Source organism: Mobula birostris, chromosome 6, assembly GCF_030028105.1.
Source record: "Mobula birostris isolate sMobBir1 chromosome 6, sMobBir1.hap1, whole genome shotgun sequence".
NCBI lineage: Eukaryota > Metazoa > Chordata > Chondrichthyes > Myliobatiformes > Myliobatidae > Mobula > Mobula birostris.
Genome location: NC_092375.1, coordinates 166,084,430 through 166,156,518, shown reverse-complemented (window position 1 = coordinate 166,156,518; position 72,089 = coordinate 166,084,430). Strand labels below are relative to the sequence as shown.

General features: G+C 42.1%; 1 protein-coding gene and 1 long non-coding RNA gene across 4 annotated transcripts; one reads left to right on the top strand and one right to left on the bottom strand.

Annotated features, from left to right (window-relative positions):
• Positions 1 to 16,279: 16,279 nt before the first annotated feature.
• On the bottom strand, positions 16,280 to 32,039 carry LOC140198633 (uncharacterized). Its single transcript, XR_011886227.1, has 3 exons — positions 31,907 to 32,039; positions 23,645 to 23,797; positions 16,280 to 16,310 (listed from the first exon to the last, which is right to left on the bottom strand). It is a non-coding gene; the product is annotated as an uncharacterized lncRNA (long non-coding RNA).
• Positions 32,040 to 42,302: 10,263 nt separating this feature from the next.
• On the top strand, positions 42,303 to 59,930 carry hnrnpa3 (heterogeneous nuclear ribonucleoprotein A3). Of its 3 annotated transcripts, none has more exons than XM_072261797.1 (11): positions 42,303 to 42,433; positions 44,734 to 44,856; positions 45,788 to 45,934; positions 46,012 to 46,222; positions 50,577 to 50,666; positions 50,752 to 50,862; positions 52,539 to 52,616; positions 55,200 to 55,358; positions 55,439 to 55,558; positions 57,386 to 57,449; positions 59,488 to 59,930. In XM_072261797.1, exons 1-10 carry the CDS (start codon positions 42,323 to 42,325, stop codon positions 57,433 to 57,435), a joined length of 1,200 nt encoding a protein of 399 aa, XP_072117898.1. In that variant the 5' UTR covers positions 42,303 to 42,322; the 3' UTR covers positions 57,436 to 57,449; positions 59,488 to 59,930. The 3 variants fall into 3 exon arrangements, with proteins under 3 accessions (XP_072117898.1, XP_072117897.1, XP_072117899.1); XM_072261796.1 differs by lacking the exon at positions 59,488 to 59,930 and adding an exon at positions 57,537 to 57,897; XM_072261798.1 differs by lacking the exons at positions 55,200 to 55,358; positions 59,488 to 59,930 and adding an exon at positions 57,537 to 57,897 and having other exon boundaries at positions 42,327 to 42,433.
• The last annotated feature ends 12,159 nt before the right edge of the window (positions 59,931 to 72,089 follow it).

Below are 72,089 nucleotides of genomic sequence, written 5' to 3'. Positions count from 1 at the left end.
AATCTCAAACAACTTAGCCAATCTTCTACTTAAGATTCGACAAGCCCTCTTAGTTGATGACAATCCTGTCCTGGGGCACTTCATCAAACAGCCTTTACAAGTCCACATATTATTGCATTGCATTTTACTGCACTGCATTTTCTCTGTAGCTTTTACACTTTCTTCTGCATTCTGATATTGTTTTACAATGTTCTACCTCAATGCACCGTGTAATGATTTGATCTGTATGAACAGTATGCAAGAAAAGCTTTACACTGTGTCGTGATAGTTTTCTGGTGAAATAGCAGGGAAGACTAATGTTGCTTTATTCGTATTATCGTCACATGTACCAAGTTACTTGGACACAACGCACCTTTAACTGCGATGGTATTGAATTTGCTGACTACAAAGTTCTAAACTCAAATGAAGACTTCAAGCCTATCGGATATAAATAGCCACAAGTACCCTCACTAAAGGGAGATTATGCTGTAAGTAGCTCATCTTCAAAAGATAGTTTACTTCCCTTTTCATTCTCAACTGCGAGCTCTAGCTGCCAACGCCCACTATTTGAGCAGTAGGTCCCCTCTCCCTACCAAGGAGAAAATACTTACACCTATCATAGTTTAAAACACAGCTTATTTATTTTCAGTGATACATGTTTGAATCGAAACAACACTCTTCAGACACATTTAAAACTCAACGGATTTCTATAGCATCCTTCAGCACTTGATTGCCCTGAGATCTCTTTCTTGGAGGCCAACATCAGAACGTGTTTCAAGAGGGTGAACCCTTACAAGGTGACAGATTCCAAGCACAAACAAGAGAAATCTGCAGACACCAGAAATCCAAGGCAACCCTCACAAAGTGCTGGAGGAGCTCAGCAGGCCAGGCACCATCTATGGAAAAGAGTACAGTCAACGTTTCGGGCCGAGGCCTTTCATCAGGACTCATCAGGTCAGGTTCTGATGGTATACCTGGTAGGGCTTTGAAAACCTATGCCAACCATCCAGCGCATGTGTTCAAAGACAGATTCGATCTCTCATTGATACAGCTGAAAGTTCCACCCTGCTTCAACAAGGCAACAATCATACCAGTGCCCAAGAAGGGCAGGGTGAGCTGCCTCAATGACTATCGTCCAGTAACACTCATGTCAATGGTGATGAAGTGCTTTCAGAGGTTGGTTATGGCTAGAACCAACTGCTTCAGCAAGGACCTGTATCCACTGCAATTTGCCTATTGCCACAATAGGTCGACAGCAGATGTGATCCCATTGACTCTTCGCATGGCCTTGGATCAGCTGGACAATACTAATTCTTATGTCAGGCTACTGTTTATTAACTACTGCTCTCAGTTTAACCTGAGCATTCCTACAGTTCTGATCAAATAGCTCCAAAACATGGGCCTCTGTACCACCTGGACAACTGGATCTTTGACTTCCTGACCAGAAAACCACAGTCTATGAAGATCTGAAATAACATCTCCACCTCGCTGATAATCAATGCTGGTGAACCTCTGGTGCACTCCAAGGATGCATGCTTAGCCTCCGACTCTACTTTCTCTACACCCGCAACTGTCTGGCTATGCACAGTTCAAATGCCATCTAGAAATTGGCTGATGACACAGCTATTGTTGGAAGATTTTCCAAATTGTGGCGAGAAGGCATACAGGAGCGAGATATATCAGCTGGTTGAGTGGTGTCACAGCAACAACCCCACAGAAGGGTGAGACGAGCGAACACATACCTGTCCTCATAGAGGGATCAGAAGGGGAGAGAGTGAGCAATTTCAAGTTCCTGGGTGTCTGAGGATCTACCCTGGGCCCAACATATTGATGCAGTTACCAAGAAGGCACAACAGCGTCTATATTCCATTAAGAGTTTGGGAAGATTTGGTATGTCACCAAAGTACTTGTGAAGTACTGTAGAGAGTATTCCAACTGGCTGCATCACCATCTGGCACGGTGGTGGTGGAGGTGGTGGGGGTGGTGGTGACAGGGCCACATCACAAGATCAAAAGAAGCTGCAGAAAATTGTGAACTAGGTCTAGTCTCTCCAGCATCCAGGACATCTTCAATGAGTGATGCTTCAAAGAGGCGACATCCATCATTAAGGATCCCCACCACCCAGGACATGCCCTCTTCTCATTGTTACCAGCAAGGAGGAGGTACAGAAGCCTGAAGGCACACACTCACCGATTCAGGAACAGCATCTTCCCCTCTGCCATCAGAGTTCTGAATGGACATTGAACCCAGGAATGCTACCTCGCTACTTTTTTTTCCTCTCTCTTTTTGCACTACTCATTTAATATAACGCCAGGCAGACAATCTCTAAAGAGTATTGATAATGTGTGGGGACACCCATCTTGTAGAAACACTGCTCAGAAGAAGGCAATGGCAAAACACTTTGCAGAAAAATTTGCCAAAAACAATTATAGACATGGGACCATGATCAACTATGTCATATGACACAGCAGCTAATGATGGTGATTATACTTACTACTGTAATTAACAGTTTTTATTATGTATTACAATGTACCACTGCCACATAACTGATTTCACGACATATGCCAGTGATATTAAACCTGATTCTGAACATTTCCAAATTACAAACCATTTCTAAAACATGAAGTATTTCCAAAGCATAAAGCATTTCTTAAACATAAGGCATTAAGCACAAAGCATTAAGGATTTCCAAAACACAGGTACAATTTTTATGAACCGAAAAGACATAGCAACATGCAGGCAATCAGGTCACCTGATTGTGCACATTGTTATCATCAAAGGAGTGTCCCTTGTCCTTTAGGTGTAGATATACAGCCGGGACTTGACCTGAGGTGTTAGCCCTCCTATGTTGGGCCATCCGTTGTGAAGTGGTTATTTTGTCTCGCCAACATACAGATCGGTGCAGTTCTCATTGCATTGGAGAGCATATACAATATTGCTCCGTTTATGTTTGGGTGTGGATGAGTTTCTGGCTGAGTGTGAAAGAAACAGAGGGGATGGTGTACAACACCACCTATCAGCTATCTACAACGCAGTCCTAACATCTTTACCCCAGCGTCTCCACAACAGATCGCGCCTTCATTCATGCAAAGATAAAACTAATGACCCTCTCAATACCTCTACGATTCTTAACAACCCTTGTGTGATTGCTGTAGTGTTAAACAGCTCAGAGTTTATCAGCCGGAAAACTACCCACCGTGGATCAGAACTGAAGAAGCCTCTTGGATGAGTGGCGAAACATCTTCTAGACAACACAGCAAGTCCAATTGCCTTGATTTACTCCTGCTTGGTGTACAATGACCTGGATGACTGAGAACCTTGATAGACGGCTTGTCTGTTTGAACAACCCATTGTCATATACTCTGCTCTGAGCAGCAATAAAGCAGGTGCAGTGACAAGCATCTGCTTCCACACAGACAAAATGTCTGCAAAATGCAGCGCTTGTTTGCAAAGTTTTTTAACTTCAAACAGTTTACTGCTTTCCATTAACCTTTAAGAACTGAATATTGACTTCCACTTATGACTAGAAACTAAACAAACTGTTAGTTGAATGTTTACTTACATCTTTTTTTTAAAATCATACAATTGGCATCTACTATTCAGTAAGCAAGATTCACAAAAAAAGAATGAATTGCTGTCATATAACAAACTTGTGCTGAATTTTGTTAATAAATCCACAATTATCCATGACTGCTAATTCAGGGTCTGGTTATTGCCATCATCTTTCCCGTCTCTGGGATTAAGTTGACTAGTTTGCAATTATTGGGTTTAATCCTACAACCTTCTTTAAATAAAGGTGCAACATTTGTCATTTTCCAGTCCTCATACAGAAATTTGGAAAATTATGGCCATAGCCTTTGCAAATTCCTCCCTTACTTTCCTCAGTAAAAAGTGCATATCATTAAGACCAGGTGATTTATCCAAATAAACATGTTGAGCTTTTCTAATATGTCCTTTTTTATCAACTTTTATTCCATCCAAAATCTCACCTTCATCTATACATTTGTTTGCCTGAACTCCAAAATAATAAAGGCTAACATAATGTTTACATAACCTAGTCAATTCCTTTCCTTCATGAATAAATTTTCTTTTCATCTCTGATTGACTTCATCTCCCTTCTTGCAACTTTTTTCATCTTCAGGTCCCTATTCAATATCCACTTATAGCTGACTGGAACAGTCTTGATCTTCCAGGTGTATATTGTGAGTACTTTGTGATTAAGTGCCACAAATCTTTACTTATGTGACAGCCACAACTTTCAACATTTGTGATGAAGATTGTGACAAAATAGAGTGAGTGACTAGGGCAGTAACATGCTGATTTGATGTCTGGATGTAACTATGGATGGACAGACAATACATTAAGGTTCTATAATGACAGACATTGATGGGCTCGCAAAAAAGTCAAAACACATACTGACTATCTCTGAATTTTTCCAAAGAATATTGTCAGCAGTAGTAGGACTGGGGTTAATTCTGTAGAAATGAGGAATGTTGACTAAGTTATTTTCCTCGCCAATGACTGGAATCAATTGAAGATTTTACACTGATTTCTTAATTAAAAGTATGCATTGATGCATGGAACTTGTTATAGATTTAAAATCTCATTATCAGGTTAATTTTAAAATAAATGTTCTGGAACTTCTCTATGCAGTATATGTGGAATTCATTGGTCACAGTCTGTGATTCATTCTTTATAACAATGCATTTATATTTTATCTCCAACCATGACAAACAATCTTCCTTCTGCATTTTAAGACCAACAGTATTATCTCTGGATCAATAGTACAATGCAGACCAAATGGAAAAAATGTAAATTAGTGAACTTAATAAATGGAGCAACTGAGTGAATAAAAATTCACATGCTAAATGGCATGTAACTTTTTTTATCATATGATTTTGTTTAAAGTATACACTGGATAAAAAAGATCATCCTCCTTTATAAAGATTTCTTCCAGCCCAACCTGTTAGATATGTGTTAAAAATTATGCTTAATAATTCATATTGTATAAGTAACAAATGAAATATCAAATTAATTTGAGTTGATTTTCATGGCCCTTATCTTGCTAGGTACTAAATAGAAGCTGTACAATCTAAAAGGCAGGATTTCAAATCCATGTAAGGAAAGTTAATAAATATTTTAATTTGTGGATTGTAGATTGTTGTAAAAGCCAAACTGTATCCCATCTACCCAGATGGCAAAATTCTGAATCTCGGCCTGAAACGTCGACTGCACCTCTTCCTACAGATGCTGCTTAGCCTGCTGCGTTCACCAGCAACTTTGATGTGTGTTTCTGAATTTAGTGATCGTTCTGAAGAGTCTTGAAAATGGAGGAGGAGTCAGAGTCTACTTCAGTTAACAACTCTATGGAATATTTCCAATCTACCTGAAAAAGGTTGTTTGCTTCACTGGTTTAATTCTGATGAAAATCACTTGACCCCAATTCCTGACCTGCCCAAAATTTCTAACTGTCCTAGGAAATGGCCAAAGAAGACAATGAGTTGTAGGCATCATTCAGAAATCTTCTAACAAGTTTACATCCAGAGGGCTAGGCTAACAGTCCTGAGATTTAAGCTCAAATATCTCAATGGCAGACATAGAATTTAAATTCAATTAATAATCTGGAATGTTTTTCTTTAATGAATCTCAGTGACAATGATCACAAAACAATGGAGTGCTAGAAAAACCCACCAGGGTTAATTAATGCCCTTTGGAGAGAAAATCTGTGCATGACTCCAGATCTACCAATCTGGTTAACTCTTAAAGGCCCTTTCAGGTGCCCAGCAGACCACTTAGATCAAGGGCAATCAGATAGATCAGCTTTATTTATCATATGTACTGTACATCAAGACATACAGAGAAAAGTATTGTTTGCCTCTCCAACCAGTACAGTCTGAGGATTGTGCTGGGGGCAGCCAACAGGTGTCAAGTTCAAGTTCAAATTCAAGATCTATTGTAATTCAACCTTACATGAATACAGCCAAACAAAACAGCATTACTCCAGGCCCGAGATGCAACAGTCACACACACCACAAGGCACATATAAAATAGCAAGCACATATAAGATATCAGTAAAATATATTTTTAAAAAACAGTTCAAGACCCCGTGTCTATGAATGTTGCAGCAATCTGCAGTCGAACACCATGCAGCATGTCTTCTGCCAATTGAACACTGGGGGGCAGCACCAACTCCATTTTGGATGCCACTTCACACCACTTCCAGTGGGGGGACGCACGGACTCCGACGCTTCTCTCCTGGATGGCTGTAAACAAGCGACGTTGAGCCCTCACTGTCACCGAGGTCATGCAGCTCCCCCGCAAGCCACCAATATATCAATGAATCAGACTTGCAGCGTTCTACTTTAAAGGCTGATTTATACTTCTGCGTCAAATGTACGCTGTAGGTATCACGTACCCTATGCTGTACCCTACACTGTAGAGTGACATGCACCTCCCCAAAAATGTAACTCACGCATCGCGGCGACACAGACCGCAGCAACTGTGATTGGTCCGCTTGGTAGAATCGCATTTCCGGTTGTTTTTCTCCGCCATGTCTGCACACTGATGCGAAATAAATGGTGGGAGACGATGAACCAAATCGTCAAATCTACCTGCCAAGATCCGAAAATATTTGAAGTGCATTTCCTCGTCCATGTCTCTCACGAAGAAGTGGCATAGAAACCCCACCGCCAACTAGCATTTTGGTGGGGAATTGCAGAGCGACGCAGACACAACTACGCATGCTCGCTATGGCGTAGGGCTACGCAAAAGTATAAATCAAGCCTACAGCGTAGCCGATACACACAAGTATAAATCAGCCTTAAGTGCCACCACACTTCTGCCGCCAACAGAGCATGCCCACAGCTCACTAATCCTAACCCTAACTCTATGTCTTTGGTATGCTAGAGGATACCAGAGCACCCGGAGGAACCCCAAACAATCACGGGGAAAATACAGACAGCAGTGGGAATTGAACCGCTATCACTGAATATCGGCACTATAAACTAATGTGGTAACCACCACACTACAATGCTACTAACTGATAAAGGTTTTGCAACTGATTCAAGTCTTGCCAAGGACAATCAGATCTAAAGTAAGTTGTAAGGTGTTATTGGCCATGATGAAGGCATTCTACCAAGGAAACCATTAAGATTAAATTCTGAGGATTAGTGCCCGAGTTACCAGCCATCCAACTGACCAGACAAATAAAAGCCTATAAAAAAGAGGGTTTAACAGTACCATTTGAGTTTTCGTAAAGGGCCAGTGAAGAAAGAGCAGTGTAACACATTGAAACCGGGTGTATTGTGTAATAGTTCTGGATAAGCGATACAGATTTTAATTTTTATGAGTCTTCTCACCTTGCTTTGAGAGCATGTTCAAAAATAGAGGAACTCAGCAGGTCAGGCAACATCTTTGGAAATAAATAAACAGTCAGGCTGAAACAGGGTCTCGGTCCAAAATGTCGACTGCTTATTTATTTCCATAGATGCTGCCTGACCTGCTGAGTTCCTCCAGTATTTTGTGTGTGTGTGTTGCTCTGAATTTCCAGCATCTGCAGAATCTTTTGTGCTTATGTTCAAAAATACCTTTTTAACTAATTGCCAATTAGTTAAACAAGTTTAAAATAAATAAATGTGTGTGTGTGTCTCTCTCTCTCTGTCTGTAGTTAAGAAATACATTAATTCTATATTAACTTTTAAGGCCTAAATTTAGGTCCTTATGTTTTTTATTGCATATTACTTGGCCAGACTGCACACTTCTGAATTTGATGATCCTTCAAAAAGAGTAGTGGTCTATGTGAAGGAAGAGTCAGAGTCCATTGCGGAAAAGCACAAAGTCACAGCCCGGAGAACCACGGCCCAGGTAGCAGCCAGTCCCATTTAACACGACGTTTCGAATCAACTTGAACAGGTTCAAGTTAAACCTCATTGGTTTAATTCACACCCACAGTAACTTTCAATACTATTGCAATCAATCTCAAAAATTGTCTGATTTGTCCACTGGATGTTCTAAAACTCTCAATATTCTTCAACAACTAAATAATCAGCATTGCTGCCATTTCATTCACAATTAACTAGTAATTAGTAATAATTCTATTGTGACCATTAACACTTCCTCTGATTTCACCATTTGTTTCTTGACTATCCAACTATTTTAGCCAGGAACTACATTCCTGTTTGTCAAATTATTGCTCCTGTCCACCTCCTATCAAGGATATTTTCTATGAAACCACCGCACTCCAATTACCCCTCTCCCTCCACAACCCAACCCAACAACTTCCCATGGGTTTGTACTTCCTTATAAACTGTTAGGCACCTAACTTCTTCCACTTCTGATGAAATGTGATTGAGCTCAAAGGACATTCCTGCTATATAAGGTATTGCGTTCAAAGGTCAGGAAGTTGTGTTGCAGCTTATAAAACTCCAGTTAGGCCACATCTGGAGTAAACCAGACAGTTCTGGTTGTCCCATTATAGGAAGGCAGACTTTGAAGAGGGTGCAGACAAGATTTACCAAGATTCATCTGGAAATCCCGGGTGGAATATTACTGATGGTTGCAATACATGTCCCCCAGACAACATGGGCAAAGATGTACCAATTTTGCTCTCATCCTGATGGCCACATTAGTGTGCAGCTGCAGCAGGCTGTGCTTGGAACTAAAGTACACAGGCACCAAGTGGGACAGTGTGCTGAGGTTCTACCTCTGTGTGAGCCTAGCTAGCCCCATTGGCACACAATATCCCAGCCAGAAGGACATTGCCTCACTACTTATCTGTCCTAGAAAAGTTCTTCCTGAAAAAAACACCTTGGACTACTGTGGGAGTTGGGGTAAGGCAACATCCAGGCGAGGATGACCTTGGTGGTGTGCAGTCAAACCCAGACACCATATAACCATATAACAATTACTGCACGGAAACAGGCCATAAGACCATAAGATAAAGGAGCAGAAGTAGGCCATTCGGCCCATCGAGTCTTCTCCGCCATTTTATCATGAGCTGATCCATTTTATCCTATTTAGTCCCACTGCCCCGCCTTCTCACCATAACCTTTGATGCCCTGGCTACTCAGATACCTATCAATCTCTGCCTTAAAGACACCCAATGACTTGGCCTCCACTGCTGCCCGTGGCAACAAATTCCATAGATTCACCACCCTCTGACTAAAAAAATTTCTTCGCATTTCTGTTCTGAAAGGGCGCCCTTCAATCCTGAAGTCATGCCCTCTCGTACTAGACTCCCCCATCATGGGAAACAACTTTGCCACATCCACTCTGTCCATGCCTTTTAACATTCGAAATGTTTCTATGAGGTCTCCCCTCATTCTTCTAAACTCCAAGGAATACAGTCCAAGAGTGGACAAACGTTCCTCATATGTTAACCCTCTCATTCCCGGAATCATTCTAGTGAATCTTCTCTGTACCCTCTCCAACTTCAGCACATCCTTTCTTAAATAAGGAGACCAAAACTGCCCACAGTACTCCAAGTGAGGTCTCACCAGCGCCTTATAGAGCCTCAACATCACATCCCTGCTCCTATACTCTATTCCTCTAGAAATGAATGCCAACATTGCATTCGCCTTCTTCACTACTGACTCAACCTGGAGGTTAACCTTAAGAGTATCCTGTACAAGGACTCCCAAGACCCGTTGCATCACAGAACTTTGAATTCTTTCCCCATTTAAATAATAGTCTGCCGTTTATTTTTTCTGCCAAAGTGCATAACCATACACTTTCCAACATTGTACTTCATTTGCCACTTCTTTGCCCATTCCTCCAATCTATCCAAGTCTCTCTGCAGACTCTCCGTTTCCTCAGCACTACCGGCCCCTCCACCTATCTTCATATCATCAGCAAACTTAGCCACAAAGCCATCTATTCCATAATCCAAATCGTTGATGTACAATGTAAAAAGAAGCCGCCCCAACACGGACCCCTGTGGAACACCACTGGTAACCGGCAGCCAACCAGAATAGGATCCCTTTATTCCCACTCTCTGTTTCCTGCCAATCAGCCAACGCTCTATCCACGTATGTAACTTTCCCGTAATTCCATGGGCTCTTATCTTGTTAAGTAGCCTCATGTGTGGCACCTTGTCAAAGGCCTTCTGAAAATCCAAATATAAAACATCCACTGCATCTCTCTTGTCTAGCCTACTGGTAATTTCCTCAAAAAATTGTAATAGGTTTGTCAGGCAGGATTTTCCTTTAAGGAATCCATGCTGAGTTCTGCCTATCTTGTCATATGCCTCCAGGTACTCTGTAACCTCATCCTTGACAATCGACTCCAACAACTTCCCAACCACTGATGTCAACCTAACAGGTCTATAATTTCCTTTTCGCTTCCTTGCCCCCTTCTTAAATAGCGGAGTGACATTTGCAATCTTCCAGTCCTCCAGAACCATGCCAGAATCTATCGACTTTTGAAAGATCATCACTAATGCCTCCGCAATCTCTACAGCTACTTCCTTCAGAACACAAGGGTGCATTCCATCTGGTCCAGGAGATTTATCTACTTTTAGACTATTCAGCTTCCTGAGTACTTTCTCTGTCGTAATTGTGACTGTGCACACTTCTCTTCCTTGCCACCCTTGAGTGTCCAGTATACTGCTGATGTCTTCCTCAGTGAAGACTGATGCAAAATACTCGTTCAGTTCCTCCGCCATCTCCTTATCTCCCATTACAATTTCTCCAGTATCATTTTCTATCGGTCCTATATCTACTCTCACCTGTCTTTTACTCCTTATATACTTGAAAAAGCTTTTAGTACCCTCTTTGATATTATTTGCTAGCTTCTTTTCATAGTTAACCTTTTCTCTCTTAATGACCTTCTTAGTTTCCTTTTGTAAGGTTTTAAAAACTTCCCAATCCTCTGTCTTCCCACTAATTTTTGCTTCCTTGTATGCCCTCTCCTTTGCTTTAACTTTGGCTTTGACTTCTCTTGTCAACCATGGTTGCATCCTTTTTTCATTCGAAAATTTCTTCTTTTCTGGAATATACCTGTCTTGCACCTTCCTCACTTCTCGCATAAACTCCAGCTGCTCTGCTGTCTTTCCCACCAGTGTCCCTTTCCAGTCAACTTTGGCCAGTTCCTCTCTCATGCCACTGTAATTTCCTTTACTCCACTGAAATACCGACATATCAGATTTCGGCTTCTCTTTTTCAAATGTCACAGTGAACTCAAACATGTTATGATCACTGTCTCCTAAGGGTTCCTTCACCTCAATCTCTCTAATCACCTCTGGTTCGTTACACAATACCCAATCCAGTACAGCTGATCCCCTAGTGGGCTCAACAACAAGCTGTTCTAAAAAGCCATCTCGCAGACATTCTACAAATTCTCTCTCTTGAGATCTGGTGCCGATCTGATTTTTCCCCAATCCACTCGCATGTTAAAATCCCCCACAATTATCATAACACTGCCCTTCTGACAAGCCTTTTCTATTTCCTGTTGTAATTTGTAGTCCACATCCCTGCAGCTGTTTGGAGCCCTATAAATAACTGCCATTAGGATCCTTTTACCCTTGCAATTTCTTAGTTCAACCCATAAAGATTCTGCACCTTCCGATCCTATATCGCCTCTTTCTAATGATTTAATATCATTTCTTACCAATAAAGCCACGCCTCCCCATCTGCCTACCTTCCTATCCTTCCGATACACCGTGTATCCTTGGATGTTCAGCTCCCAGAGACATGCATCCTTTAGCCACGTCTCAGTGACGGCCACAATATCATACCTGCCAATCTGTAGCTGTACGACAAGATCATCCACCTTATTCCTTATGCTGCGTGCATTTAAGTATAACACCTTAAGACCAGTGTTTGGTACTTTGCTTTGATTGCACTGCAACTCATCCCAATGGCTACAAATTTGCCCCATCACCTGCCTGTCTTTCCTGACATCTTTACTGCTCACTATCTTAGATTTTTTTCTGTTTTCCCCTTCCTCTGCTCTGTCATTCCAGTTCCTATCCCCCTGCCAAATTAGTTTAAACCCTCCCTAACAGCTCTATTAAACTTTCCCGCCAGGATATTGGTCCCCTTCGGGTTCAGGTGTAACCCGTCCTTTTTGAACAGGTCATAGTTCCCCCAGAAGAGATCCCAATTATCCAAGAATCTGAAGCCCTGCCCCCTGCACCAGTCTCTCAGCCACACATTCATCTGCCTGATCCTACTATTCTTGCCCTTGCTAGCACGTGGCACAGGTAGCAATCCCAAGATTACTGCCCTGGAGGTCCTGCTTCTCAGCTTCCTTCCTAACTCCTGGAAATCTCTCTTCAGGACCTCCTCCTTTGTCCTATCTATGTCATTGGTACCAACATGTACCAAGACAACTAGCTGCTCAGCCTCCCCCTTCAGAATATTCAGGACCCGATCCGAGATATCCCGTACCCTGGCACCTGGGAGGCAACACACCATGCAGGTATCTCTATCAGACTCACAGAATCTCCTGTCCGTTCCCCTGACTATGGAATCCCCTATGACTACCGCATTCCTCTTCTCCCTCCTTCTCTCCTACACAACAGCGCCAGGCTCAGTGCCAGAGACCCGGCCACCATGGGTGTCCCCTGTCAGGTCATCCCCCTCAACAGCATCCAGAACAAGATATTTGTTGCTGAGGGGGACAGCCACAGGTGTGCTCTCCACTATCCGGGCATTTCCCTTCCCTCTCTTGACAGTGACCCAGTTTTCTGACCCCTGTAGCCTAGGCATGACTACCTCCCTGCAGCTCCTGTCTATCACCTCTTCACTTTCCCTGATAAACAGTAGGTCATCAAGCTGCAGCTCCAGATCCCTAACAGGGTCTCTGAGGAGCTACATCTCGGTGCACCTGGCGCAGATGTGGTCATCTCAGCCCTTCTAGTCCATGCCGAACTCTTACTCTCACCTAGTCCCACCAACCTGCACTCAGCCCATAACCCTCCATTCCTTTCCTGTCCATATATCTATCCAATTTAACTTTAAACGACAACATCGAACCTGCCTCAACCACTTCTGCTGGAAGCTCGTTACACACAGCTACCACTCTCTGAGTAAAGAAGTTCCCCCTCATGTTACCCCTAAACTTTTGCCCTTTACAACTATCTTCCTGGATATGAATAGCTAAATGGAAAAATAAAACTCAAAGGGAAAATACACAGAATTAAAACTGTGCTGTTAAGCAAAAACCTTGGGATCAGACTGTTTGGTATTTGATGGTCATCATTGCCGTGATGGACTGAAGGGCCTATTTCTCTGCAGTTCTGTTACATTGCCAGTGACACCATTAACATGCACAGCATAATCCAGGGGAAACCTCTGAAGTGAGCAAAGCGAGACCGCTGAAGCTGACCTTTCCCATTGTGGACAGATAGGTAGGGCTGACTATGCCAGTGTGTACTCAAGCCAGACAAGTGAGGCTTCTGCATGAACCTTTTCCAGAAAGGTCTTCCTAAAACATAGGATCCCTCTACACAGTAGGGAGTGCTAGAGACAGATGAGATAGGAATAATGGAAGGTTGTGAAACACACCCAACAAGTAAGGAACAATTGTCTTTACTGACTTCAAAGTATTATCATGGTCCTCTTGAAGATTTGATGGCCTTTTAAGACCTCTATTGTGAATGGTGATTGATCTTCTAAGTAAGAAATTCAAACATATACAGTTTTCCAAATGGTTGATATCCATAACTGATAAGCCAGCTCTGTATAAAAATAGTATGTTCTCTGTTCTGGTTTATCAATCAACATTCACAATAGAGGTCTTAAAAGGCCATCAAATCTTCAACAGGACCATGATAATACTTTGAAGTCAGTAAAGACAATTGTCCCCTAGTTGTTGGGTGTGTTTCACAACCTTCCATTATTCCTATCTCATCTGTCTCTGGCACTCCTAATTGTGTAGAGGGATCCTATGTTTTAAGAAGACCTATCCTCTATTCTCTATCCTCAGTGGAGAGGATACTGACTGGTTGCACCTGGTAAGGAAACACCAACACCCAGGAAGAGAAAAGACTACAGATAGTAGTGGAGAGTCCAACACAGGCAAATCCCTCCCCACCATTGAGCACACTTACAGTACAAGGAGCACTGCCACTAGGGAGCAGCATCCACCATCAAAGACTATGACATCCAGGCCATGTTCTCTTCTCACTACTACCAGTGTTCAGGAGCTACCAAAGCCTTGGGTTCCACACCACCAGTTTCAGGAATAGTCATTACCCTACAACCATCAGGCTCCTGAATCGGTGCGGATAACTTCACTCTCCTCAGCTCTGAACTGATTCTACAACAAACTGACTCACAGACTTTTTACAACTCTTATTCTCAGCATTATTTTCTATTTGCACTATTTGTCTTCTTTGGAATATTGGTTATACGTCTCTCATTGTATGTCAGTTTTTTTTTGTAAAATTCTATTGTCCTTCTTTATTTTTCCTGTAAATGCCAGCAAGAAAATGAATCTCAGGATAGCATATGGTAACAATACTGTACATACTTTGATAACATACTTACTTTGAGCTTTGAATCAGGCAGTGGTCTGCACGTAATGTCCTGCAAAGACACGATGGATCCAATTGGGTGGTTCCCCGAGTAGACTGACCAAGCCACCTGGCCAGAGCTCACCAGCGGGCACCAAAACCTTGCCTGGCTGATGGTGAAAGGAACACTCCCCATCAGGCAGCACCAGTATTGTCAAAATCTCACTCCCTATGAACTCTTGGGAGAGTTGTAATGAGGAAACAAAAAACGATCACCCAGCTCCTTGCAGACTATGTATTTGCAAAGAGAGACGGAAGAAGGATGCAAGATGCCTTACCATGGTTCATCCTGGGCAGCTCTCTGATCTACACTGGCTGTTCCCAAGGACAGGCACACATACACACAAACATCAAATACCACTGGAAGATCATCAGCTTGGGTCGAGTCACTCTTTGCCATGCACAAAACTTGCTGGACTTCCAGCATAATGAGATGTTTGCAAACCAATGCAGCCAACTGGCACATTTAATGGAGCTTGATGCAGCCAACACAGTGACATTATGTAGAAGGACTGCAGTCTACGGTCCTTTTGCCATGAAACACTGAGGAGCAAAGTCCAGGGCAGAAGCCCCCCAAATTGTTAAGAGTGTGTATCATACCTAGAGGCCCCATGCATGACAGCAGTGCTGTGCACACAGTGTGTGAACTCCACCAATGCATATAGTTTTTAACCATGTGAATATATTTACTGAACAACACTACAAATGCGAAGACCTGTGCAACATGTTATCTTACTTGTATTTCTGGCCCAACAAGCCCACACCGCCCAGTTACATCCATGTAATCGATTAGCCTGCTAACCCATACTGCATTTCTTTGGAGTGCAGGAGGAAAGCTGAGCACCTAGAGGAATTTCATGGGGCATTGGGAGAATGTACAAGCTCCTCACAGACCGTGGCGGAATTGAGCCTTGCTCGCTGGCACTGTGACAGTGTTACACTAAGCACCATGCCACCACACCATCCTATCAATCCAGTTTCGCAGTTCCTCAGGAGGGCACATTCCTTATCCATTCCCTACCTCCCAGCTTCTCACCCCTTCCCGCCCATGTTCCTAGCTATGCTATGATTGACATTTCCCAAGCCTGGTCTCAACCTGGGCCCTGTTTCTGGCCTTTGTTTCCATCCACACACCAAACCGTTTGGGTGGCCTTTAGCCTCATCACACCACTTCCCTCCTCTGGTCACCCAGTGAGGCGCACCACTCCCCAGTCCTGGCCACATACCCAAACGTATCACAGAGTCACAGAGAGATGCATCACGGAAACAGGATCACCACTTACTGAGCAACACACACAAAATACTGGAGAACGCAGCAGGTCAGGCAGCATCTGTGGGGGGAGGGAAACAAGCAGTCAACGTTTCAGGCCAACACCCTTCATCAAACATGGTCATAGGCATAGTTGATCTATCAATAGATGGGATATTTGTGTACACGTAGAGACAGCCCTCACAATTTTAACTTTGAGTGTCTAGGCTGTCTGTCTCCAGAAGCTTTTAGAACATCTGGGTGGATTACTTTATCCCAGCAAAGCTGATTGAACATTCAGTGGTGTCTCCCATTGAAGATATGTAATTCAAATGAAGCATTGTCAACCCTAAATACTGATGTTATTGTAACTATTGAAATTGCATTGTTTCACGTGCTGTTACCTTTGGTCTTAAGGATTTAAAGATGTGATGTACTTTGAGTTTGGGAGACTCTCCCGGGAGGATCTCCAGGAAAATCCTGCTTTTTGGCAAGACGGTGTTGGTAGGTGACAACTCTCTGTGTGCAGCTCCGATCATCAAATATTCCCGGTTAGGACCACTACAGCTGAAAACCAGTCACAGATATGGCTACTTCAGTAAGCAGCATTGTTTTAAGGTGTTTAAAATATCTATCATTACTTAAAAATCAGCAAACAGCAGGCAGCAGACTCAGGTCGCGAGTGCAGTTCCCCATTAAGAAAAAAGAAGTGGGGACAGCACGCTGGTCTACCTTAAACCGTTCCCAACTATCCTGCTGAGAATATACAGTCTCTGGAAAATAAAACTGAAAATACAGAGCAAGATTTGAGTACCAGAGAGACATCAGGGACTGCTGTGTACTTTGCTTCACGGAAACTTGGCTCACACCCCACCATTTCAGACTCATCGCTGCAGCCTGAGGCCTTCACCACCCATCGCAAAGACAGGACAGCAGAATCTCTTACAGGTAGAGGAGGGGGAGTATGCTTCATGATTAACTCATTGTGGTGCACAGACATGGCAGTTCTGTCTCAGTCCTGCTCACCTGACCCGGAACATCTAGTGCTCAAATGTCTTCCTTATTATCTGCCAAGGCAGCTTCTCACCATCATCCCGATGGCAGTATACATTCCACCTCAGGGCAATGTCAGGCAGGCTCTAAGTGAGCTAAGTATCATAATCAGCAGTCACAAAGCTGTGCACCCTGATGCCCTCCCTATCTTTGCAGGAGATTTCAACCAGGCCAGCTTGAAGAAGTCTCTGAACAACTACAACCAACGTGCCTCCTGTGGAACCAGAGGAGCGAACACACATTACCACTGTTATACCATCATCAAGAACACTTACCGTACCATCACACAGCTGCACTTTCGAAAGGAAGTCCAATCACCTGACTGTACTTCTGCTCCCAAACAATAGGCAGAGACTAAATACCACAGCACCAGTGGGTGAGGAGCATGAAGACATTGTCAAGGGAGGTGGAGGAGTGCTTAAATGACAGCTTTGTGTGTCAGCATACTGGACAATATTCAAGGATTCATCTTCAAATCTAAATTAATACGCCACAGTTGTTACCGACTCCATCAAGACCTGGGAGGGTGAGTGTGTGCCTTCAGGAACATAGTGGATACACCCAAACCAAAAGCCATGGAGGAACCAGGAGGTTCATTAACTGCTGAGGGCTAGATCTGTGGCATTCAACACCAGTGATCAAAAACTATACAAGAAGTTCAGCTACAAACTACAGAAGGCTATTTTAAGGGCGATAAAAAATTCTGATTGAGATTAGAGATGGAATCAGATACACATTAGCCCTAGCAGGGGTTGGAGGCCCTCACTTCCTACAAAGTGAAACATCACATCATGAATGGCTCTGATGCTTCACTCCCAGAAGAGCTCAATGCCTTTTATGTATGCTTCGAAAGGGAGAATAAAACTACACTTGTGTGAATCCCTGCAGCATCTGGTGACCCTGTGAACTCTATTTCAGAGTCCGATGTCAGAAAGTCTTTCAAGAGGGTGAATCCTCACAAGGTGTCAGGCCCTGATTGAATAACTGGTAGGGCTCTGAAAACCTGTGCCAACCAACTGGAAGAAGAGTTCAAGGATATCTTCAATCTCTCACTATTGCAGGCGGAGGTTCCCACCTACTTCGAAAGGGCATCAAACAAAGCAGTATCCAAGATGAGCAGAGACAGCTGCCTTAACAACTATCACTCAGTTGCAGTCACATCAACCGTGATGTTCTTTGAGAGGATGCTCAGGATGAGAATCAACTCCTGCTGAAGCAAGGACATGGGCCAAGCTGCAATCTACCTTTCACCATCATGGGTCAAAAGCGGATACAATCTCACTGGCTCTCCACTCAGCCTTGGTCGATAGTAATACCTACATCAGACTGCTGTTTATTGATTACAGCGCAGCGATCAACACAATCAGTTCTAATCAACAAGCTCCAAAACCTGGGCCTCTGTACCTCCCTCTGCAACTGGTTCCTTGACCTCCGCATCAGGAGAACACAGTCTGTGGATTGGAACTAGCAACTCCTCCTTGCTGACAATCAACACTGGCACACCTCAAGGATGTATGCTTAGCCCACGGCTCTACTCTCTCTACGTCCATGACTGTGTGGATAGGCACAGCTCAAATGCCATCTATACATTTGCTGAGCACACTATTGTTGGCATAATTTCAGATACTGATGAGGGGGCATACAGGAGCAAGGTAGATCAGCTGGCTAAGTGGAATCGCAACAACAATCTTGCACTCAACGTCAATAAGACCAAAACAATTGATTGTGGACTTCAGGAAGTGGAAGTCGAGGGAACACACTCCAGTCCTCATCGAAGGATCAATGGTAAAAAAGTTGAGTAGTTTCAAGTTTTGGGGTTTCAACATCTCTGAAAATCTGTCCTGGGCCTAGGATATTGATACAATCACAAATGTCACCACGGCGGCTATACTTCATCAGAAGTTCGAGGAGACTCTGCATGTTACCAAATACTTGTGAACTTCTACACATGTACAATCAATCTAACTGATTGTATCACTGTGTGGTGTGGAGGGACCACTGCACAGGATCAGAAAAAGCTGCAGTAAGTTGTAACTCATCCAGTTCCATCAAGGGCTCTAACCTCCCCAGCCTCGAGGACACCTTCAAAATCCATAATTAACGATCCCAGCACCCAGGACATGCTCTCTTCTCATTGCTATTATCAAGGAGGTACAAGAGCCTGAAGACACGCTTAACATTTCAGCAGGAACAACTTATTCCCCTCCACCATCAGATTTCTAAATGAACAATGAATCCATGAACACTACTTCACGAATATTTTTCTTCCCCTCTCTTTTTGTACTGCTTAAGTAATTAAATTTTATGTGTGTGTGTTTATGTATTTATTTATTATAATTTTAGGGGTTTTTATTGTCATCTGTTGCCACAAAAACAACAAATTTCACATGATAGGATTCCGATTCTTCTGCTTGTTGTGATGAATGGAGGCCTCTATATCACCAGATGCAGTGTCTCTGCAGTGTTCAGATCACAGTCACAACTGACTGTGAGAATTAGTAAACAAATGTGATGTTTCGATATGTTTTATGATGGAAGCAACAGGTTTTGATCATTAGTGCATTTTGCCGCAAATGTGGAAGTTTTGAATAAGGCCAAAGAGGATTTATAGTTTATCCTTGAAAAAACTATTCGTCCACATCCCAGACACAGGCAAGCAGATTGTCTTGGCTGACTTTAACTCCAGGTTAGGAATGAAGGTGACCTTTGGGCAGGAAGAAGCAGTGAAGGCTAATGTGGCCCCAAAACATCAGAGTGAACAGAAGCTCCTCTCAGCCATCACCTCAAAAATAACCCGTCAACTCCCAGTCTACAGGAGTAGATGCGTCCATTGCTTTGCAAATTTTGAAACGTGCTACGACTTTTCTAACAAGAATCACTGGTTTAATAAGAACAAACAGGGATCAGGGAACTAATTAACATAAAGCCTGTGTTTTCTGGAGTAGTATAGGTTTGTTTTTGCTAGAACAAAGGGTACTGAGGGGTGACCCAAGTGAGGTAATAAAATTATAGGGCACTGATAGATAGGGTAGATGGTCAGAAAATCTCATGGTAGGAGTGTCAAAACAAGAGGGCAGAAGTTAAAGGTGAGAAAAAAGCGTTTTAAAGGGGATTTGTGATGCATGTCTTTTTAACACAGGAAGTGGTTATTATCTGGAACTTGTTGCCAGAGAAATTAGCGGTATCAATTACAATTAGCACATATAAGAGGCACAGTCACTTAGTGGTGAGCACAACCACAGTAACGGGGGCCCTTAATGATTATCACCACCTTTTTGAGGCACTGCTCCTCGAAGATGTCTTGGATACTATGGAGGCTAATGCCCATGATGGAGCGGACTAATTTTACAACTCTCTGCAGCTTACTAAATTCCTGAGCAGTAGCCACCCTCGCCTATACCAGCCATCAGAATGCTCAACTGTAGAAACTTGATGTCTTAGGTGACATTCCAAATCTCCTCAAACTCCTAATCTCCTCAATCTCCTGCTGTTGTGCCTTCTTTGTAATTGCATCAATATGTTGGGCCCGGGATAGATCCTCAGAGATGTTGACACCCAGAAACTTGAAACCGCTCACCCTTCCCATTTCTGATCCCTCTGTGAGGACTGGTGTGTGTTCCCTCATTTTACCCTTTCTAAAGCCCACAAATCAATTCTTTGATCTTACTGGCACAGCTGCAAGGATTTTGTGGAACACCACTGAACTAGCTAATAATCTCACACAACTGAGTTTCACTAAATATGGTCAGGCCTGCTTCAGCATCAAAAACAGGCTCGGCTTTTCCAAAGGAGAAAAGCCTTAACCCAGATTCTTTTCTGCTTAAAAGATAAGAACGGCACAGTTACTTTTAAAACTGATTTCTTTGTTAAATTTACCCACAAAAATAACTTGCAATTTTTCACATAGGAGTTGCTGGTGAACGCAGCAGGCCAGGCAGCATCTGTAGGAAGAGGTGCAGTCGACGTTTCAGGCCGAGACCCTTCGTCAGGACTAACTGAAGGAAGAGTTCCTTACTCACACCAGCAACTTTTATGTGTGTTGCTTGAATTTCCAGCATCTGCAGAATTCCTGTTGTTTGCTGTTATTTTGCAATTTTTCAGATCATTTGACTTTTCTTTCACACCAGTTAAAAGCTGTTTAACAAAATAAACATTCCAGTTGATTTTTTTGTGTTGCACCACATTACAGCATCTGCTGTCTATTGTGTGACCGATTAACACCTTTTTGTTTATAAATAATAGGTCATTGTACCAACACTTAAAATGTTAATGGAATCAGTGGATGAAACAATTGTCTGGTTTAAAGAGGACCATTGTTTTTTTTAAAAAGGTGTATAGGAGCTTTTTCTTGCAAACAGTAGTGAATCTCTGGAATGCTCTACTACAAAGAACTATGGATGATTGGGTGTGTTTGGTATTTGGTTTTTATTGCCACATGTACCAAGATACGGTGAAAAGCTTGTCTTGTATACCCTTAAAACAGATCAAAGCATATTACACAGTGCATTCTTTAAGGTAAAATAATCAAAATGCAAAATAAAATGTAAAAGTCACCAAAAAGGTGCAGTGCAGGTACATGATAAAGTGCAAGATCACACTGAAGCAGACAGTGAGCCCCAGTAAGTCTTATCATGCTACAGGTCTTTCAAGAGTCGGATAACAGTGTGATAGAAGCTGTGCTTGAGCCAGGCAATACGTACGTTCAGGTTTTCATATCGGCTTCGTAATGGGAGGGGGAGAGACTGAACACCTAGGGTGGGTGGGATCTTTGACTATGTTGGTTGACATAAGCAAGAGTCCATGGACAGCAGGCTGGTTTTTGCGATGTACTGAGCCCAGTCCACAACTCTGCAGTGTCTTGTGTTTCATGTGCAGAGCAGCTTTTAATGGGGAGGTAAACCCAACAGATGCTGGAAATCCGAGCAACACACGCAAAATGCTGGAGGAACTCAGCAGGCCAGGCAGCATCTAAGAAAAAGAGTGAACAGGCGATGTTTCGGGCCGAGGCCCTTTGGCAGGACTGGAAAAAAATTACCAGAAGTCAGTGCAAGAAGGTGGGTGGAGGGGAGGAAAATGTGCAAGGTAGCAAGTGATAGGTGAAACTAGGAGGGGAGAGGGGTGAAGTAAAGTGCTGGCGAGTTGTTTGGTGAAAGAGATAAAGGTCTGGAGAAAGGGGAATTTGATAAGGGTAGAAGACCCTGGAAGAAGGGGAAGGGGAGGAGCAGCAGAGGGAGACGATGGGCAGGTAAGGAGATAAAGTGAGAGAGGGAAAAGGGGATGGGGAATGGTGGTGGGGGGGGGTTCATTATCGGAAATGTGAGAAATCGATGTTCATGCCTTCAGGTTGAAGGCTACCCAGCTAGAATACAAGGTGTTGCTCCTCCAGCCTGAGTGTGGACTCATCGCGGCTGTAGAGGAAGCCACAGACCGACATGTCGGAATGGGCAGTTGAATTGAAATGGGTGGCCACAGGGAGATCCCGCTTTTTCTGGCAAACGGAGTGTAGGTGCTCGGCAAAGCAATATCCGAATTTACGTTGGGTCTCACCAAATTACAGGAGGCCACACCAACAGCACCGGATGCAGTAGGTGACCCCAACAGACTCACAGGTGAGATGTTGCCTCACCTGGGAGGACTGTTTGGGGCCCTGAATGGTAGTGAGGGAGGAGGAGTAGCGGCAGGTGTGGCACATGTTCCGCTATTTTTAAAATGTTAGGGAATTGAAGACTATGAGAATCAAAAATATTGAGGCCTAGAGTGGAACAGCCATGATCATATTGAATGACGGGGCAGGTTAGAGTAACTGAATAAACTACCCCAGCTCCTATTTTGTTATGTTTCTATTCTTGTCAATCAGCCACCCTCCTGTAACGTGATCCAATAAGCAATGTTCTTGTCAGAGCTCGGTCTCTGTACATTTCATGGTTTCTGCACTTTTCTGCCCAGTCCCAAGGAATTGATTGTGGACTTCAGGAAGGGGAAGTCGAGAGAACACACATCAGTCCTCACTCAGGGTTCGGTGATGGAAAGGGGATCAGCTTCAAGTTCCTGCGCATCAACATCTTGGAGGATCTACAATGATGCAATCAAGACCGAGGTACACCAGTGCCTGTACTTCATTAGGAGCTTGAGGAGATTTGGTATGTCACTAAAGACTCTTATCAATTTATATAGGTGTATGGTGGAGAGCATTTTGACTGGTTGCATCACAACTTGGTAAGGAGACACCAACGTGCAGGATTGCATGATGCTGCAGAGGGCTGCATCTCTGTCTTGGCCACAACCCTCCCCCACCATCGAGGACATCTACAAAAGGAAGTGCCTCAAGAAGGCAGCATCCAACATGAAAGACCTGCACCATCCAGAATATGCCCTCTTCTCTTTGCTACCTTTGGAAAGGAGGTCAAGGAGCCAGAAAACCACACTCAGTAATTCAAGAGCAGCTTCTCCCCTCCTCTGTGAGATTTCAAAGCAGTCAATGATACTACTTCTCTATTTCTTTTATTTAGTACTATTCATTTTTGTAATTTGTTGTCATTTTTTGACTTTGCTTTGTACAGCATATTTCATGCCATCTAACTCAGTGACACCAAATCTGATTCCGGGATTTTGGGTTCCTGCTCAACACAGTAGACTATTTGCAGTGGAAGGATGGGTATGAACTGCACCAGAGGACTTTATATTTTGGAAATAAAGTTCATTCATAAATGAAAAACATAAACAGTACATGTACATGACTTGCTTTCTGTTCACACTGTTGTCTAGTCTATACATTTATCATATTGTGAAGTCCGTACATTTATAGTGTCATTGAGTTAGGACATTCTATGCACAAAGCACCAATCTACCTGAAGTAGCCTCTTTGAACAATATGCCCCTCAGGTGTTTGTCGTGGTTAATTACTGCCTGTTATGCCACTGGTATTTCAGGCAGCTCAGGTGTTTGCGATCCTTCCCCCTCAGCCAGCAAATGAAATAACGTTCCTCTGGACCAAGGTGTATCTACAAAACATGTATCACACATAGTGCATAAACCAAAGTATTGCCATAAGTAAGTCAATAAAATATAATTCAAAATGCACATAGCGTGTAGCACAGGTAAACAGCATGCTATCCTAGTGACAAGACCTCAGAGTATTCATTAGCCTCACGGCCTGAAGGAAGAAACTGTTATCCAGTCTGGCAGTTTTAGCCCAGATGCTTCATTACCTTCTCAGGAACATTTCAAGTAAATGTCACAAATGGGGGGGGGGGGGGGGGGGGAGTGAGACCCCAGTGATCCTCTTAGCAGTTTTTACTATCCTCTGTAGGGCTTTGTGGTCCAATGCCTTACAGCTACTGTACCACACAATAAATCAACCTCAATGGAGATCCTGTATAATGTTAACAACAGGAATTCTGCAGATGCTGGAAATTCAAGCAACACACATAAAAGTTGCTGGTGAATGCAGCAGGCCAGGCAGCATCTCTAGGAAGAGGTGCAGTCGACATTTCAGGACTGACGAAGGGTCTCGGCCTGAAATGTCGACTGCACCTCTTCCTAGAGATGCTGCCTGGCCTGCTGTGTTCACCAGCAACTTTTATGTGTGTTTCCTGTATAATGTTGTTAGAATGGGGACAGGGAGCCTTTCACACCTCAATCTCCTCAGAAAGTGTAGATGCTGCTTGACTAGTGAGGAGGTGTTCTGGGACCAGGTTAGACTGTGCACACCAAGGATCTTCTTGTCTCTTCACTCTCCACAGCAGACCCATTGATGTGCAATGGAGAGTGGTCAACGTGTACCCTCTGGGTCCACAATCATAGTGATAGTGAGGGCAGCATGTAGATATCAGGAAACAAGGTAACAATTTATTTAAAATTACATTTTATTTTACAGACCCACTTATGGGCCTACTTACAACAAAGAGCTGAGATGATATGTCATATGGTATCTGTGGTAAATTAAGATTTTGAATGAAATTTTGGATGAAATCTTCATAGGCGTTGGGCTAAAGCTACTGTTTTACAATCAGAATGTTTACAGATAATAGTGATTATGCAGAAAAGAAAGACAATAAGGTATCAGAAAGTTCACGACTAGGTTGGCAAAGGGTTGAAGAAGACAGCATTGCTATATTCTTGCTGAACAAATGATAAAAGGTTTCAAAAGGTATGATTAAACTTTTCAGCATAGCTGAGCTCAGCAATGTATTGTTGGATGGATATTGCTGCTGTTCTCATACAAAGAACCGCGATTGGTATCTCATCCCTGCCTTGAGATCTTTCCAGGAATTCATCGCTTCCTACATCTCTCCAAGCCAAGAATCCTCTGAGATATCTATGCCAGTCCTGTTCTGCTCCTTGATCACCAACTTTAATCAAAGTTCAAAGTAAGTTTATTATCAAAGTACATATATATCACTATATACAACCCTGAGATTCATTATCTTGCAGGCATACACAATAATTCTAGTTTAGTCTGGAATTGGTACTTTGCTCATGAGGTAGCTTTCTGGATATTATACCTGGTCCCCTTGTAACCTTCTTGGTCGCCAGTCTTCCGATGCCTCTGCTCTGGCCCTCAGCAGACTGCAGATCTCATGATTCACTCAGGACTTCTGGTTGGGGAATACTCTGAACAATTTTGTGGGGACACCACTTGTCTATGAATGTTTTTGTAGTCAGATCACCTCTGGTATTTATTTCAAAATATACCTCATTCATAAAAAGTTGAAGTGTGTAATGCAGACATTTGGGTCAACATTCTTTACAGCACGTACAATACAGGAACAGGCTCTGCAGCCCACTATGCCAGCACCAAACACAAACCCCATCTGCCTGCACATGCTATATATCCTTCCATTCCCTGCCTGTCCAAGTATCTGTCCAAATGCCTCTTAAATTTTGCTACCATATCTGCTTCTGCCGATTCCTTGGCAGCATGTTCCAGGCACCTGTCACTTTGTCTATAAAAGAAACTTGACCCACTGATCTCCTTTAAACTTTACCCCTAGTACCTTAAACCAATGCACTCTGGTATTTGACATTTCTGCCCTGGGAATAATATTAGTCATACTTCCACAACAAACATGTTCTCTGGTTACTTAACACCATTGCTTCTTCGGTTATCACTCATTTACAACTCTAGCGTAAATAGTTCATGGTTTTAACGCAGGAGTGCTGACACAGGAAAGCAGCATCCATCATCAAAGGCTCAACCATTCAGGCTATGTCTGTTTTTCACAGGAGGTACAGAAATCTTAGGTCCCACACAAACAGGTTTGGGAAAATTTATAATCCTAGAACCATCTGACTCCTTAACTGTTGTGGATTTCAATCACCAGTCTGAACTGATGCTGTGACCTACAGACTCACTTTCAAAGTTCAAATTTCAAAGTCCAAAGTAAATTTATTATCAAAGTACATATACGTCACCACTTCCTTAAGGTTAGTAGTAGGGATAACCCCCCCCATTACCTATTAAATAGTGTGGATCTCAAATAGCCTCTGACAACCAAGTCCAACCCCTGGCCTTCATGGGTAGGCTCGGCAGAACCATATCTACTCACAGGAGGTGGGCCAAGGGTGGGTCGCTGGTGCCTTAAACATGTTGTTTTGAGCAGATGGGGCTCATCAGTCGTGATTGGCAGGTCATCTGGGAGAGGGAAAGCTCTGAAGTCAAACCTCCACTGCACTCACAGGGAAGGCTCCGTGAGTTGAGCTCAGCCAGCACTGACTGGCTGCCGCTGGTGCCAAATTGTATCAGTCTCTGCTGCTCCATTTGGGTTCATCAGCTACGTGGAGAGGGGAGCCCACTACAACAGCCTGCTCTCCATATCGTACTGCCCTGGCTTGCACAGACAGCTGGGCCGTAACATGTATGGTCAACCCCCGACCAACAGAGAGCCTCAAAACATACTGTCCTGAGATTCGTTTCCTCAGAGACCTTCACAGTGAATGCAAGGTAACACAATACTGTAGAATCAATGGAAAACTGTGCAGAAACAAAGATGGTCAAATAACATATGCTCAAAAGACAACAAATCATACAACTACAAAAAAGAAAAAAAACTAAATAACATGTACATAAATAAATAAATCAATAAATGATATTGAGGATATACGGGCGTGGGGTCCTTGGGAGTGAGTGCATAGATTGTAGGCTCAGATCAGGGTTAGGGCTAGTGAAGTTATCCACTCCGGTTGAGCAGCCTGTGTTCTCATGATGTGTGTCCATCTGTTGCATAGAGATTACCTGTTGTATATGCTTATTGCATTAGGTAGGAAGGATCCTGAGGAGCTGAATGAGCCTGTTCAAAAAGGTGCTCTGCTGCTTATTCAGGAGGTCATGGAGAAGATGTGCCAGATTGTCCATAATGGACAGTTTGATTAGTGACCTCCTCTCCACCACTAACTCAAAATAGTCCTTTCAACTTTGAACTTTAAATGGATGTGGTGACAGTCCTAAACTGTGGCTCTTTCCAAAAGAGGCCTTGTAATGGCTGCAACCAAGTACAGTATGTTCTCGAGCACATGGCCTTAGACTGCTAGGCATGCTGGAGTCTGGAGCCACAGCCAAAATACTGTAGGAATTCAGCAGGTCCAACAGCATCTGTGGGGGTGGGGGAAGTTGGCAGGGAAAAGAATAGTTGACATTTCAGATTGACATGCTGCCTCAGGGCTTTGAATCTGCCAGTCTGCAGCACCTACAGAGGGGACCTTTCACTGTGCAGATGGTTTCACAGCAGCCGCTGATATTATTGTGAAAAACATGAAAAGCACAGTGTTCCTGGGATGAACCGCAACAAAAACCTTTGCATCTTTCCCGAGACCTAGTACAATGAAATAAGAGTAGAAGTTCACTGGCTTCTCTGCCATGTCCTCTACTCAAAATCATCTTGGCAAACCTCTCCCAGGCGTCAGCTTCTCTTCTGTGCCAAATCCCCACGACCCCAATTTTCCACACTTCCAAAACTAATCCGCTGCCACTTTAAATATTTCCAGTGAGCTGCCTGCACAACCTTTCAGGGCAGAGAATTTAAGAATGTCACCAGGCATCCTGTTGAAGGGTCTCAGCCCAAAAAGTTGATTGTTTATTCCTCTCCATTGGTGCTGCCTGACCTGCTGAGTTCTTCCAGCATTTTGTGTGTGTTACTCTGAATTTCCAGAGGAATTCACATAAATGGCCCCTGGCTGTGAAAATGACAACCGTGTTTTTAAACGACAATGATATCTGATAACAACAGGGTAGTTCTTTGTGAAGTTTTTTTCCAACATTGGTTCTCTTGTAAATTTAGTAATATTTCTGTGGAGCTCCTTAAAAGTCCAGCATCTCCCTAGTCCCTCTGCATGCTTGCTGTGACCTTGCTTTCAGAGGCTCCAGGATAAGTTTGGGGTCACTGCACCATTGTGAAACAGTGCGGAGGAGTGCAGGGCACATAGTTGACGTCAGAATCAGCATCAAGCTGATTATCACCGATGTTGTGAAATCTTGTTTTGTGGCAGCAGTACAGTGTAAAACATAGAAATTGCTATGTTATAAAATGAATAAATAGTGCAAAATATGAATAATGACGCATAGTGGGGGCAGGGTAAGTGTGATCAATGTGGAGGTCGAGGAGGCGTGGAGGGGAGACACGGGTGGTGCGGCCAATACCCAGATGCAGTAAGACTCACCATTTCTTAAGTGCTGGTTATCACACAGAATTGAGGTAGGAACACAATGCCTTTGCTCTACTAGTCAACACTTCAGGTCGTGAAGCGTACTTCGGAACTGGTTCCGAGTTTTGAGTTCTTCCCCAGTTCTGAGGAAGGGCTACTGACCCAAATTGTTGCCTGGATTCTCTTTCCACAGCTGCAGCATCAGTTCGCAAGTGTGTTCAGCACTTTTGTTCTTCTTTCTCCAATCTTTTGCATGTGACCTTTTCAAGAATCTTCATAAAATCCAAGTACACTACATCTATTAGTTCCCTCTCATCTACTCAACTAGATACATCAACGGATATAAGTTATATGTTACTTGAAATTTGTTTTGTATTTCACTCAAGATCAACCAAAAATGTCACAAAGTTTCAGATGTTTGAATGCCACTGCTTGGTTATGAATGGGTTCCATTTTTACAGATTTTGTCCATGTCAGAAATACACATCGTTGGTTAAGTAACTATACCTCCACCAATGTTGACGTGAGCCAATTAACACAAACATTTATTTATTGAACACCACACAAGAAAAGGCAGGAGGAACTCAACAGGTCTGGCAGCATCTATGCAGGGAAGTAAACAGTTTCTGTTCTGGACTGAGACTTGCTGAGGGTTCCAAATTTTGCAGAATCCCACAAGTCTGACATTTATTTATTGTCTTCCCCCACATAGCTACAGTGGCACAGAATCAAGATGCCCCACCCTTATTGGCTGATTTTCAAGGGCTTAAAGTATCAGTGGATATTCTACAGCTTAATGGAGCATTGTTGCACATTTCAACACAGCCCATTGCTTGTGAATTTCCAAAGCAATACTCTGACTGACTATGTTTTTAAGAATCAATGGTATCTGATTACAACACATTAAAAGCTGGAGGGGCTAAGCACATCAGGCAGCATCTATGGAGAAGAGTGGACAATCGACATACTGTGGAGAGGTTACTTGTAAACAGGTTTTTCTGCAAGATGGTTCTTGTTTGAATTTATTAATACTTTTTGGGAACTCCTTTCTACTTATGGGAGTCCACGTTTCAAACATTTGTAACACAGGAAGGACCTTACACCACCCAGTACCTTGCAGCGGTTCCCAAACCTTTTTCGGTTACCACTTCCTTAGCTCCCAGACGATAACCCCATTGCCTCTTCTCCCTTTTCGGCCATTACATAAAAACTATGAAGATTTTGATTTACAATCCACAGTGAAAAAAATAAGGAACTACAAGTTCAAAGCAATGACCAATAATTGCAATAATTATTAAATCTATTTAAAGCTACAAATAAAATTATTTCTTTTTTTAATTACAATGAAAACAATTTTCATCAACAATTTTAGAGCATACATTAGTAATCCAACTATCCACTACTTCATTGCCATTTCATCTTTCAATGAGATAGGTGGGCTTGGTGCAGTGATATCAGCTTTTCAACATCAGGCTGAATGTCACTCAGAAGGAGTCTCAGATTCCCACGTTTAGTAATTTGTAGTCTGTTTTGTTGTTCTGAAAGAAGTTTGGCGACTGCACTGAAACAGCGCTCCACTAAATATGACGTTGGAAGGCAATAAAAAACATCTTGACCTTTTTCCACAATGCAGGATAGCATTTAGAGATACCTTCCTGCAACCAAAATACTTGAAATGATTAGCTTGTTTTAGGGAACATTCTGGAATTAGGGTATATGGCAAATATTAATTTCAGCAACCTATCTTTAGACCTGAACATGGATTGTAGATTAAATTTAAAATGCAGCCCTGGACAATAGTTCCTAGCGCTGTGAACATTAATTAATTGAAAAACAGACAATGCTGATTAACATTCTTTTTGGGTATTTGGAATGTGGTCGTAAAGAAGGCAATGTGAAAATTATATGTAATTCAAAGGAAGCATTGTAGATACATGGTAACTATAGAATTGTCCTTTGATCTTTAGCACATAACATGTCATGTAATATTGGGTTGAGCAGGCTTCTTCCTCCAGAGGGTGTCTCACTTTGTTGAATAATTATGAACGTATCCTGGATAAGCCCCCAGATGTTATAATGCGAACAAAGTCACCAGAGAGAATTTGGTCGCATTTACAACATTTGGGGGCTTGTCCAGGATATGTTTGTAATTATTCAACAAAGTAAGACACTCTCTGGAGGAAGAGGAAGATATAAATCCACTAGCTTCAGTGTCTCTCTGGTGACTTTGTTCGCATTACAACATTTGGGGGCTTGTCCGGGATACCTTCACAACCCATCATGTGGCCAGCAATGTCAGCAGTCTAAGTGCGTGAGTAATTTTAAAATTAACACTCACACTTGGACCTGTTCGGTAGCTATGGGATCATGAGGTATCATGAACACAGTGGAGAGCTGAACTAGTAGATATAAAAGTAGTATAGTTTGTATGCGTGCATGTGTGTTTATCTAAGATACTAAACTTTGTGTGTTAATATGTTGAGACAGGGCCAGCAGTGGTGAAGGGTGGTTACTGATAGTTCGGAATGCGAGTGGGGGTGTGTATACTTGTTTCAGGAACTGTATTTTGGCAGATACATTTGCAAGAGTGTGTGTGTGTTTTAACAATACGTCTGTAACCTTGGTATGTCAGTTAAATGCAAAGGAGTACAACAGGCATTACGAGTTCAGGTGCACATAAGCAGCAGATTGCGGAGTACATTACGATTTTAAGTGTGTACTGTTTAATTTTTATTCATCATTTATATTTTGCATAGTATGGGGATTAGTGTGGAGATATCTGAGGGAGAGGTTATTCCCAGATATATCTGTTGGGATGGCACCAATGGAGGCCAACTAACATCAGGTAGGGAACCCTAACGATCTGAACGAGCCCGTACCTTTGATTACAACCATCTATAAGCCCTTCACACTTGGGGAGGAGCAGAGCATTTTGTCAGAGTTATCCTCACTGATAGTCTCCTGCGGGAATGCAGAATTCTGGTGCAAGCTTGAGGAAATGATTGGAATTTACTAAATGCTCCCTAAAGATATCCATGTGTCAGTAAGAGTGAAGTACTCGAGGAATATGTGGGACAGTATGGCCCAGGGGGTGCAAGATAGTACATGGACAACTACCAGGAACACCAGCAATGAAGAGAGGTATCGCTTCTTTAAGTGGAAAGTGAGGCAGCGACTGGGGGGAGGTGAGGGTAACTGGGGGACAATAACGTTAATGGTTCAGAGAGCTGATGAGCCAGCCATGCATTATGCAGAATGTAAGTATCCAGTGTATGAGGATATTCAGGGTTGGATAATCCAGGGAGAGGTGACCCAGTCTTCCCGAAAATGCTGAAAGAAGGCCCGAGTAGTTATGGATTTGCTGATAGTGGTGGGATCCACGTAGTATCATGAGCTGGTGAATTAGACCAGAGGTGTAAAAGAAGTCATAAGGTGTAAAAGAAGTCATAAAGTGGCTGTAGTGAATGTACCTGCTGTGACGTCGCAGAGAACTTGCTTTGTGTGCCAGCAGCTGGGACACGTAGCAAGGAACGGCTGGAATACACTTGGCAGGGTAAAAGAGATGATTTGTTACAGCACTGGCTTCTCAGACCCTGGTAGGAGGGAATGCCCTAAAAAAAAAGAGGGAGGTGTGAGAATCACTCGCCAAACCAGGTAGAATCCACAGCAGCGCCCTCTCCTTCCGATTTGACTGCTGACCAGATTATAGAGCTGCTGAGGTCAGACAAATAGCTAACGGCAGCCTCTATTGCCAGTGGTGGTCATCCACGGATGTACACAGGAGGTTTATTAGGGGGCCAGCAATGTGAGATGACACAGAGTCATCAGTATCGATAACTGATCTACCCTTGCCCATGATTGGCGAGGCGATTTACATTACCAGTGCAGGAAGCAAAACAATGAGGGTGGAGAGAAATCCGCCCTAGGTATTTGAGATTGAGGGAGTGCAGCTTCCGGTATATATTTGGGTGTGCCCAAAAAGTGAAGGTACTGCCCTGGGGATTGACACACTGAGTAAGGCAGGTACTATCATAGACTCGGGAAAAGGAGAAATAACATGGACAAGACAGGGACAGCGAACTTGTGTAACCTACAAAGCAGCTAACATGGCCCACAGAGAGACAGGGTGAAGTGTGGGAATCATATCAGGAGATCACAAGGAACGGGGCAATGCACAGTCAGGAGCTATTAGAAGCAGTGCAGCTACCTGAGCAGCTATGTTTCCTCTAAGCTGTGCGTGCGTGTGCACACACGTTTTTCAACCAGCGCACAAAGGAAATTAATGTGCACACAAAAGGTTAGTTACCTAAAATAGTGTGGTAATTAATAATTATACTTATTGAAAATAATCTTTTAGCTAAATGCTTCTGTTAACTAGTTAGTCGGTTTTTCAAATACCACAATACACGTCACTAATTTACGTCACCTCACCTTTCCTGTTCCGGTTTGTACAGCTGCATCACGGCGGCAGCCATGTTTGGCAGACAGTGCTCATATCGTAAAGTTTACAAAGATCTGTTTCAAATCCTGTAGATAGCTTACTAAGTTTTTATTGAAAATGATCAGTCAAATGACCCTATCACTAAATAGTGTCGCAAGAAATTGATAAACATCACATACAAAGTAGCTTTACAGGTTTTAAGTGATGTCTTTGATGAACTGGCTGCACTGTACAAGATTCTGCAAAAGAGTGACCTGACACTGATTGATTCACTTCATTTTGCACGAGGAAAAATTTTCAAGATAAGAAAGCAGTGTCTGGGAGACAATGTTTCGTGGAGTGACAAAGTTAAAGTTTTGCTAACCCAACAACGTGATGAAAACGTCACAGTAGATAAAAGTTCGCTGTTGACTTTTATAAATAGTCTTTGTGTTCATTTAGAAGAAAGGTTTCCTGAAGATGAGATAAGAGAATGGTCAGCTTTTGATATCTCCGCAATTGCAGATTGTGACTCCACATTTGGTGATGAACAAGTTAATGCTTTATGTCTAAAATATCATGATTTTCTAGCTGAAAATACTGTAATAGTTAGACAGTTTAATGATTTCAAATTTTCTGTGCAAGAAAAAATTAAACTCAAACTGATTTTAAACTTTGCGCAAATGGTGGCATTTGTACTTCAAAATGAACAGTTCTGCAACCTTGCACAGTTGATGGACATTGGGGGAACCTTTCTTGCGTCTAGTGCGGACTGTGAGTGAGGTTTTAGCCTAATGAATCAACTCAAAAACAAGCTGAGAAACCGCTTTGGTGAATGTCATTTGGATATGTTAATGAGAATCAAAAGCTATCAATTGGATGGAAGTTCTATTAGTCTAGGTAGAGTTTACAATTGATGGGTAAATGCCAAAGACAGGAGAGAGAAAAAAATAACTAAGTGACTTAAATATGTATGTTATTTTGTTGTTATTCTGTGCAGTTTTATGTCAAACATTTCGTAAACCTACATAAACTGTGCCATGTATGCATTCAGTGCGCACATACTTTTGTCACAGGAAAAAAATTTGCACAACTTAAGATTTTCGCGCACACTGACTACTAAAAATTAGAGGGAACGTTGCTGAGGAGGGCAGCGGAAGAACAAGAAGCGACAGAAATTACAAGTGTACAGGAAGAAACTACAACTGCCAATATAGTAAGATTACATGGAGGCATGAAGGACCACTGTAACCAGGGATCGAGCAAAGCAGCAGCGACATATTGTGGATCAGACAGAGCCAGACAGAGAGAAGGTAGTCCCCCCACAGCCAGGTGACCAAGTCATGGTCAGGGAGCCGGTTGAAAGTAGAGTTTTCAGTCCCAGGTGAATAGAACCACAGGTGGCGCTCGGGATGAATAACTCCCATATTGCTGTACAGTCCCGGCAAGGCAGCAGTGGAAACACTGGACTCAGGTTACAGTGTATGACCCAACTTCTTGTCATTCTTTCTGACAGAGCAAGAGATCAAGTGTACCCAATAACAGTTGCATTGCATAGAACCCAAGTAACAAATACCAGCCGGCTGCATCAGACTGGACCACAGGTGATGGAAGCAGACTCACAACAAACATGAAGACAGAGGACCCCAAGAGAGCACCTCAGTAGGCCATGAATGGCATGTTAAGGTACAACGGTAACTGTAATGAAAGTTGGTTGCTGAAGGCAGATAATTAGTTGTATAGTGTAGAATAGAAAAACATCTGGGAAAAATAGATGGGAAGGGATCCGAGTTCCAGCAGAGAGATCAACTTTGATGGCAAGGCAGACCAAGAAAGAAAAGAAAATCCACTCAGCGTCTGAAGGCAGTCACGCCAGCCTTTTTGGGGAGGGACTACAAATGAGCTGGGCCCTTCCAGTGGTTGGACCAGCAACCAAATGGACCATCTGGAATGGAATGCAATGGGGCTAGGTCCTCGCAGTCAGTCAAACAGAGACCACCCAACCTCTCCTGTACATCAATGAGAGTGCCTGTGAGCCAGACACATTTACCTTGCTAGTGCCCCTGACCAGAGAGTAACCACTGATAACCACTACACAGTTTTAGCTATTAGAGAATGAAGGGGTGAAGTTAAAGAAAGTGATTAAACTGCAACTGGCCAGCTGGAGAGGAAGCAATAGGCATACAAATGACAAAGCTGTATTTTAAAGACTAATGGTCAAATTTCCCAAACAATCCCTGCTTAGAGTCTTGTAGATAGCCATTAGTGATGATAAGGTTCGTCCATCGTAATCAATGAAGACCTCAACACCATCAGTACTTTTTACGAAGTCGAGTTGTTAGCTTGACACTTAACCTGGCACGGATGGAAAGCGTGCCTGGGAGCGGCCTGACTGGATTCGAACTCGGGAACCTTTGCTCCGGAGTCCGGCGCTGATCTCACTGTGCCACCAGCGGGCTGATGGTGTCGAGACTAGCGCTTGATTTGGATTTAAGTGAGTGAGAGTTGCGCAGTGTCAGCCTCACTCTCTCTTCCCAATTCCCATCTGGATCCAGTGGCAAGACAAGAGTCGAGTCGAGACTGGAGATGGGACTAGGCGCAGTGGATGACTGGGACATCTTCTGTGTCTTGTTGTGCTCTACGTATTCCATGACACTTGCAGAGACCGCCTTCTTGACCGTTGGACCTTCCATTGGTCTCGTCCGCTCAACTCGCCAGAGTCTGTCTTCACATGCTGGGATTGACAACTCCCTATCTCACCGAGGGTTTGAGACCCGTCGGCTACCCTCACCTAGTTTAGCCGGTTTGTCGAAGTTGTTGCCTGGGGTGTGGCCGCTGTCGCATGCAAATAGCTATGGGGAGCCACAGGTGACAGCTGAGTGCCAGGTGGGGACCAAAGGTGGACAAATCGAGCTGAAAAGGGCGCAACATGTTCCCCCACCAGAGGTGCTACCCCTCCCTGACACCCCATACACTCCATTAGTGATGATAGCGTAGATGTAGGTGCACATAGGAAAATCGAGGAATGGGTTCTAAAGTACAGGGCATTTTTACTGCCCTATTTGATTAGATCATCCTTAGGATTTGGCCTTTCCTGGAACAAATTATCCAGCAGGGCTAAGAGGAGGAACTTTTAGGGCATATTCTGGAATTAGGGTAAATAGCAAATATTAACTTCACTAACCAACCTTCAGACCTGAATGTGGATTAAAATGCAGCCCTAGACAATGGTTTCCTGGAGTTGTGGACATCAGTTAATTGAAAAACAAGATACTTCTGACTGAGTCCTGATGAAGGGTCTCGGCCTGAAACATCGACTGTTTACTCTTTTCCATAAATGCTTCCTGGCTTGATGAGTTCCTCCAGCATATTGTGTGTATTACTTGGATTTCCAGCATCTGCAGATTTTCTCATCTTAATACTGATTAACATTCATTTGGGGAGTCTGGAGTGTGGGTGCAAAGAAGGAGGTGGAAAATTACATGTAATTCAAAGGAAGCATTGCAGATACTTCTTAACTATAGAACTATGCTTTGATCTTTAGTATAAATATCATCTAATATGGGTCAAACAGACCTCTTCCTCCAGAGAGTGTCTCATTTTGTTGATTAAAACAATTTCACATCCTCTAGCTTCAGTGTCTCTTGAGTGACTTAGAAACTGTTTAGGAATGAATTTATCACCCAATCTGGAGTTTGGATCAAGAGAAGATCATGAAATCTTATATAGCTCGCCCAGGTGGGCACAGTATACGTGAAGATCGTCATCTGATATTCTTCCTTTCTCTTCCAACTCAGAAAGGCTCAGAAATTGGAAAAAGTCGTGATTGCTAATGTTGCACTTAAATAGGGTTAACTTGGACAGCAGTGTAGTAATGACTGGTTTGAATTTAATAAGATTCACATCGTTTCCTTGCAATAGAAGATTGATTTAAATAGACTTTGCAAATAACTCTGACAAATAAGCAGCATCATGCCTAATATTCTTGAGTTGATTTCTGAATGAAGCATTCCAGTCTTCAAGGAATTTTTATCAGTTTTAAAAAGCGCATAAAGCATCTCAGGCAGTTTCCATTTGAGAACTATCTGACTTCTGTGTGCAACAGCAAGCATTTAAACTTCTGCAATGCCTACAAAGCACTTCTTTGCCCTCCATTTAGAAAGTCTGATCATTACTCCATCTTTCTCCTGCCTGCCTACAGGCAGAAACTGAAACAAGAAGCCGCCATAATGAAAACCATCCACTGATGGTCCAACCAATCAGACTCAATGTTACAAGACTGCTTTGATAGTGTCACCTGGGAGGTATTTCGAGCTGAGAACATCTCCGAATTCATATAAGTGGTCATAAGCTTCACTTGGAAGTGCAGTGAAGACATTGTTCCTCAAAAACTGGTCCAGGTCCACCCAAACCAGAAGCCTTGGATAAATAGTTCACGATTGCACTCAATAAAAAATAGTTTAGTGCGTGTTGCTCTCAGCACAAGGGATAAAGCCATCAGCTCTGGAGATCAACAGGAGCTTGAGAGATGCCACTAAGATTTACACTGAGCCATCAAGGTGGCAAAATGGCAACATAGAAACATAGAAAATAGGTGCAGGAGTAGGCCATTCGGCCCTTCGAACCTGCATCGCCATTCAGTATGATCATGGCTGATCATCCAACTCAGAACCCTGCACCAGCCTTCCCTCCATACCTCCCGATCCCTTTAGCCACAAGGGCCATATCTAACTCCCTCTTAAATATAGCCAATGTACTGGCCTCAACTGTTTCCTGTGGCAGAGAATTCCACAGATTCACCACTCTCTGTGTGAAGAAGTTTTTCCTAATCTCGGTCCTAAAAGGCTTCCCCTCTATCCTCAAACTGTGACCCCTCGTTCTGGACTTCCCCAACATCGGGAACAATCTTCCTGCATCTAGCCTGTCCAATCCCTTTAGGATCTTATACGTTTCAATCAGATCCCCCCTCAATCTTCTAAATTCCAACGAGTACAAGCCCAGTTCATCCAGTCTTTCTTCATATGAAAGTCCTGCCATCCCAGGTATCAATCTGGTGAACCTTCTTTGTACTCCCTCTATGGCAAGGATGTCTTTCCTCAGATTAGGGGACCAAAACTGCACACAATACTCCAGGTGTGGTCTCACCAAGGCCTTGTACAACTGCAGTAGTACCTCCCTGCTCCTGTACTCGAATCCTCTCGCTATAAATGCCAGCATACCATTCGCCTTTTTCACCGCCTGCTGTACCTGCATGCCCACTTTCAATGACTGGTGTATAATGACACCCAGGTCTCGTTGCACCTCCCCTTTTCCTAATCGGCCACCATTCAGATAATAATCTGTTTTCCTATTTTTGCCACCAAAGTGGATAACTTCACATTTATCCACATTAAATTGCATCTGCCATGAATTTGCCCACTCACCCAACCTATCCAAGTCACCCTGCATCCTCTTAGCATCCTCCTCACAGCTAACACTGCCACCCAGCTTCGTGTCATCCGCAAACTTGGAGATGCTGCATTTAATTCCCTCATCCAAGTCATTAATATATATTGTAAACAACTGGGGTCCCAGCACTGAGCCTTGCGGTACCCCACTAGTCACCGCCTGCCATTCTGAAAAGGTCCTGTTTATTCCCACTCTTTGCTTCCTGTCTGCTAACCAACTCTCCACCCACACCAATACCTTACCCGCAATACCGTGTGCTTTAAGTTTGCACACTAATCTCCTGTGTGGGACCTTGTCAAAAGCCTTCTGAAAATCCAAATATACCACATCCACTGGTTCTCCCCTTTCCACTCTACTAGTTACATCCTCAAAAAATTCTATGAGATTCGTCAGACATGATTTTCCTTTCACAAATCCATGCTGACTTTGTCCGATCATTTCACCGCTTTCCAAATGTGCTGTTATCACATCCTTGATAACTGACTCCAGCAGTTTCCCCACCACCGACGTTAGGCTAACCGGTCTATAATTCCCCGGTTTCTCTCTCCCTCCTTTTTTAAAAAGTGGAGTTACATTAGCCACCCTCCAATCCTCAGGAACTAGTCCAGAATCTAAGGAGTTTTGAAAAATTATCACTAATGCATCCACTATTTCTTGGGCTACTTCCTTAAGCACCTTGGGATGCAGACCATCTGGCCCTGGGGATTTATCTGCCTTCAATCCCTTCAATTTACCTAACACCACTTCCCTACTAACATGTATTTCGCTCACTTCCTCCATCTCACTGGACCCTCTGACCCCTACTATTTCTGGAAGATTATTTATGTCCTCCTTAGTGAAGACAGAACCAAAGTAATTATTCAATTGGTCTGCCATGTCCTTGCTCCCCATAATCAATTCACCTGTTTCTGTCTGCAGGGGACCTACATTTGTCTTTACCAGTCTTTTCCTTTTTACATATCTATAAAAGCTTTTACAGTCTGTTTTTATGTTTCCTGCCAGTTTTCTCTCATAATCTTTTTTCCCCTTCCTAATTAAGCCCTTTGTCCTCCTCTGCTGAACTCTGAATTTCTCCCAGTCCTCAGGTGAGCCACTTTCTCTGGCTAATTTGTATGCTTCTTCTTTGGAATTGATACTATCCGTAATTTCTCTTGTCAGCCACGGGTGCACTACCTTCCTTGATTTATTCTTTTGCCAAACTGGGATGAACACAGGAACAAAATTCAGACACAACTCTGTGACAATGACACACGCAGCATACGGCAAAGACTGCACACCATTGTGGACTTCAAGAGAAAACGCACCAGTACAGCCAACACTGCCGCCTCGCTCCCAGACAAGCTAAATGTTTTTTACGCTCAACTCAGGGTTGATAAGACTGAACCTCCAAGGAGAGTCGCCAACAAGACCTGCTTTTTGATCATTTCCAAGGCTGAGGTAGGTAGAATATTCTCACGTTTCAACAGCCGCAAGGCGACGGGGCCGGGCTGCATCCCAGGGCATGTCCTCAAAGTGTGTGCAGACAGCTGGCTGGTGTGTTTACAGACATTTTTAATCTCTCCCTCTCCCAGTGAGTAGGGCCTTCCTGTTTCAAATCATCCATCATTGCCTCTGAACCTAAGAAAACCAAGGTAGTGAGCCTGAATGATTGGCGCGCTGTTGCATTCACCTCAAATGCTTTGAGAGGCTGGTTAAAGACTACATCTGCAACATGCTATAACCCACCTACCGTTTGAGTTATTTGGCCTGCTGACTATTGCAAAACTGTTCCCAGAACCAACCCCCCACCTTCCTGCTGGCAGAATCAGTTCTTCTCCAATAGTATGAAGCCTTCCAGATTTAGCAATGAGCAGTGAAATGTTGCATGTAGCACGCAAATCATCGCTGCTTTATTGTAAAGTGCTAGCAAACATGTTTACAGGCATTTTCCCTTTCTGAAAGCTTTGACAGTGACTGAAGATAAATCAGGTTGGTGTTAGCTTTATCAGAGTGTATGTATTCTCTTCAAATGTTCAAGGAGCCTGGATGGTTCCATTGCCTCGCTTGAAAAAATTTTTCACACAACCCTTTGGCGGCTGATGAATGCTTGGTGCTGGTATAAATCCACAATTGAAATGAAAGAGAAGATTGGTAGCTCGGGTTGGCTGCTTGTCTGTAGAGTTGTTCACCGAGCCAGGAGGTTAGGTCGCAAATGTTTCACGACTGGTCTAGGAGAAATTGTGGGCACGCAGTGGAATGTTGTTTCTGCCGAGTGCTCGTGTTTATGTTGGTCCGACTGGTTCTGATTGGTTGGCTGTCGCACTAGCTGCTAGTCTCTGCAGGCACGCATCCCTGTTCATCGGTCATTGTGAGTGGGTTCCTCAGGTGGCCACGGCTCACCCATCCGACTTGATGCTGCAGACGCATAGGTTCATCCATAGCATCCATATTTCAGATACCCCACCCTATAATGTCCACACTTCATTTGTTCAGTCTGCTTCTGCCATTTCTGTGATGGATTAACGACCATGGGCATTCACCTATCGTCCAAATTCAAGTGTTGCAATCAATAAAGGGAAAATTTATGACATCATCATAGCTCAGGCAAAGCCCAACTCTCTGCCTGAAGGTGCATAAAGTGGGGCAGAGATATCTCAGTGTGCCTTGGGCTAAAGAAAAGCAGTCAAAACCACTCAAAAATGCAGATTCTGAACTTTACCCTACTAAATGCCATACCCTAATTCACAGGAACTGCATCACGACATGATTAGTGTATGGAAATTGTACTGCCAAACACTTTACTACAGTAGTGAATGGCAAACACAAAATAACCTGCAGATGCTGAGATCAAAGCAACACTCACAACACACTGGAGGAACTCAGCAGGTCGGGCAGCATCCGTGGAAACGATAAGTCAACGTTTCGGGCCGGAACCCTTCGTCAGGACTGAAGAGGGAAGGGGCAGAGGCCCTATAAAGAAGGTGGGGGGAGGGTGGGAAGGAGATGTCTGGTAGGTTCCAGGTGAAAAACCAGTAAGGAGAAAGATAAAGGGGTGGGGGAGGGGAAGCAGGGAAGTGATAGGCAGGAAAGGTGAAGAAGGAATGGGGGAAAACACAATGGGTAGTAGAAGGAGGCGGAACCATGAGGGAGGTGATAGGCAGCTGGGGGAGGGGGCAGAGTGAAATAGGGATAGAGAAAGGGAGGGGGAGGGAATTACCAGAAGTTGGAGAATTCTATGTTCATACCAAGAAGCTGGAGACTGTATATGAGGTGTTGCTCCTCCAACCTGAGTTTAGCCTCATTATGGCAGTAGAGGAGGCCATGTATGGACATATCTGAATGGGAGTGGGACGCAGAGTTGAAGTGAGTGACTACCGGGAGATCCTGTCTGTTGTGGTGGTAGTGCATGGCAATAGGCCCAGAAATAACACCATTTCTTCAGTCTAGATTTCTCAAGATATGCCAATACATAAGTGCCACATTGTTTTCCAACTATTAGGTGCTTCAAACAAAGTTGAAGAGAACCGTGGGTTAGCAACAGATGATGTGATTATGTGATCATTTTAATTAATTATGAGGCAGAAGATCAGAAGCTTAAATATGTAACACGCATAAAATGCTGAAGGAACTCACAAGGTCATGCAGCATCTGTGGAAAAAAGTACAAGTCGACGTTTCCAGCAGAAAACCTTGGCTGTACTTTTTTCCCCAGAGATGCTGCCTGGCCAGCTGAGTTCCTCCAGCATTTTGTGTGTGTTGCTTGGATTTCCAGCATCGGCAGATTCTCTCTTGTTTGTGCTCAAAATCTGTTAATAAATTCTTAAATTAAGAACTTATCTGTCAGCAACTCCTCGCCCCTCTAGAACCACGCGTGCTTGCCCTCAAAGACCAACTCCAGGCTGATTTCGGGGTCGCGCACGCACGTGACGTCACATGGGACGCCGGCGCGCGGTCGGAAATTCGGCGGTTGGCCGCGATCACGAGGCGTGACGTCGCAGAGGGCGCGGCTGACGGGGTGGCGGGCGGAGTTGGTGTGATTGATGGGGCGGCAAGGCGGGGTTCGGGTGGCGCAGCCATTTTCCGGATGCGATAAGGCTCACTGGTTCTCGGGAGCTCGAACGACTCGCAGACGGTCATTGCGCAGAATGGAGGTAGGGACATGATGCCCGAGTTCCACTACCCCCCCGATATCCGGGGTCAGTCGTGGTATCTGCTCGGCGTCGCTTGCTTTGCTGTTATTGTTGTTGTTGGGTGCTCCGGCCTGCGGGAAGGGTTGCTGAGATTCTTGCTGTGGTCGAGATCTTTATGCCGCCCGCCATAACATGGAGGCTCTGCTGCTTCTGTAAGATGGCGGCGTGTGACCGAGTTGCTTAATTATTAACTCGCCCTTCAGCGGTAGCTGCCTCGGCGCTGAGGTGTGGTGTGCTGCCGGGCGAGGCCTAGGGACCTTTGAGCGGGGGCCCGCTGTTGCGGGGCGCGTTCTTGGCGGGAGACTGATCCATTGTTCGGCACCTGGCAGTCGGCTGTTCCCACAGAATCGCTGACCGGCTTTCACCTCCCTGTTTCAAGAGTGAAATGAAATTTACTAGTTGTCCCTAGGGCTGGAGCAGGAGAATAGATTGAAAAGGACAGGATGGCTTTCTTGACCACATTGGGTACAGATTACATAAAATCGTGAGGACCTGAATAAAAAAGACCGAAGAGGATCAATCTGTGGTAATCATGACTTTAAGGACCGTGGTTAGAAAAGTTAGAAAGTAGGTGAGAAATATTTCAACCCGCTGATGGAAGGCTACTCGTAAAATGGCGACAGGCGGAAATGCTGCATCAAAAGTATTTGTGTACTCTGCAAGCCATAGACCGCAGGCCACAGACCAAATGCTTTAAGATGTTTTAACCTAGTTTTTTTTAAGTTAATGGTAAACTTAGTCACTTTTCCTCTCAGGTGATCGATCATCTGAAGTGGTGGGTCCTTAATCTTTATAGCAATTAGATTTTTTGAACTCGTGGTAGTTCTTGACTCGGCCGTTTTAATGTTATTCCGGTATTTCTAGTAAAGACCTTGCATCATCAACGATCCCTGCTGGCCTGTTCTGATTTGCCTACATTTATTCACATTTCTTTTGAAAATGAGGCTTTTCTTGGCTTGTAACTGCTGACGAATTTCAGCCATTCAGCGTGCTGCAGTTGAGAAGTGGATTACAAAATGTCAAACACAGATTAGAAAAAGGCCAACAGGAAACGTCTTTTATAAGAACCCAAATTATAATTCCTTTTAAATGTTTTATTATCTTGATACTAGCTTATTTGATGCCATTTTCTTAAGTTACACTTTTGATCCATTTGTACTTAGTCTCAATATCTGCATTCACCAATCTGAATACAATAGGTTAGCTTTGTGCTGGTACAAGGTTGTGATTGCCTGAAGAACGGAGTGGTTTTCGACACTATACCTGGGAAGAATATGGTGGTTTTGGAGGGATATCTGCCTCCAAGGTTTGAATTTGAGGATGTGTATTTGGATATTTTAAATGTAGTTTAAGATTTTAAAGAGAATCCTATAGGGTGAGAACCTTGCATTGGTTAGCAGTTCAGTGTGGCTAAAAATTTGAATGTGGGTAAAATTAGCAAATATGCAAAGAATGGTAAAATAGTTATAAAATTTCAGTTAATAAAGTGTATTTTAATTATATTTGGTACTCTAATTGAAATCAGTCAGGAAGAATATGGCCGTGCAGATACATCTAAATATTAGAAAGAAGTATACAATACACCTTTACATGCCACTCACAACACGCTGGAGGAACTCAGCAGGTCGGGCAGCATCTGTGGAAACGATCAGTCGATGTTTCGGGCTGGAACCTTTTGTCAGGACTGTAGGGGGAAGGGGCAGAGGCCCTATAAAGGTGGGGGGAGGGTGGGAAGGAGAAGCATGGTAGGTTCCAGGTGAGTGTTGCTTTGACCCCAGCATCTGCAGATTATTTTGTGTTTACCTTTACATGCTTGGTCATTTTATTTGGGTCAGCAATGCAGAAGTAATTAAATTGCATAGCTATATTATGCCATTTTAGTCTTGCTATTTTATATTAGAGATGCCATGCAGAACAGGTCCCTCCAGCCCAATCTGCAATTTAAAACTAGCCTAATTACAATACCTAATTAATATACTAACTGGCATGTCTTCGAACTGTGGGAGGAAACCAGAGCACTGAGAGGAAACCAAAGTGATCACGGGACAAACATACAAATTCCTTACAGATAGTTCCAGAATTGAAATAGCTGTAATAGTGTCAAGTTTGCTACTATGCCACCCTTTTCACCATGGGTTGACCTTAATTTCTTAAACTTGTTTGTTTGGAAATGTACTGCTTTACACAGATTCTAACAAACCTGCATTCTTTGGCAGTCATAAACTGTATAGAACTTACATACTATGAACTTTGCTTTGCAGGGTCCAGAAAGTAAAGAACCAGAGCAGATACGCAAGCTGTTCATTGGCGGATTGAGTTTTGAAACAAATGAAGATAGTTTAAGGAAGCACTTCGAGCAATGGGGACAACTAACAGATTGTGTGGTAAGATTTATTATCTCTTCTAGGTGCTTGAGGCTTTCTGATTTGTATAAAATTGCTGTTAAAATTTAATAGTTTTTGTCAGTTTGTTAGATGTTTTATATTTGGTATTCATCTGTTGTCCATAGTTACATGGTATTTTTCCAACATCAAATTTTAAGAAAATGCCTTGCCTTTTAGTTGCTTTTATAATGTTTTCTGAGCCAGGCTGCGGTGACATATCCATTGAAAGGCTCTTGAATCATTGCTGTCCTTATTGATAGTCTCAAAAGAATATAGCAATTTCTGTCACTCTGGCTTGCATTTTCTGGCAATTTGTGTTCATAATGGATTTTACATGTTGTGATCTTGCTTGCCCCTAGTGTGAATATTTTTGCAATCCTGTTGTTTCTGTCATTTGCAACTTGAGTTGAAATTGTTGGCATGCATTCTGCATCTTAATCTCTAACCCCAGGCAATGATAAGTGAATCTGTTATTTCCGTCAAATCTATTACATTGATTGCCAGGATTTGCTGGGATGATATTTATTTGTATTGAGTGTGGAAAAAATCTTCCTCTCCTTTGTGCCCCATTCCATGCTCAGATTAAAGATGGTTCATTGGTTGTTTATTGCTGTAATCCTGCTTGATGAACAGTGTCTCACCTGACGCATTTAACTTTTCCTACAGATGCTGCCTAAACTAAGTATTTCTGGCCATTTTTTAATCATTTCAGGTGTCTAGTATCTGCAGTTACTTGATTTCATTGTCCTGTTGAATCTTGTGCCTTACTGATATTTGAAATGCTGCTTCCTTCTGTTGTGTAAATATCTGTCTTCTGCTTCGTTTCACAGGAGCAGGGAAATAATGAAAAGTCAGTGAGCTATTTTTGCTTACTGTCCTTTATCAAATCATGTGCTTTTTATGATGAGTTACTTTGTCTTTTTGTTCTTAGGTGATGAGGGAAGCGGCATCAAAACGTTCAAGGGGATTTGGGTTTGTGACCTATTCCACTGTATCAGAAGTAGATGCTGCCATGTCTGCTCGACCACACAAGGTTGATGGTCGTGTTGTAGAACCAAAAAGAGCAGTATCAAGAGAGGCAAGTTTTACTATTTATATAATCATAAGTAGTGCTTGATAATAAGAATAGAAACTGAATTGTAACTTTACTTACAGGATTCTACAAAACCTGGTGCCCACTTAACAGTGAAGAAAATATTTCTTGGTGGTATCAAAGAAGATACTGAGGAGTACCATCTAAGAGATTACTTTGAGAAGTATGGCAAGATTGAAAATATTGAAGTTATGACGGATCGTGGCAGTGGGAAAAAACGAGGATTTGCTTTTGTCACATTTGATGATCACGATTCTGTTGACAAAATTGTTGGTATGTAGCATTATGTTGAAATTTTGTTCTAGATTCAGGTGGGGGTGGTGGCTAAACAATTAATAGATTAGAATACATATATCTCTTGTATTACAGTAACATGTTACTTTTCAAACAACATTTCAGTATAATGGGATGGTAATTGGTGTTTATAGCTTAGGAAGTGAAATGTATGTGTTTTGCCAGTAGGAGAGTTTGGGTGTTGGTACTGGGACTGTGCTTGGGTGTAAGGGTGCAAGTAGTTCAAATCTTTGAATAATATATATAAGTGGCAAACTAGGTATTCATGCAGATGCAATAAATGTGAAGTTAGGCTGTTTGAGGAACAAGTTGTGGTGAGGCAGGCTGATCTGCATAGTATTACTTTAGCTGTTTGAAATGGGTGGGAAGCAGTAAAAGAAAGGCACTGATGAACATTCAAAATCATATGAAGGTGATAGGAAAGCAGATGAGGTGGTTTTAAAAGCTGATGTATGGATTTTAGTTGGGGCAGTGAATTTGTACTCCTTCACTAAATTGTACCTTGTTGAGTATAATGTATAATTCTAGGGACCACACTTTCATTCGGGTTCAGATACCACGATGGAGAAGCTGGGATTGCTCTCGAGCAAAGTCTGTATATGAGAATAATACTACAGTAATCAAAAGTTTAGAGAGTTAAATATCCTGCAGTGGGAGGGAGAACAGCCAGAGGCCGTGGTACATATTGGTACCAGTTATAGGTAGGAAGAGGTCCTGAAAAAGTACAGGGAGAAGCAGGACCGCAAAGGTAGTAATCTCGGGATTACTGCCTGTGCCACGCGACAGTGAGAATAGGATTAGAATGAGGTGGAGGATAAATGTATGGCTGAGAGATTGGAGCAGGGGGCAGGGATTCAGATTTTTGGATCATTACCTCTTTTGGGGCAGGTGTGACCTGTCCAAAAAGGAAGGGTTGTACTTGAACCCCAGGGGGACCAGTATCCTGGTGGGGAGGTTTGCTAAGGCTACTGGGGAGAGTTTAAACTAGAATTGTTGGCGGGGGGGGGGGGAGACGGGAACCGAACTGAAGAGACTGGGGAAGAGGAGATTGGCTCACAAATAGAGAAAGCTTGCAGACTGTGGGGGGTGGGGGGAATAGGCAGGTGATAGAAAAGGGACACGCTCAGATCGAAGGTTTGAGATGCGTCTATTTTAACGCAAGGAGTGTTGTGAACAAAGCGGATGAGTTCAGAGTGTGGATCAGTACTTGGAGGTATGGTGTGGTGGCCATTACAGAGATTTGGATGGCTCAGGGACAGGAATGTTTACTTCAAGTGCCGGGTTTTGGATGTTTCGGAAAGGACAGGGAGGGAGACAAAAGAGTTGGGGGCATGGCACTGTTGATCAGATAGTGTCACGGCTGCAGAAAAGGTGGACGCCATGGAGGGATTGTCTATGGAGTCTCTGTGGGTGGAGGTTAGGAACAGGAAGGGGTCAGTGACTTTACTGAATGTTTTTTTTATAGGCTGCCCATAGTAACAGGGATATCGAGGAGCAGATAGGGAAACAAATCCTGGAAAGGTGTAATAATAACAGAGTTGTCATGATGGAAGAATTTAATTTCCCAAATATCGATTGGCATCTCCCTAGAGCAAGGGGTTTAGATGGGGTGGAGTTTGTTAGGTGTGTTCAGGGAGGTTTCTTGACACAATATGTAGATGGCTTACAAGAGGAGAGAGTGTACTTGATTTGATATTAGGAAATGAACCTGGTCAGGTGTCATATCTCTGACAGAGCCATTTTGGAGATAGTGATCATAATTCTATCTTCTTTCCAATAGCATTGGAAAGAGATTGGACAGACAAGTTAGAAACGCGTTTAATTGGAGTAAGGGGAATTATGAGGCTATCAGGCAGTAAATTGGAAGCTTAAATTGGAAACAGATGTTCTCAGGGAAAACTATGGAAGAAATGTGACAAATGTTCAGGGGATATTTGTGTGGAGTTCTGCACAGGTATGCTCCAATGAGACAGGGAAGTTATGGTAGGGTACAGGAACTGTGTTGTACAAAGGCTGTAATAAATCTAGTCAAGAAGAAAAGAAAAGCTCATGTCAGGTACAGAGAGCTAGGTAATGTTAGAGATCTAGAAGATTATAAGGCTAATAGGAAGGAGATTAAGGAGGAAATTAGGAGAGCCAGAGGGGCCATGAGAAGTCCTTGGCGGGCAGGACTAAGGAAAACCCCAAAGCATTCTACAAGTATGTGAAGAGCAAGAGGATAAGACATGAAAGAATAGGACCTATCAAGTGTGACGGTGGGAAAGTATGTATGGAACCGGAGGAAATAGCAGAGGTACTTAATGAATACTTCAGTATTCACTATGGAAAAGGATCTTGGTGATTGTAGTGATGACTTACAGCAGACTGAAAAGCTGAACACGTAGATATTAAGAAAGAGGATGTGCTGGAACTTTTGGAAAGCATGAAGTTGGATAAGTCGCCAGGACCGGATGAGATGTACCCCAGGCTACTGTGGGAGGCGAGGGAGGAGATTGCTGAGCCTCTGGCGATGATCTTTGCATTATCAATGAGGACAAGAGAGGATTGGAGGGTTGCAGATGTTGTTCCTTTATTCAAGAAAGGGAGTAGAGGTAGCCCAGGAAATTATAGACCAGTGAGTCTTGCCTCAGTAGTTGGTAAGTTGATGGAGAAGATCCTGAGAGGCAGGACTTATGAACATTTGGAGAGGTATAATATGATTAGGAATAGTCAGTGTGGCTTTGACAAGGGCAGATCGTGCCTTACGAGCCTGATTGAATTTCTTTGAGGATGTCACAAAACATGAAGAGCAGTAGATGTGAATATGGATTTCAGCAAAGCATTTGATAAGGTACCTCATGCAAGGCTTACTGAGAAAGTATGGAGGCATGAGATCCAAGGGGACATTGCTTTGTGGATCCAGAACTGGCTTGCCCACAGAAGGCAGAGGTTGTAGATGGGTCATATTCTGCATGGAGGTGGGTTACCAGTGGGATGCCTCAGGGATCTGTTCTGGGACCTTTAGTCTTCGTGATTTTTTATAAATGACCTAGATGAGGAGTGGAGGGATGGGTTAGTAAGTTTGCTGATGACACAAAGGTTGAAGGTGTTGTGGATAGTGTGGAGGGCTGTTAAGAGGTTACAGTGGGACATAAATAGGATGCAAAACTGGGCTGAGAAGTGGGAGAGGAGTTCAACCCAGATAAGTGTGAGGTGGTTCATTTTGGTAGGTCAGATATGATAGTAGAATATAATAATAGTAAGACTTGATGGTGTGGAGGATCAGAGGGATCTTGGGGTCTGAGTCCATAGGATGCTCAAAGCAGCTGCGCAGGTTGACTCTGTGGTTAAGAAGGCGTACGGTGTACTGGCCTTCATCAATTGTGGAATTGAATTTGGGAGCCAAGAAGTAATGTTGCAGCTGTATAGGACCCTGGTCAGACCCCACTTGGAGTACTGTGCTCAGTTGTGGTCGCCTCACTACAGGAAGGGTGTAGAAGCCATAGAAAGGGTACAGAGGAGATTTACAAGGATGTTGCCTGGATTGGGGAGCATGCCTTATGAGAACTCTGCCTTTTCTCCTTGGAGCAACAGAGGATGAGAGGTGACCTGATAGAGGTGTATACAATGAGAGGCATTGATCATGTGGATTGTCAGAGGCTTTTTCCCAGGACTGAAATGGCTGCCACAAAAGGGCACAGGTTTAAGGTGCTGGGGAGTGGGTACAGAGGAGACGTCAGGGGTAAGTTTTTTACGCAGAGAGTGGTGAGTGCGTGGAATGGGTTGCCAACAACGGTGGTGGAGGTGGATGGGGTCTTTTAAGAGACTTGGATAGGTACATGGAGCTTAGAAAAATAGAGGGCTATACGTAAGCCTAGTAATTTCTAAGGTAGGGACATGTTCGGCACAACTCTGGGCCGAAGGGCCTGTAATATGCTGTAGGTTTTCCATGTTAAATGTTTCTTCTGGGAAATGGATAGGTAATTAGAGGTTGGCACAAGATATAATGGGGTAATTCCATGTTCAGATTTGAAGGATCTGGAATGTACTGCTGGACGTAGTGAAAGTGAATTCGTTGGATACGGGTAAGAAGACATGGTATGAAGGATTACATGGTTAGCTGGGGAAAAATTGAGCGCTCTAAGTTGCAGTGCATTGACACATTGTTGGTGGTATCCTGTCATCATGGTTTGTATGTAGCATTTTCTTGTGTCAGGTTATGTAAAACAGGGTTTTCAATTAATGTGATCTTCAATTTTCAATTAATGTGTCCGGTTATGTAAAACAGGGTTTTCAATTAATGTGATGCGAGGTTTTCAATAATGTCTCTGGAAAAAATTTCTTTTAATTTTAGTTCAAAAGTACCATACTGTGAATGGACACAACTGTGAAGTGAGGAAAGCACTTTCACGACAAGAGATGCAGGGATTGGGCTCTCAGAGAGGTATGTGGAGAAAATAAAGATAATTATTGGATGGAATTGTAAACTGTAGATTCTTTGGATAACTTCTGTCTGTTTAATTTCTTAGGGCGTAGCTCAGGAGGCGGAGGTAACTCCGGTAACTTCATGAGTCGTGGTGGGAATTACGGTGGTGGAAATGGAGGAAATTTTAATCGAGGCGGGAATTTTGGTGGCAGAGGTAAAATGTCTTGTGGAAAGCATCAGTTTTGAACTTGCACTGTCACAGGACACAAGCAGATTCTTACCTATGTGTTCATGTTGACTATCAGCCCTTTCTGACCCATCCTCCCCAGACCCATCTATACTAGTCCAAGTATCAGCCTGTTCTTTCTATATGGTGACTCCAAATACTGAATTGCTGTGGGAGTAGCTGCATAGCTTTTGGCTGTGTCCCAGATTTCAATCATTCTTGGTTGAGAACTGTCTTGTCCAAACCCCTCTAACACTTAACTAGCCTTATTTCCTCTTAAAAGAATTATTGGACTTCTGTGGGGTAAGGGGAGAGGAAATGACAAGATGTTTACTTCTTTCTAACCTACCTGTCCTTAAAGTTTTGTATATCTCTCGGGTTCCTCATGGCCTCTGCTCCATTAAAAACAGTTTCTCCACATCTTTGAAGGATTCCATGCCAAACAACTCCTGGTAAATCTCATCAAAGTTGCTGCTGAACGCAGAAGGCCAGGCAGCATCTCTAGGAAGAGGTACAAGGTCTCGGCCCGAAACGTCAACTGTACCTCTTCCTAGAGATGCTGCCTGGCCTGCTGCGTTCACCAGCAACTTTGATGTGTGTTGCTTGAATTTCCAGCATCTGCAGAATTCCTCATGCTTGGTAAATCTGTTCCTTCTCCAATGCAATTGCATTCCATTTAGTGTGGTGAATAACACTGCTAAAGTACTCCAGATGTGACCTAACAGAAGCAGTATAGAGATGTGATGAGATCTCAATACTTTTATAGTTTAATCTTGGCTAATGAGGCACTCCCATGTTACCTAATCTTTCTGTTGTCAACTGCTGTCACGAAGGGTTTCTGCTCTTCAATATTCTGCATGGCCCACCCATTCTTGGTGGATTTTTGTGTATAAATTATGTATTAAACTTGTACAATGCTATTCAAAAGAAGTTGAGTAATTTAATTGTAGACTAATCCAAAATGTTCGAGGACATTGGACTCAGCATAGTAATTTTTTTTTGCTTAGTGCAGCCTTAAGAAACTTGTCGTGTGTTCTTAAAATGTCTGGCTTTTATGTGCACCTGCTATGGACTGAAGTGAAAGCAGGCCTAATAATTTTCTTGAACTATTGGTTACTCGTATCCCTTGATTACCAAACTGGCTTCCTAAGTTGTTGCCCTATCATTATATCATTATAGCTGCTTCCTATCATTAATGGAAGAAAACTGGCTGGATGCAGAGGCTTGCTCCATCTGTAACAAGCTCTTGAAAAGGTCCTCTGTTCAAGTGAATGGAGCCCCAATCTATTCTTTCAATTGTGTTTTAAGTTTTACCCAACTTTCTCCAAATCCAATATTTTTTCTTCCGTACTAGTGATGCATTTTTTAATCTTCCAAACCACTGGAGCTATTGAGGGTGTAGAAAATTCAGTTCATAATTTCAAACATAGCTGTATTAAGAATTCAAATATAATCTTAGCAGTTGCAGATATTTGTCAGTGTTGGGGTGGAAAGGTATAGAATGGAGTTCACTGATACAATTTGAATTGTTCAGCTTATTGCACATTGGTAAATTGTTTATTATTCTGTACTTTTATGTTTGTGATATTTATGTGTTTTTAAATGTTGCTGTAATGAAATTTCCCACACAAGATAATAAAGTTTTTTTTTGTCTTTCCCTATAGGCATGGGAAATTTTGGAGGCAGCAGGGATGACTATGGAGGTGGAGGAGGTGGCGGTGGATATAATGGATTTGGTGATGGTAAGTTGCATTTTTAATACTGATATCGATTGGTTTAATTTTCAAAATCTGACAGTATTCCATTGAGGGTTGATGTTTACTGTAAACTCTATTTTCAGTAGAAAAACTCTCAAATTTACATTTGAGTACAGAAAAGTTCTGAGACGATTCGTATTATCTCAAGCTGTGCTCTATGGTCTCTGCCAGGTATTGACCAGTTCAATTAACTTGGATTGCTAAGCATATTGCATACATAAAAAGCAGGAATCTTAACTATTGTGCTTAATGTCTGCCAGTGCTCTTTCCAATCTATTCACAATATATTGGTAATAACCAATGTGATGAGCTTTAAGTTTTGTTCTTTGCAAAAACAAAGCAAGACTGGTTTACTCTAGCATATTACAGATTTTGTCATTCGAAGGCTGTTGGCTCTTCTCAGAAGGTGGAGACGAGTTGCTTTCTTGACTACTGCTGAACTATGGTATAAGGACTCTCACTTATTGTTGGTTAGGGAATTTCAGGATTTATTCCCAATGTTGGTGGAGGATTGGCAAGTTATTTCCACAGCTCTGGGTTGCAGGTGTCAGCATACCTATGTACTTCTACCCTTGACTGTCATGGTAGACATAGAGTTTGTGCTGGGGGGTGGGGGGGCGATGTGAGGAATCAACAGTCGTTTATCAAAGAGGTGGAGGGCAAATTTTCAAGTATTCAGTGATGCTTTATATTACTAATTCTTTTCTGGTCTGTGTACGGGCAAGTGTTGAAATTTGAGGGTGATAAGTGACTGCCATTACCAATTAGCCAAATCCTATCTTGATGTATTGAAAAGACCCAGCAAATTGAAAATGGGAATCAGGTGAATGAGCACACCACCACCACCACTTTGGGGGCATTGTGAATAGGGCAGTTAATGATATTCTTGCCAAAACTGTAAATATTCCTGTTTTAAGGGGGGAGAGAGTCAAGGAATGTCTTGCACCTGACAGAAGGAATAAAGGTGTAGACTTTTCTAAATGGGGAGCAAATTCAGCACAGAGAGACTTGGAAATCCTCATGCGGGAATCCCTAAACATTAACTTGCAGGCTGAGTTGGTAAGGAAGGCAAATAAAATGTAGGCATTCATTTCAAGTGGGCTGGAATATAGAAACAATGATACAATGCTGAGACTGTATATTGCATTGATCAAACCCCACTTGGAGTATTTTTGGTGGTTTTGGGCTCTTGTTTAAGGAAGGATGTGCTGGCATTGGCAAGTGTCCAGAGAAGTTTCACAAGAATAATCCCAGGTATGAACAGGTTACCATATGAAAAGTATTTGGCTTTGGGCCTGTACTTGCTGTAAAGTATGGGGAGAAGGGTTGTAATTGAATCCTACTGAAGATTGAAAGGCCTCAATAAGAGTAGATGTGGAGAAGATGTTTCCTATTGTGGGGGGAGTCCAGTACTAGATAGGGGGATGTCCTTTTATAACAAATGAGCAATTTCTTTAACCAGATGGTGGTGAATGTGGAATAAATGATCACAGATGGCTGTGAAGGCCAAGTCATTGGATAGATTTAAAGTGGAACTAATATGTTGATTATTAAAGGCATCAAAAATTATAGGGAGAAGGCAGGTGAATGGGATTGGAAGGGATAAATCAGCGATGATGGAATAATAGAGCAGAGCCGATGGGCCAAATGGCCTAGTTCTGCTTTTGTCTTATGAATATGCTTATTGCTGTTGGAAACAAATGTTTGATCCCAGGAAAACCCTCAAGACAACATTCATAGCCCAACCACATTTACTTTGAATCTCTCTTCTTTTGTAAGTAGAATTGTTTGTGTTTATTTTCATTTGCAGATAGAACATTTCTCCCACATCCAAAAAGATCTGTTCTGACATTACTGCCTGCACATTTCCCTTGAATTTGCACTTGAAAATATATTGCTAGTCATTGTTGGATGAAACTCTTGGAATTCACTATTAAACAGCACCAGTGAAGTATCTCAGTACTGACTCTTGAAATCAATGAGCTGCCTTGTCCAAGCAAAACCTATACGCAGTGATACTTGAGATTGTTGTGAATGCATCTAAGCAGGGGTTCCCAGCCTTTTTTTATGCCATGGAACCCTACCATTAACTGGTGGGTCTGGACCCAGATTGGGAACCCCTGATCTAGATTTCTCACATTTTTATTTTAAGGTTTCCTATTAGGCTGATTTGAGTACCTGACAGAACCATTTAATTTTATAAGAATAAAACTGAAGTATATGATGCTTTGGGTTGATAAAGCATTCTTCACAGGATCCCACATTGGCTTCCACCACTTTCGCCTGGAAACTTAGATCATTTTTAGGTTTAATAATGTTTCAAATTATTGATGCTGAACAGGAATTAAAATCCTAATTTTGTCTAGGAAGGCAGACAAGCTGAGGGCAGCTTTGGTGAGAGGATGTTTAAGCTCCTGAAGTTGTAGCCACTTGCTTAATTTGTGTTGGATCAAGATTGTTAGCTAGGCTGGAAAAAAAAACCAAGTTGGAAAGATGCTACAGAAAGGCTAGGTGAAGGAGAGCATCAGTTCTTGGGTTTTAATAAAAATACCTAATGATGTTCTTCAGGTGGCAATTTTGGAGGTGGCCATGGTTACTCTGGTAGAGGAGGAGGAGGAGGAGGATATGGCGGTGGTGGCCCAGGTTTTGGCAACCAAGGTGGTGGTGGTGGAGGAGGATATGGTGGTGGTGGCTATGACAACTACAATGACGGTGGAAACTTCGGAGGTAAGAATTTTGACTGATAAAGATTAAAAGAAAGGATGCATTTAAGTGAACTAATATCATCCCTTTGATTTTTCTTTTAGGTAATTTTGGTGGTGGAGGCGGTGGGAACTACAATGACTTTGGAAACTATCCTAACCAATCATCAAATTTTGGACCCATGAAGAATAGCAATTATGGGCGTAACTCTGGCCCTTACAGTGGTAAGAGTATATTAAAATTTTGAGCATTGTCATAGGACAGGACATTACACACCAGCAACACATTCCATGCACCTAGTGCTCTATGTCAAGGAAGCTACCTCTGACAAACCCTCCAAAAATCCTAAAGCTGTGCTCCTTATATTAGTCATTTCCACCCCAGCAAAAATCTGGCTGTCCACTCAATCATTGCCCCATCTTGTACACTTCTTGCAAGTCACCTCATCCTCCTCTCCAAAGAGAAGTCATAGCTTGCTCAACTAATAAGTGTATATAAATAAAAATAGAAAATTAATGTAAAAAAAACCCAAAGTAGTGTTCATGGATTGATTAATTGTCTGAAATCTGATGGAAGAAGCTGTTCTTGAAACGTTGAGTGTCTTCAGGCTCCTGCACCATCTCAATGGTAGCAATGAGACGGGGGCACATGCTGGGTGATTGGTGGGGGGATCCTTAATAATGAGTGCGTATTTGAGGTATCACCTTTTGTAACTATCCTGGGTGGTTAGTGTCTTTGGAGCTGTCTGAGTTCCCAACTTTCTGTAACTGTTTCTGATCATGTGCAGTAGCTCCTCCATACCAGAAGCTAACAACCAATTAGAATGCTCTCCACAGTACATCTAAAGAAATTTGCAAGTGTCTTTGACGTACCAAGTCTCCTCAAACACCTAATGAAATATAGCTGCTGACTTTGTAATTGCATGAATATCTTGAACCCAGGATAGATCCTCAGAGATGTTCACCCAGGAATTTGAAACAGCTCACCTTTTCCACTTCTGATACCCTGATTTCCTCCTTCCTGAAGTCCACAATCAATTCCTTGCTTTTCTGACTGAGTCCAACAACAATTGTCTTGTTGGCAAATTTATAGGTGGTGTTTGTGCTGGAGGGATATTTCTGTGTTATTTCTGATCTGCACTGACTTGTTTTGTGAGAAAGTCAAAGATCATTTTGAGGAGGAGGTACAGAGGGTATATATCTGAGGGTATGATTGTGTTGAACTGTAGTCAATAAACAGCAACCCCATGTAGGTATTACTATTGTCCTGGTGATCCAAGGGCGAGTGCAGAGCCAGTGAGGTTGCATCTGCTGTAGACCCTATTGTGGCATAGGAAAATTGCATCAGGTCCAAGTCCTTAGGCAGGAGTGGAGTCGTCACAACCAACCTCCCAAAGCACTTCATCACAGTAGATTTGAGTTCCACTGGGCAATGGTCGTTGAGGCAGCTTACCCTGCTCCTCTTGGGCACAGGTATGATTGTTGCCCTTTTGAAGCAAGTGGGAACCTCCAACTGCAAGCATCCTTGGACACTCCTGCCAGTTTTCAGAGCCTTACGAGGTACACCAGCAAGGTCTGACTCCTTGCGAGGGTTCACCCTCATGAAAGGTGTGAACATCAGCCTAAGATCAGTGTTACCAGATGTTGCAGGGATTTGCAAGGATGTAGTTTTATTCTCCCTTACAAAGCATACATAACACATGTTGAGCTGAAACATCACAGCCATTCATAATGTTAGGTTTTGCTTTGTAGGAAGTAATAACCTGCAAACTACCTGCGATGATTCCATCTCAATCATTGGTTGAAATTGCTTTTTCACCCTTAGTTTTATTCTTAATACATTACATGAACATGTGGGGGAGAGTTGAAGGGACTACCACGTTGCTTTCCCCACTGGGGCAATTAAACCTGGCTATTTCACTATGTTTTCTAGTTACTGGAAATAGTTAATTGTATTATATAGATAAGGGGTCACTATATTTGCAGTTGAAAGTTTTTTAAAAAAGTTTGCAAATGCCACTGTTTAATGTGAGGTCTTTTTAATTTTTTAAGGTGGTTATGGCTCTGGTGGTGGCGGCGGCGGCTACGGTAGAAGATACTGAACAGTTTATCAAAAGTAAGCTTGAATACCAATTCCATCAAAGTGTAGTATCTGTAATGAACAGTGCAATAAATAACCATCTTGTCCTGTATCATTCAACAGGCAACAGTTCTTAGGAGAGGATGAGCCAGGAGTTGTCAGGAAAGCTGCAGGTTACTTTGAGACAGAATATCGACCAAGTTCATTGTAAAGGCTGCCCACAGGAAGAGCGATGGTCCAGTAGTCAGAAAAGTTACTGCAGCATTAACATAAACATTTTTTGTTCAGGACTGTTTCCTGTAGAGAGATTTGCAAAAAGTGCAGTTGTTTGTTATAATGTAGTTGCTGTTAGATGTAAATTCCTGAGTTTTTTAAAAACTTTGTTCCAGCAATGTCTTTATTTTCCTCATTTCCATAGCTGTTCAGCCATGTAATTTGTGGTAGCCAAATTGGGAATAAAAAGGATAAGAACTTTTTAACTAAATGATCTGTGTAGTCAGTTTTTCCTTGATTATAAATCAAGACAGGTACTCTTTAATTTCTAGCTATCTTAATACTGCAAGGGTTTACTGGAAATTTTAGCCTAAATAAATATCCAGTCCTCTAAACGTAAAGGGAAGATGATATGTTACACTTAAAGTGAATTTGAAATTTTTTTTTAAAAAAAAGCCACTCGAGCTGTGCAAACTGCTATTGGTGTAATTTGTATAGAAGGCTAGTTTGCTCTTTGGATTTGAAATACTTTTAATGTGATGAATGTGACCTACTGGAAATTGCAGTATAAAATAAATTCAAAATATTTATAAAATGGGAGGTGTTGGTTGTATGGGCTGGTTATTCTTTCCACCATATTTGAATTGTAGGTGGAATGAAAAACCACCAAGTTTTATTATTGGAAACAAATATGTGGTTTCTGAGATGCAAAATTTCTTATGAAATTTGGATAGGGCCATGTTTTTAGATGTATAAAACGTGGTTTTTGCTTAATGTGGGGAAATTCCTATTGAAGTGTGGGATACTGTCATCAGGTATTACTTTTGTAACAAATCTTGAGTGAGCTGCATTAAATGGCAAGAAACTTTAGTTTAATAAAGAAACTCCTTATTTTAGTTTAATTGTATTGAATAACTATTCAAGCTTGGTTGAATTTTGTGATCTTTGAATGGTCCATCCTACAACTTTTATTGTATTGTATTTGGGGTTGTGTGCAATAGACCACAATATTGATAATGCTGGTAGTATTTGAACATTTATTTATGGGAAAAATGAGTTTAAACGTTAAGTGTTGTCTTTGGATGGATTCTGATAGCATCATAAGCTGGCATTCCATACTTGATTTTGCTGTGTCATTTTCTTTTGATGGCAACTGTTTCTGCTTTGACACTGAATGTAAAAATACCAAGCAGTATTTTCAATTTAGATGAGAGTATCTTGTAATTTCTACCGTTTTATGGATTTGCCAGGTAGAGGTCACTGTGTACTGAAACTTTCAAATGTTCGAATAGTATTGAGAGTGAACAGAAATGCATGCATTTTAAAGGTAATTAAAATTTAAATCTGTAAATAATTTCTAGAATTAGATTCCCAAGCTACAGGTGCAATTTATTGTAAGAGGACTGAAAAGGCTATGCATCTCTGCTGTCAACCCACATTAGTACAGTGAAGCATGGAGATCCACTAAGACAGGACCACTGCAGCCATATTGAATTTGGACAAGTCAGCATAATTAAAGAATGGCAAGGCAGGAACAACAGCCACATCTCCAAGAGGAAGGAAAAGGAGAATGCGGTGCTGTTAGGCAACTTCGTTATCTTTGACTAGCTTGACCTTGAATGGCAGCTGAAGTGTGGAAGAAAGTCTAGGAAGAGTCAACAACCTATGGAACCACCTCAGTAATAGCTACTAAGAGGGACAACAGGGCAGCATAAACATGTAATAGAATTAGCAGGCAGACCTGAGGCAAGTGCTAAGTGTAAGTAAGGTTTGATTTTTTTTTTAATCCTATGTTTAATAAATAGGTGAAATCCATCCTTTGGATTAAATCAAGAGAATAACTGATCTGCTTAATTTACAGATTGGCTAAGAAGTCATCTTCCATTTTTACTGTGACAAGTACAGTAATGCTCAATTTCAAGAATGGTAAGATTGGTAAAACATGTAGTAAAACTGTGGTAACATTTTTCCAAAACAATAACTCCAAGGATTGATTCATGATCCATTCGACAAGCAGGTATGGTAATGAAACAATGTAATTACATAATATTGGGCAAAGTCACACATGGCTCTAATTTCAGGCAGTTTTTATTCTCTAGGCCTTACAACATGTTGACTAAGCAGTACATTGTTGCATAATTAACTTGCAAGGTAGTTAGTAAATGTAGAACAAAGGAGAGATTGGAGAAATTGCATGTTATCACTGGATTTGATGCATCCCAAAATTACATCTGCTTTTAATAAAGGTTTCTGACCCATGTCTCGTTAATGCTATTCTTCAATATTTGTACTTTGCTCTTGAATAAACTTTTTCAATTTCTAAAACAATTGTAAAAAGTCAATACTAACATTATTGTAGATATTGTAAAGAAATGTACACTATTATATGTAAAACAATAGTCCAGGTGCAGTATTTTTCTATTTCTTGTATTGCAACCCTTTGCATAATCTTTCAGCCTCTAACTTTTATTATTTTATTCCAACTTGATGTAACAAATGGATGAAGGGTCTCAGCCCAAAACATTGACTGCATTTTCCTCCCATAGATGCTGCCCTTTTGATGTTAAATACTACCATTGTGTTAAAGTACTGCCTGAGGTTTTAAAACATTACTATAAATTTGCTAGATCAGTCAAATCCCATCATATGTTTAGTCTCCCTAGTAAAACATTTGGTACATATCAGAGAAGATATTTGCAGTCTCAAAAAGCACAATAAGACTCAACACATTATATACTATTTGTATTTCAAGCAGAAGTGAGGTGGAACAGCTAGTGGTGAGAGAATGGCTGGTATGCTGATAATCCTGCACGTCAATGAGCACTTTGGAATGCTGGGTTAAAAAATGTTCCAACAGACATAATTGGAGCTTCCTGGGGTTTGCTGTTTTCAGTGATTGAGAAATACTGACCTGAGAATAACTACCCTTCCCCTATGACCACTTCAGTCCTGGCTCTGGCAACATAGGAATATTTCCATAATACGTTGATGGGGATGAGCATTACAGTCTGTTTTTTGTATTGGGTCACTTGATCCTTTATTTGTACCACAACCAGAATTTTCCCATGCATTACCTTCCATTTTGAGAGTCATACTAAGTATCACGTGAATGGGATGGGATGAGATGTGAGCATAAGACAGCATTTTCAACCTGTGGCTTTTAATGCTGACATTGATATGTCTGCATAGCTTTTGAAGTATGAACATCATAAGGTTGCACCTTTAATGGGCCTTACAATGATCACCTGAATGTTCTATGTGGTGGTTTCATAGAATCATTAAGCACCATGGCAGAGAAACAGGCCCTTCACTCATCGAGTCCAATTGACCCACACTGAGATCATAGCCCTCCCACCTAGGTATTAATAAACCATCTCTTTAATCGGTGGTGTCCACTGGCAACTCTTGAGTTGAGAAGTTCCCTGTCAGGTTTGCCTTAAACATTTCACCCTTTGACATGACTTAGTCTTTGCCTCAGTAGTGAAAGTCTGTATCTTTTCCCCTCAATTTTGTATGTGTCTATTAAATCTCCCCTTATTCTCTCAATCTCCAGGAAATTTTTCATTTTTACCATGAGGTAGGAGATACAGAAGCCTGAAAGCGCACACTTAGTGATTCAGGAATAGCTTCTTCCCCTCTGCCATACAATTCCTAAATGGACATTGAATCTGTAAACACTGCCTCAATTTTTTGATACGTTCTACTAAGTTAACAAATTTCATGATGACACATGCCATTGATGATGGATCTGATTCGGAGATGATGTAACCTATTCAACCTTTCCTGATAACAGGTTCTCAAGTTGAAGCAACATCCTCGTAAATTTTCTCTGTACTCTTTCAGTATTGGTATCTTTCTTACAGATAGGGTAACCAGAACTGTGCACACTTCTCCAAGTAGTGCCTCACCAATGTTTCATGCAACTTCAACATAACATCCTGCCTCTAGTACTCAGTAGGGTTTTATAAAGGCCAATGGGCCAAAAGCTCTCTTAACCCTCTGTGTCATTTCCAAGGAATTGTAGATCTGTACTACCTGAAACCTACAATGCTCAGTGCCCCACCATTCATAAGTCCTACCCTGTTTCATCCTTCCAAAGTACAGTCAATATTCCTTTTTGCCTGAAATGTGCTAATCAGTTTGGATATTTCACGCTCCAGATATTAACTGATAAGTTGGCATTATTTATTGAACAGTGCAAGTAGGAAAATGTAGGCAATACACTTGGTGCATGAGTTGATCCAGTCTCCCTGTTGCAAATGCTGGTGTGCATTTTTTTTTAAACCAAAAAAAGTATCTCAAGGGCCATTTATTCATTCCTAATCACCCCTGTGATGTATGTGAGAGGTTGGGATCTTTGGGTTTCAAATGATACTGATGAATATCTTTGCAGTGGATGCAATTACAAGCAATCACGTTTTTTGCCTTGTAGCCATCAAAAAGACTTCAGAGAGGGCAGAGGTAAGTCACTTGCAGAGTATTCCCATTCTCTAATATGAAACAATTTTAATTTTGCTTATCTAGTTAATGATCTGGTCAATGATCTCAAATGTTGTCAGTGGGAACTCAGATGGAGTGCAATTAAATGTCAAGGACCTGTGTGTGTCACTTAGCAACCAATGCCCATGGATATCCTCTGCATAATTGAAGTGTTCCCAGTGATAACAATCATATTGCGTGACATGTTGATGCTGTTGAACTGTGAATGCTGTTAGGCTTGGGGAACATCTGGAATAATGACTACTACCACCTTCCTTTACAGCAAGTTTTCCAGCCATTTTTATGTCATGGACCCTAGGTTGGAAACCCCTGCCTTTAGAGTTTTATCCCAGCCCATGGAAGAGCAAGTCCAAGTAAAATCTGCTTAGCATATATATAGCTTTTTAAACTGAGAATTGACAACCTGAGGGAAAAAAGTCACTAGAATGAACCGTAAGACGGTTGGCCAAGCATCAAGCAGCATTACATTCCATAGCACTATACTAATAAAACAAGTTATATGGTGCTATACTTTGCTTTATTTATTAAAAAAAAGACATTTGCTCTCATTCCAGTTTTATTTACCTTGCAGTAGAAAATAGAGTAAAATGCATTTTTCTCTCCATAAAAGTATGAAGAATCGTTGTAACATTTAGGTTTACCTTACTGTTGCTCTGAACCCTCTTACTATTCCCTAATTGACTAAATCCCACTCTCTAATCTGACAACCTTGACAACTTTCAAAAATCAAGTTGCATGACAGGAAAACCTGGACTGTGACATCTGATTCGAAGGTCAATCAACTGAAGTGACCAAGTAAATTTTAATTAAACTATATCTGTATTTGAAATGAACCTTGGCCTACCACATGGCTAATGTTAATTGTAACATGCTAATTGCACTTTTGTAATGTCAGTAAATATATTGCTGGGTACACTATGAATATTTTGCTTTTACTGGAAATTAAAGGTTGTTTACTGTTTGTGGTTGAAGTATTTTTGACTCTACTACAAACCATTCCCTCCAGATGAAAGGCAGCCCAACTAATTATCTCTGGGACATATGGTAAGATGCAAATATCATCCATCTCCATTCTCCATGGTGAGCAAATTGCTAACAGTACGTTTTGGAGTCGGCAGTCATTCTGAATTATCTAAATGCTAAAGAAATAAAACGTCGGATTCTGTGTACCAAAAGTGAATGCTTTTGGTAATTAAGAGAAACCGTTCTAATAGCTCTTCTGTATCTGTTTAATGCGATTTCTAACAGTTGATCTGAATTATGAGCACCTCTATAACAGTCGTGACAGCCCCCTTACGGTGAAGAAAGGAGCATCTTTCTCATATACATTAGTATGTGTGCGTGGTGCAACATGCGGCAAAAATTCAACAATTGTAGCAATAAAGAATTATAAAAGTAAACCGGTTAAAGTATCGATTAAAAAATAACTACCACCATGTATTTGAAATGTGCGTACCATAAGTTTACATTTTTGAGTGAAGATCGTGGTATTTTCAATGGGATTAAAGCAGCTATTTGGCACCGTGTACTTTATTTATGTCTTGTGTTTCACTAAATGTCACATCTTCTAAATTTTCCCAATTTTCTAAACTCTTATTGTACATGATTAATTCCAAACCGTAGGCTAGCCTTCAGGCAACCTGCCACAATCAGTAAAGGTGGAAGATCATAATAAACATAGGTAGGATTCTGAAACATGAATGAAAATTTGGCAAAAGGTAGTCTGGTTTTATATCTTAAAAAGCCACAGTGCTAAATGAGGTTTTTAAATGGGAGTCTTAAGATACTAACGTTGTAGTTGATAACTGCTGCCAGAATAAATTTATTATAAAAGTATTTTGGAACAAATGGAAAGGGCGAGCATCTTATCCTATACAAAATCTATCCTATACAAAATCGCCTCCCTGAAAGGGCGGAACATTGTAAGTTTATAAGCTACCCCAGTGGACGTGTAGATCTCCCAGGAAGATTATCGCAGGAGACGTTAAATATGGCAGTTGCCGGGTTTTCTTTCCACATTAACCGCAGTAAAATGGGGATGGAATGGTGAGGATAGGGGGAAATAAAGACGGTCGGAGCAAAGCACTTTGCGTAAACAGCTATAATGACGGGAGATAACTGGAAAAGTTGAAATGCTTAAATGTCGGCGTTCTAGATTTTTGGAAAACCAGCACAACCTTGGCAGGTTTAGTTGATTATGAATCCAGTGAGTTTATTCAAGAAAAATGTTACATCGTCTACTAGTAATGGAAATGGTGGCTCTAGATAATAAAGCAGCTTTGGTGATGAAAAACTTCGGGGAACCGGTGACGGTCGGTGCAACGGCCAGGGAGACAAATTTTTTTTTCCAAAAATACTTTATTCAGAAATATTACAAAATAAAAATAATTACATACAGAAAAAGAAAACCATTCGTTGACTGTGAGTCCTTATTCAATAGTTATTAACAATAAAATTTTGCGTTGACTCTTCATTTACAAATGAAAGATGTTTACAGTAAATCATGTGTTTACTCTCAACTCTTGGTCAAGTGTTAAGACTTATTAACAATCAAAATTTTCAACAATAAAGGCAGGCAATGGCTCTAATACTTTCCCAAATTAACAATTCCACCCACTCCTTGGGCACCATGTTGATTATCTGTCCACACCGCTGATGAGGGTAGGTCTCCTCCCCACCCAACCTCTCCCCCTCCTACTGGTGATGAACGTTAAACTGTGGTCCTTCCCCACCGGGCCTTCGCGGTGGCTGCACCAAGTTTGAGTGCATCCCTCAGAACGTACTCCTGCAGACGAGAGTGTGCCAGTCGGCAGCATTCAGTCACGGAGACAAATAATTGAACACGAGTAACGCACATGTGCCCAGACAGCTGCGCTGCCATGTACGGTTAGGACCGCCAGAAGGCAGCTGCCCTGTCCCGCCTTGGTTGCGGCTATAGAAACAGTAAACGCAGTAGTTTTAGGTTAAGAAAAGTGGCGGGTCGAAATTTAGCGCCGACATCGTGGAATGGAAGCGGAGATGAAACCCCTGCTTGGTTTGCAGGATGAGCGATTAGAAGTTATGCAGATTTGAGCCCCCGGCAGTGGGGACAGTTACAGTCACCCATATTTGCACCGATTCCTGCCTGCGGCTGGTAGGTCTCTGATATGTTTATGCCCCCTTCCAAACAAGTAATGGAGGGGTTTCGATAACCCGTTTGAATTGTGTTCGGTGCTACAAGGCCGCATAGTTTTCCTAAGTAACCGAAAAGACATACAGTTTTCCGCAGCTGCCTGACACGCATTTTGTGTGTGTTGCTTTGCTTCCTTGAGGTTGTTTTGGTCAGGTGGTGGGGATAAGCTCCCACCGCCTATTAAATGCTCCCAATGGGGTGCACCTCAAATAGCCCCCGAAAACCAAGTCCAGCTCGTGGCCTTCACGGGTGGTTTAGCTACTAAACCCAGCGGAACTGTAACTGGCGCTTAAACAAGTCGCTTCGGGCAGATGGGGCTCGTCAGCCGTGGTTGGTAACTCACCTGGAAGAAGGAAAGCTGATGGCAAACCTCTTCTGTCTTGTGGCTACACCCATTGATGGCCAAGTCTTCAGGAGTAATTCCCAAAGAAAAAATCCGGAGCGGCAGTCCTACGTTAACTAGCAACTCCTGCGACGCCGTTGGTGCCAAACTACATCAGCCTCTGTTGTTCCATTGGGTACACCACCGCGTGGAGAGGGGAGCCTGTTTCGCAGGCAAAAGCTTGCTCTCCATAATATCACGTAGACAGCTACGGAGGGCCAAGTCCAAAATATATCCACTTGGTTAATCCACTGATTCTTGAGACTTCGGTGAAAACATGTCCCACTAAGAAAAGTGCAAGCAACACACATCAAAGTTGCTAGTGAACGCAGCAGGCCAGGCAGCATCTCCAGGAAGAGGTACAGTCGACGTTTCAGGCCGAGACGTCGTTTCAGGTCTTCGCAAACAGAAGAAAAGTGCTAATTCCGTTGAAAATGAATACATTTTCTTATTTAAAATAATCAGGGTTGATCATCTGAGGGTTTTTTGCACAAATGCAACATTTTTTATATGCTAGCTTTTAATTTTATAAATTATATCATAGCCCAGTGCCCACAAAATCAGTTGTCCTCAGACAAGAGATTATCATTTCAATTTGATAAAAAAAAGTGTGAAAAAATCATTTAAAATGTATAATATATATGCCAGATGAAAGATTAGAGTGAAAAACCTCTTTAAAATTAAAAACAGTGAATTTTCAACAATTTAGGCCTGATGAAGGGTCTCAGCCTGAAACGTCAACTGTACCTCTTCCTAGAGATGCTGCCTGGCCTGCTGCGTTCACCAGCAACTTTGATGTGTGTTGCTTGAATTTCCAGCATCTGCAGAATTCCTGTTGCTTGAATTTTCAACAATATTTACTCTTATTTTGTGGTTGCTCAAAATGCGTCCCAAGTTTTTGTCAACACCATCAGATATTTATTAAAAAAAGCAATAAAATCAGGCAGCCACATGTTCAACTATATTCCTGAGGACCCCCTTTCCACCCGCCACATCTGCTAAATGCAACAAGGTCAAACAAGCTCCTGTAAGTTTGCTATTTTTCCAATAATTTTTACATATTGATGTTGCTACGTGTCAACACTGTCTCTTTTGCATAGAAAGAATTATTTTAAATTATGACATAAATTTATGCATTTTCAGTAGAGGGCAGAGGCAGCAAGCAACAGAGGGAAAACAAGATGACTCCTGTATACAACTTATGGATGTCGTGTAAAAAAGTGTGTTTTGTTACCACTGTCAGACACCATTTGACAGTGGTGACACATAGTTTGACGGTGTTGACAAAAACATCCAAATCATCCTCAGTGGAAGCTTGTTATAATTTATGATCACAATAAATAGTAATATGGCTTGTAATGTTTCATTAACCCCTTTATTTCTTCCACACACAGGCCTACAATATTTCCTTACTATATGTATCCCCAATGACTAAAACCATAAATGAATTTAGAAACATAGAAAATAGGTGCAGGAGTAGGCCATTCGGCCCTTCGAACCTGCATCGCCATTCAGTATGATCATGGCTGATCATCCAACTCAGAACCCTGCACCAGCCTTCCCTCCATACCTCCCGATCCCTTTAGCCACAAGGGCCATATCTAACTCCCTCTTAAATATAGCCAATGAACTGGCCTCAACTGTTTCCTGTGGCAGAGAATTCCACAGATTCGCCACTCGCAGTGTGAAGAAGTTTTTCCTAATCTCGGTCCTAAAAGGCTTCCCCTTTATCCTCAAACTGTGACCTCTCGTTCTGGACATCCCCAACATCGGGAACAATCTTCCTGCACCTAACCTGTCCAATCCCTTTAGGATTTTATATGTTTCAATAAGATCCCCCCTCAATCTTCTAAATTCCAACGAGTATAAGCCTAGTTGATCCAGTCTTTCATCATATGAAAGTCCTGCCATCCCAGGAATCAATCTGGTGAACCTTCTTTGTACTCCCTCTATGGCAAGGATGTCTTTCCTCAGATTAGGGGACCAAAACTGCACACAATACTCCAGGTGTGGTCTCACCAAGGCCTTGTACAACTGCAGTAGTACCTCCCTGCTCCTGTACTCGAATCCTCTCGCTATAAATGCCAGCATACCATTCGCCTTTTTCACTGCCTGCTGTACCTGCATGCCCACTTTCAATGACTGCTGTATAATGACACCCAGGTCTCGTTGCATCTCCCCTTTTCCTAATTGGCCACCATTCAGATAATAATCTGTTTTCCTGTTTTTGCCACCTCACGTTTATCCACATTAAATTGCATCTGCCATGATTTTGCCCACTCACCTAACCTATCCAAGTCACCCTGCATCCTCTTAGCATCCTCCTTACAGCTAACACTGCCGCCCAGCTTCGTGTCATCCGCAAACTTGGAGATGCTGCATTTAATTCCCTCATCCAAGTCATTAATATATATCGTAAACAACTGGGGTCCCAGCACTGAGCCTTGTGGTACCCCACTAGTCACTGCCTGCCATTCTGAAAAGGTCCCGTTTATTCCCACTCTTTGTTTCCTGTCTGCCAACCAATTCTCTACCCACATCAATACCTTACCCCCAATGCCGTGTGTTTTAAGTTTGCACACTAATCTCCTGTGTGGGACCTTGTCAAAAGCCTTTTGAAAATCCAAATATACCACATCCACTGGTTCTCCCCTATCCACTCTACTAGTTACATCCTCAAAAAATTCTTTGAGATTCGTCAGACATGATTTTCCTTTCACAAATCCATGCTGACTTTGTCTGATGATTTCACCGCTTTCCAAATGTGCTGTTATCGCATCTTTGATAACTGGCTCTAGCATTTTCCCCACCACCAATGTTAGGCTAACCGGTCTATAATTCCCCAGTTTCTCTCTCCCTCCTTTTTTAAAAAGTGGGATTACATTAGCCACCCTCCAATCCTCAGGAACTAGTCCAGAATTTAGTTGCACCATTTCATAATCATTTTATAAAATTTCACCAAATTAAGCATAATTAAATTCATAGTAATTTTGCACAATTTCATAGTAATTCCATTAAATTCTGACCTTCCTTTTATGTATTTTAGGAAGCTATGGCTAGGCAGTAGCTATCAGTGGAGGAGTGAAGGTGAAGAAACAGGGAATACCAAAAAAAGCAGAGAGAGAAAATATATAGTGAGCCAGAATTAAAGAAGGAATACCTGAGAAAGGAAGAAGAGAGTAGAGGACGGGAAGATAAAAACTATCAGTGATTTGAATGGAAGGGAAAAGAGGAGTAAGAGAAAGGCATGGAAACGTAGACAGCAAGAGTCAAGGGAGCTTAAGAGGAAGAGCCCAGAATGCCCAGATAGTCCAGTGGATCGGACTATACAGGAGCCATCTTGCAGTAGGCAGTCTATAGCAGGGGAAAGGGAAAGAAAGAAAACAGAGAGATGAAAGCTTTGAAAAATAAACTTCAAACGATAATTAAAGATAGGAACAAACTGAAAAAACGTTGGCAACGAGAGCAAACTAGAAATAAAAGAATCACCAAGAAAAAAAAACAGAGCAGATGCTACAGGGAAGCAAAATCTTCCATGAGGTGGTTGGGAGAAGCCTTTGCAGTACTCAGCCCTATCATATTGCTGAAGGTGACATGCAGAAATATGATCCACTCCTTTCTCAACCACTAGAACCTGTACCAGCAACGAGGAAAATCCATCAGGTCATACCTTACAGAAAACAGCATCCATTGCAGATCATTGTCATGTTTCTGCAGTGAGCCACAGATGTGTCAGTGTTTCAGCCCAACAACATTTCAGTTGACTGAAAATACACATGCCAGGGCACAGGCTGAGGAGAATGATGGCTCTACCACAACGGGAAAGAACAGAGGGCCTTTGGCAATGCTGATGGAGGAAATGGAGCAGGAACCCCAGAGTGGTCCTGACGGGACTACGACAGATATAGTGTAATTAATTGTGGAGATTAGCTTGCAGTCATTTATGACCAAAATTGGTGGTTAGCAAAGGCTGTCACTGTGGATGCTCATCATCAAGATGTTCAAGTGGAGTTTTTCCCACCCTTATGGGCCCAACACACGCTTCCATCCAAAACCAGGTGGAAAGGATATGTGTTTCAACATTTAACAGCATATATGTGTACCTATGGTGTAGACACAATGATTTAAAAGCTCTAAATCTATATAAGACTAAATTATTAGGAATAATTAGCTTTTTATTGTGTCCGACTGTGTTGACAAAAACTAAGTAATGATAGGAAAAACACATATTTTATGAAAAAAATTACAAAATCAGGAGGTTGCACCGAAATATTGCTTGATTGCTGAGACCTTGTTCTATAAACATATACGTTTAGATTTCTTAAAATTCAAAATTAAAACGTATTTTATCCAAATTCTCAGGAATCAGTGAATCATAGGATGAAAAGGCTTATCCTAATGTGAGCCTACATTTTTTAATGTAGAGGGATGAACTTATTGAACTATAAGATCCTCAGGGACCATGATAGGGTAGATGTTGAAGGAAAATCTGGACAGAGAAGACGTTACAGGGTTAGGTGAGGTGTGTCATAACTTCTTGTGGAGGATGGCGAAACTCCACTACAGAGGCTGTGAGCATTACAGTACATGATTTGATTACAAGAGGACGTTTGAGATAAACCACAAACTTCAGGAAATAAGGAGCTGCCACTGAAGACAAGGTGAGAGCTAGGCCAAAGCGTGTTAGTTGCGGAACAGGTTTGAAGGGCTGAGTGACTTAATCTGATTTTCTTAGCAAGACAGGCAGCATCTATGATGGAGAATGAACAGTCAATATTTTGGGCTGAGACCCTTCACCCAGAGGGGGAGGACACCAGAATAAGATAGCAGGAAGATAGAAGATTGGGAAGATTTTTAAACCTACAGAAAGCAACTAAAAGAATCGTTAGGAGGGAAAGGATGACATATGAAAACAAGATAGCAAGCAATATCAAGGTGTATAGAAGAAGTAGATGAGAGTGGATATAGGACCACTAGAAAATGAGGCCAGAGAAATAATAATGGGGGACAAGGAGCTGGCAGATGAACTAAGGAAATTATAAGCAAGTTAGCTTGGCCTCAGTGGCTGGGAAGATTGTTAAGGATGAATTCATGGTGTACTTGGTGACACAGGACAAGATATGACAAAGTCAGCATGGTTTAGGAGAAAATCCTTCCAATTTTTTTTTTCCAAAGTTTTAGATTTGATCAGAAAGTCTTTCCTTTTTTTTGGTCGTATCCTCAGAATAGACTGCCCAGTCCCCTTTTTTTCCCTTTTTTTTGCATAGTGTAGTAGGTTTTTTTTCCATTTAAAATCCAAAGTTTTTTCTTTCCTCTTCATGAACTGATGGGGAGAATTAGCTGTTTTCTTTTTTATTGTATATTACATACTAGCTTAACACTATGTATGATTTTGGTAATGTCTATTTCAATCTTTAATTTGTATTGTTATTGATATATATATTTGAGATAATTCTCCTCTTGTTTGTATTTATGTTCCTTTTAAATCAATAAAAAGAATAATAAAGAAAGAAAGAGAAAATCTTGCCTGACGAACTTGTTGGAATTCTTTGAGGAGGTTACAGGTAGGATAGGTAGGGGATGCAGTGGATGTATATTTGGATTTTCAGAAGGTCTGTGACAAGGTGCCATTCATGAGGCTTCTTACTAAATTAAGAGCCCATGGTATTACAAGAAAGTTACTAGCATGGTTAGCAGAGAGAAGGAGTGCCTTACATTTCCTTTGGTAGAGACATATCTCCACTCAGCCACCCAAACGGGAAAGAATTGAAGTGGGTGGCCATCTTGGTCAGATGTGTGGAAAATGGGAAAGAAGTGGATAAGGAGAGCATCAATGGTGGTGGAAGGGAAACTGTGTTCTCTGGGGGAAAAAAAGGCATCTCAGATTATCTAGAATAGAAAACTTCATTTTGAGAACAGATGTGATGGTGCATTTTTACAAGTAAAATGGTGGGAAGACATATAGTCAAGATAACAGTAGGTTTGCAAAAGATGTCATTGGATAGTCTGTCTCTAGAGATGGAGACAGAGAGATTGAGAAAGGAGAGAGAAATGTCACAGATGAACCAAGTAAATTTCAGGGCAGGGTGGAAGTTGGAGGCAAAGCCTTTTCATTGGTTATGTGGAACAGTCCCCAGCTTTTTCTCCACTACATTGTCAGTTTCATCTATTTTGCCTCCACAGATGTTGCCTGACTTGTTGAGTTCCTTCAGCACTTTGTGTGGATGACTAGCATCTGTAGAATCTTGTGTCTCCTCATTTCTTAAGTTTCTTATTCTCTATGCTGTTTGCCAAGATATGTTGTGCCTAATCCAGTTGCCAGCCATATGTTATTGGCATTGAATAACATTCCATCTGCAGCTCATCAACCTCATTTCCCACACTTGGAGTATGCACACATACCTGGTTT

Bases quoted from the DNA above. Each gene is read 5' to 3' on its own strand.
- hnrnpa3 (XM_072261797.1), top strand. From the start codon at position 42,323: ATGGGGCGGCAAGGCGGGGTTCGGGTGGCGCAGCCATTTTCCGGATGC. The intron at 46,223-50,576 runs GTATGTAGCATT...TTTTAATTTTAG, and splicing joins TTCTGTTGACAAAATTGTTG to TTCAAAAGTACCATACTGTG. The intron at 50,863-52,538 runs GTAAAATGTCTT...CTTTCCCTATAG, and splicing joins CGGGAATTTTGGTGGCAGAG to GCATGGGAAATTTTGGAGGC.